At 35.3% G+C, this 63,319-nt stretch overlaps 1 protein-coding gene and 1 pseudogene across 4 annotated transcripts; one reads left to right on the forward strand and one right to left on the reverse strand.

The window, feature by feature from the left end:
• Positions 1-8,363: 8,363 nt before the first annotated feature.
• On the reverse strand, positions 8,364-9,358 carry Gapdh-ps58 (Glyceraldehyde-3-phosphate dehydrogenase, pseudogene 58; annotated as a pseudogene).
• A 3,205-nt stretch (positions 9,359-12,563) lies between these two features.
• On the forward strand, positions 12,564-38,414 carry Vom2r31 (vomeronasal 2 receptor, 31). Of its 4 annotated transcripts, XM_087644405.1 has the most exons (7): positions 12,588-12,784; positions 15,350-15,602; positions 18,545-18,577; positions 22,645-23,457; positions 28,459-28,686; positions 31,182-31,305; positions 36,024-36,928. In XM_087644405.1, exons 1-7 carry the CDS (start codon positions 12,588-12,590, stop codon positions 36,926-36,928), a joined length of 2,553 nt encoding a protein of 850 aa, XP_087500531.1. The 4 variants fall into 4 exon arrangements, with proteins under 4 accessions (NP_775441.2, XP_087500531.1, XP_087500551.1 ...); NM_173319.2 differs by lacking the exon at positions 18,545-18,577 and having other exon boundaries at positions 12,564-12,784; positions 15,350-15,629; positions 36,174-38,414; XM_087644425.1 differs by lacking the exon at positions 18,545-18,577 and having other exon boundaries at positions 15,350-15,629.
• The last annotated feature ends 24,905 nt before the right edge of the window (positions 38,415-63,319 follow it).

The following is a 63,319-nucleotide window of genomic DNA, read 5'->3' on the forward strand; positions in this document are numbered from 1 at the left end:
CCCAGCACGAAGGAGCGAACTCAGGCCTGAGAACAGAGGTAAGAACAACATTTCTGCTCCAATTGTCCTGCCTGGTGGACTCAGGACACATGCCCACAGGAACAGCTGAAGACAAGTAGACAAGAAAGACTACACGACTGAAAGCAGAACACTCTGTTTCCATAACTGGCTGAAACAAAACAGGTAAAAGAGATCTATAGCACTCCTGACACAAAGACCTATAGGACAGTCTAGCCACTGTCAGAAATAGCAGAATAAGATAACATCAGAGACAACCTGATGGTGAGAGGCAAGCCCAGGAACCCAAGCAACAGAAACCAAGACTACATGGCATCATTGGAGCCCAATTCTCCCACCAAAGCAAACAATGAATATCCAAACACACCAGAAAAGCAAGATCTAGATTTTAAATCACATTTGATCATGATGATGGAGGACTTCAAGAAAGATATAAAGAGCTCCCTTAGAGAAATGAAGGAAAGCACAAATAAACAAGTTGAAGCCTATAGAGAGGCACAAAAAGCCCTGAAAGAATTACAGGAATACACAATCAAACTTGTGAAGGAATTAAAAGTGTAAATAGAAGCAATAAAGAAAGGACACATGGAAACAACCCTGGATATAGAAAACCGAAGAAAGAGACAAGGAGCCGTAGATACGAGCATCACAAACAGAATACAAGAGATGGAAGAGAGAATCTCAGGAGCCGAAGATTCCATAGAAATCATTGAAACAACTGTCAAAGATAATGTTAAACAGAAAAAGAAACTGGCCCAAAACATACAGGAAATCCAGGACACAATGAGAAGATCAAACCTGAGGATAATAGGAATAGAGGAGAGTGAAGAATCACTGCTCAAAGGACCAGTAAGAATCTTCAACAAAATCATGGAAGAAAACTTCCCTAACCTAAGGAAAGAGATGCCCATAAACATACCAGAAGCCTACAGAACTCCAAGTAGATTGGACCAGAAAAGAAACTCCTCCCATCACATAATAGTCAAAAAACCAAATGCACAAAAAATATTAAAAGCAGTAAGGAAAAAAGGTCAAGTAACATGTAAAAGCAGACCTATGAGAATTAGACCTGATTTCTCACCAGTTCCTAGGAAAGCCAAAAGATCCTGTACAGATGTCATATAGACCATAAGAGAACACAAATGCCAGCCCAGGTTACTGTATCCAGAAAAACTGGATTAACGTACATGGAGAAGCTAAGATACTCCGTAACAAAACCAAATTTACACAATATCTTTCTACAAATCCAGCCCTAAAAAAGATAATAAATGTTAATGCCCCAAAACAAGGAGACTAGCGACTCCCTAGAAAAAGCAAGAAACTAATCTTTTTGCAAAAAACAAAGAGAAGACAAGCACACAAACATAACCTCACATCCAAATTCTAATATAATAGGAAACAACAATCATTATTCCTTAATATCTCTCAACATGAATGGATTCAATTCCCCAATAAAAAGACACAGATTAGCAAATTGGATATGCAATGAAGATCCAACATTTTGCTGCATACAGGAAACAAACCTCAGAGAGAAAGACAGATACTACCTCAGAGTAAAAGGTAGGAAAACAATTTCCAAGCAAATGGTCTGAAGAAGCAAGCAGGAATAACCATAAAATCAATTTTCAACCAAAAGTCATCAAAAAGGATAAGGAAGGACACTTCATATTATTCAAAGGAAAAATCCACCAAGATGAACTCTCAATCCTAAATATCTATTCTGTAAATACAAGGACACCTACATACATAAAAGAATCCTTACTAAAGCTCAAAGCACACATTGCATCTCACACAATAATAGTAGGAGATTTCAACACCCCACTCTCATTAATGGACAAATCATGGAAACAGCAATTAAACAGAGAAGTAGGCAGACTAAGAGACATCATGAACGAAATGGATTTAACAGATATTCATAGAACATTCTATCCTAAAACAAAAGGATATACCTTCTTCTCACCACCTCATGGTACTTTTTCTATAATTGACCATATAATTGGTCATAAAACAAGCCTCAACTGATAAAAAAGATAGAAGTAATACCATGTTCCTATCAGACAAGCATGGGGTAAAGGTGGACTTCAATAACAATAAGGAAAGGACACCCAGATATACATGGAAGTTGGACAATGATCTACTCAATGATAACCTGGTCAAGGAAGAAACAAAGACAGAAAGTAAAGTCTTACTAGAATTTAGTGAAAATGAAGGTACAACATACCCAAACTTATCGGACATAATGAAAACTGTGCTAAACGGAAAACTCATAGCTCTGAGTGTCTGAAGAAAGAATCAGGAGAGAGCATATATCAGCAGTGTGACAGCACACCTCAAAACTCTAGAACAAAAAGAAGAAAACACACCCAGGAGGAGTAGAAGGGAGGAAATAATCAAACTCAGAGCTGAAATCATCCAAGCAGAAACAAAAAGATATATATAAAGAATCAACAGAACCAAAAGCTGGTTCTTGCAGAAAATCAAAAGGATAGATAAACCCTAAGCCAGACTAACCAGAGGACACAGAGAATGTGTCCAAATTAACAATATCACAAATGGAAAGGTAGACATAACAAAGGAAATTCAAAAAATCTTTAGATCCTACTCCAAAGCCAATATTCAACAAAACTTGAAAACCTAGAGGAAATGAACTATTTCCTATACAGATACTAGGTACCAAAACATAATAAAAGCCAAATACAGCAAACCAGTAGCTAATATTATACTAAGTGGAGAGAAACTTGAAGCAGTCCCACTTAAATCAGGGACTAGACAAGGCTGCCTACTCTCTCCCTACTTTTTCAATACAGTTCTCAAAATCCTAGCCAGAGTAATCCAAAAAAAAAAAAAGGCGATCAAAGGGATACAGATTGGAAAGGAAGACGTCCAAATATCAGTACTTGCAGATGATATGAAGGCATCTTAAGTGATCCCAAATCTTCCACCAGAGAACTTCTAAACCTGATACACACCTTCAGCAAAGTGACTGGGCATGAAATTAACTCAAATAAATCAGGAGCCTTCCTCTACACAAAAGACATACAAGCCCAGAAAGAAATTAGGGAAACATCATCCTTCATAATAGTCCCAAATAAAATAAAATACCTCGATGTGACTTTAACCAAGCAAGTGAAAGATATGTATGATAAGAACGTTAAGCCTCTGATAAAAGAAATTGAAGATCTCAGAAGCTGGAAAGATATCCCATGCTCATGGATTGGCAGGATTAATAGAGTAAAAATGGCCATTTTACCAAAAGTGAGCTACAGATTCAATGGAATGCCCATCAAAATTCCAATCCAATTCTTCAGAGAATGAGACAAAACAATTTGGAAATTCACTGGAATAACATTAAACCCAGAATAGCTAAAATAATAATCAAAAATAAAAGGACTTCCGGGGGAATCACTATCCCTGAACTCAAACAGTATAACAGAGCAATAGTTATAAAAACTGTATGGTATTGGTAGAGAGACAGGCAGATAGACCAGTGGAATAGAATTGAAGACACAAAAATGAACCACCTATTGGCACTTAATTTTTGACACAGTTGCCAAAACAATCCAATGGAAAAAAATAGTATTTTCAGCAAATGGTGCTGGTTCAACTGGAGATCAGCATGTAGAAGAGTGCATAGCGATACATTCTTATTACCCTGTACAAAGCTAAAGTCCACGTTGATCCAGGACATCCACATCAAACCAGATACACTCAAACAAATAGAGGAAAAGTGGGGAAGAATCTTGAACAAATGGGCATTGGAGAAAATTTCCAATGGCTTATGCTCTAAGATCAAGAATCAACCAATGGGATCTCATTAAACGGCAAAGCTTCTGTAAGTCAAAGGACACTGTTGTTAGGACAAAACAGCAACCAACAGATTGAGAAAAGATCTTTACAAATCCTACAACTTATAGAGGGCCCATATTCAAAATATACAAAGAACTCATGATGTTAGACTGCAGGTAGAAAAATAACCCTATTAAAAAGTGTGGTTCAGAACAAAACAAAATTCACACCTGAGGAATGCTGAATGGCTGAGTAGCACCTAAATAAATGTTGAGCATCTTTAGTCATAAGGTAAATGCAAATCAAAACAACGCTGAGATTCCACCTCACACCAGACAGGATGGCTAAGATCAAAAATTCCAGCGACAGCAGATGCTATCGAGAATGTGGAGAAAGAGGAACACTCCTCCATTGTTGGTGAGATTGCAGACTGGTACAACCATTCTGGAAGTCAGTCTGGAGGTTCCTCAGAAAACTGGACATTGAACTACTTGAGGACACAGCTATACCACTTGTTGGCATATACTCAAAAGATGCTCCAACATACAACGAAGACACATGTTCCTCTATGTTCATAGTAGCCTTATTTATAATAGACAGAGGCTGGAAAGAACCCAGATGCATTTCAACAGACGAATGGATACAGAAAGTGTCATACATCTATACAATGGAATACTACTCTACTATCAAAAAGCTGACTTCATGAAATTCATAGGCAAATGGTTGGAACTGGAAAATATCATCCTGACTGAGGTAACCCAACCACAGAAAAACACACATGGTATGTACACATTGATAAATGGATATTAGCCCAAATGCTTGAATTACTTTAGATGCACAGGACACATGAAACTCAAGAAGGCTTACCAAAATGCAAATGCTTCACTCTCTTTTTTAAAGGGGGAAAAGAATAGAGTTGGGAAGGATTAGGGAGGCAAAGTTTAGAACAAAGACTGAGGGAACGCCCATTCAGAGCCTGCCCCACATGTGGTCCATACATATACAGCCACCAAACCAGATAAGATGGATGAAGCAAAGAAGTTCAGTCTGACAGGAACTGGATGTAAATATCTCCTGAGAGATACAGCCAGAATGTGGCAAATCCATAGGCGAAAGGCAGCAACAGTCCACTGAACTGAGAACGGGACCCCTATTGAAGTAATCCAAGAAAGGTCTGAAAGAGCTTGAAGGGGCTTGAGACCCCATATGAACAACAATGTCAACCATCCAGAGCTTCCAGGGACTAAGTCACTACCCAAAGATTATACATGGACTGACCCTAGGTCCATCTGCACAGGTAGCTATGAATAGCCTAGTAAGGGCACCAGTGGAAGGGGAAGCCCTTGGTCCTGCCAAGACTTAACCCTCAGTAAACGTGATTTTTGTGGGGATGGAGGTAATGAGGGGAGGACGGGTAGGGTAACACCCATATAGAAGGGGAGGAGGAGGGGATATGTGTATGTTTACCTGGAAACTGGAAAAGTTACTGACAACTGAAATGTAAATAAGAAACACCCAACTTAATAAAGTTGGAGAAAAAATTGAATATAAATACATCATTTCCCTTTTTCATTGAACTCTTCCCTTTTCCCCATATATACTCCTCTAAACTCTCATATTTATAATGTCCATTTACGAATTATATATAAATAAAAACTGTGTCATACAACATAACTTGTACATACAATATTTTAGGGCTGAACTCTTGGTGTTAGATTACTTAATAGAAATCTCTGCCCTTGGGTAGATTATTTCCCCAATTTTACTATTCCTTGGTTGTCTATAGTTTTCTGGATATGGTTCTGTCCTCATTAAATTTAACACATCCCTGTTAGTATGTCTATCACTATCACCTTTTTTCCATTTTTGTTTAGGAAGCCATGCGTAGGAGATACTGTCACAGCAAACTTCCTGTACCTCTCACTCTTACAACCTTTTCACTTGGAATATTTTCTTCCACTTTGATCCCTTAACTTTATTTGCAATTGTGTTGTAGATGAACCAGATAGGGATAAGCACCAGAAGATCTCTTACTCTCTGAATATGTTTCTGTTTGATCCTTGGTAATGATTCCCATTTGTATAAATCAATATTTCTCTTAGGTGTTAGAGCTGTACTGTTTTGTGAATATAAGGATAAATATTTACAGTGTTGTTAGGATTCATGTCAATTTAGTAAAATGTCAATTACAGATTCCCTTTTTATATCCAAGAATTCTCTACTTCTGGAAAGTGGCCTAGATTTCCAACAAAGCTTTCTTTTCCTCAACAAAGCAGAAAATATTGCTAAATCATTTTGTTCAGCCACTTGGAATCTAAAATCAAACAAGTAAATAAGCAACAAAATTTAATGCATACATGTATACTAGGACATGATTTAAAAATACTATATAGGACAAAGTTATTTTCCATGAAGAAAAAATGAATACCAAGAGAGAATTTTATTAAACAACTATATCTAGTGTTGCAAAAAGGAGTTTCTAGCCTTAAGTGGTAGTACACATTATTAACCTGAAAACTAAGAAGACAAGGATTCAGATTATGTGCACAACGTCAGCATAGTTTATAAGAGTGTGTTCCAGTACTGACATTTCTTGGATTGTGTACTGACGGCATGTCATATAGCGTTAGGTGGTCACAATTCAGTTCTTTTTGATAATATAGCGAACATTCATCCACTGAGAGTAAATTCAATCCCCAACTGCATTTTTAAGGCATCTATACAATTGCTATAAATATTTGGAAAACTAGAGTGAAGGAGTGCAGAATCTAGTTGTAACCTCATACTTGTCCCTAAGTCTACAGTCTCTAGAATACAAGTTTTGTCTGATCGCTTCCAAGCAATTGGTCAGCACCTAACACTACTAGATTGAAGTGTCCTTATCACACTTCTAACCTATCCCACACAGATGCTCACTGCTCAGTTAAAGCATTTTTTTTGGCTTAATTTTGTGAACAAGTGTTTCCAAGAAGTGATTTATCTCTACCAGCAGACACACCATGATATGATTTTGTCATTTTTCTAGCGGCATTAGGCTGAGGTATTTCAAATATAAAATTAAGGAAGTTGATCCGCATGAACTTGAGGTTTCTGCAGGGTGATAAATATGGGTCTATTTCCATTCTTCCACATGCCCCCATCCAGTTAGTCCACCATCAATTGTTGAAGATACATTGCTTTCTTCCTGGAATTATTTTGTTTGCTTTGTAAAAGGCAATTATCTATAACTGTGCAGTATTATTTCTGGGGCTTTAATTTTAATCCACTCATCAACTTGTCTGATCCTATACCAACACTGTGCATTTTCATCACTCTAGATCTGTGGGAAAGTTGAAGTCACATTGTGAGATCTTAATGATTGTCAATGGGTGATTAAAGCTTTATCTGAATTTCTTTTTCAAAAGTGGATCTCCTGTTTGTGGCAAACAAAATTAAATTTGAAGCAATCGGATAAATATGTAGTATCTTTTATCTCTTATGATTTTGGATTGAAGTCTCTTTTATTACCTACTGGAATGGCTCCAGAAGATTTCTCCTTATGTCCATTTGTGCAAATTTTTCCTACTTTTTATTCTGAGATAATGTATTTCATTTAAGTTTAGGTATATTATTTGTATGCAGCAGAAGATGATTAGATGAAGGAAAGCACTTGATAATATCCAACAATACTTCATAATAAAATGATAGCAGCCTTTATAGATATCTGTGAATTACCCAAACATGATGATTTTAGTTTACAACACATACATAGCCAACAATAATAATATTGACATACTTTAAAATGGCACTTAATTTTACATCAAATTTTCAAATGTGGAGAATTACATGAGTATGACTTGTGCATTTAGGATGAGAAATAAAATGATAATTGTGATAGGATGTGAATCTAACCTGACTTTGGGAAAGATTTGGTATACAGGGACCAAACAATTTATTGAACAAGACATTTTTTTGTGCAAAAACTCACAAAAGATTGCAGTATGTATGGCAGTATATGGAGGAATATGTTGTAGTTTCTCCACAGCTCTGGTGAATTTTTCTGAAAGCAAACATGAGTGAACATACCAAATAAATAATTTTCTGGCAATTTTTTTTTGTTTTGTGATTGTTCATAATATGCAAGATTGCATGAGTATTGATGATTTCAACAAATGAGTAAATAGAGAAAACGTATCTTATAAGACAGTTGTTTTACGTTCAAAAAATGGATATTCATTGTTGTGATATATACCACATTTTTGTAGGTGCAGAAAATTTTATTGATGGTATACAAGAGAGTAGAAAAGGCTCTGTTGACTCCCTTGTTAAAAGGCGGGCATGGGATGGAAATTTTGAGGGAGATGCACCGTTTTGGGGACCAACTTGTGACAGGGGCTCCTCAGCACCTTTGAGCCACTCTATTGCTCTCTTCATTTTGGCTAGGGTGGGGTGGGTGGTTCAGTGTTTCTTACTCCTTGGAGGGCATGTAATCCATGAGGTCAACCACTTGCTGCTGTAGCCATATTCATTGTCATACCAGGTAATGAGCTTTACAAAGTTGTTTTCAAGTGCAATGCCTGTCACAACAGAGTGAGAGTTGCTGTTGAAGCCACAGCAGAAAACTTAACCTCAGAGAAGCCCATAATGCCCTTTAGTGGTCTCTCAGATGTTTGTTTTACCGCCTTCTTGATGTCACCATACTTAGCAGGTTTCACTAGGTGGCATTTCAGATCCAAAAGGGATTTATTGGGGTATGAATATAAAAGGTCATCCTGGTGACCTTGCCCACAACCATGGCAGTACCAGTGGATTTAGTGATGATATTCTGGGTTACCCCATGGCCATCAAACAACAGCTTTCCAAAGGGGCCATCCATTGTCTTCTGAGTGGCAGTGATAGTATGGACTGTGGTCCTGAGCACTTCCACCATGCCAAAGATGGCATGAATGATGTTGGCCAGAGGGGCTACTCAGTTTGTGGTGCAGGATAGATTGCTGACCATCTTGAGTGAGTTGTCATAATTGCCATGGTTCACACCCATTACAAACATGGTGGCCTCAGCTGAAAAGGTGGAGATATTATGTTTTGACCCCACCCTTCATGTGGACCCAGGCCTTCTCCATGGTGGTAAAGGTGCCAGTAGACTCCATGACATACTTAGCACCAGCATCACCCTATTTGTTGATATCATAATCTCACACCTTGAAGATGGTGACGGGCTTCCTGTTGATGACAAGCTTCCCATTCTCAGCCTTGTCTGCACCATTATATTTACTATGGGTCGAGTCATACTGGAGCATGCAGACCATGAAGTAGAGGTCAATAAAGGGGCTATTGATGTCAACAATCATCATTTTGGCTGATGCAAAGAAAGCAGACCTGGTAACCAGGAACCCAATATAGTCAAATCTGTTCACTGCAACTTTGTCATCTTGTCTACAGGGCTAGGATGCCATTGCACAAGAAGATGTCCCTGTCTAAGGGCTCTAAGCTCCATTCTTAGAATTTTAACAGTGTATTTCAATGGATATCGATTCTTAAATATAACTTTTTACACAAAAACTCACAAACCCATGTTTAAGGAAGTATAATTTATTTAATACAGAAATGATTGAAATAAATTGATGAAGTTAAGCTTTAAGATTTCTGTGTCCACTGTTCTTGTAGTCATATCACAATTTAGATGACAGACAAGAAGGGTTTACATACAAATACAAAATTTTTCTTAAACCTTCAAGAATTATGTCACCTGGTTAAAAAGAATTAAGGATATAACAGGATGTTATTTTAAACTTAATACTGACTGAGTAAATTCAGAGTTTTCTGGATCTGAATATGTGTGTGTGTGCATGCACATGCACATTTTGACAACTGTGCACAAAGAAAGTTTTAAAATATTTTTTGAAAAATGAATAGGCATGAAGGATTTTGAGATGAGTATGTCATGTGAAGCTCGTTGTAAGAAAATGTCAATGAAAATATCATTCTTGGATTGAAAATTAAGCATGCACACAGTGTCATGAATGGAGAAAGAGGTTGACTGAACTGAGGAATGATTCAGAATCAACATGAGCAATTGCTAATTTTGATGGAAGTGCACATACTAGCAAAATATATGCTACGTTTTTGTCAGTATGACATAATGAAAACCAATATAAATCATGATATTTTCAATAATAATATTTTCATTGTTTCCTTTGTCAAAGGTCAAGTGACCATTGGTGTGTGGATTCATTTCGGGGTCTTCAATTCTATCCCACTGATCTATCTTACTATCTCTGTTTCAATGTCTTACAATTTTTATCACTATTGCTCTGTAATACTGCTTGAGGTCAAGAATGGTGATTACCCCAGAAGTTCTTTTATTGTTGAGTATGGTTTTCGATATCAAACACAAAAACAGGAAGAGTAAACCTGGACCACAGCAAAACCCATTTGAACTCTTTTCTTTCTTTTTTCTTTCTTTTTTTCTTTTTGGTTATTCTATTTACTTACTTTTCAAAGGTTATCTCCCTTCCCAGATACTCCTTACCAAATTTCTAGGCCATGCCAACTGATCCCTGACTGTATGAGGGTGCTTCCACAACCACTTACTCATTCCTGCCTCTCTGCACTAGCAGTCCTTTATGCAGCTTCACAGGTCAAAGGAACTACCCTCCCACTGATGACAGATTAAACCATACTCTATTATATATGCAGTTGGATACATTGGCCCTATGTGTATTTTTTTGGTTGGTGGTTTAGTCCATGTGAACACTATGGTGTCTGGTTGGTTGATACTGTTGTTCTTCCTATGGAGTTCCCAACCCTTTAAGTTCTTTTGGCACTTCCTCTACCTCCTCCACTAGAGTCTGCATAGTCAGGTTGATGAATTCCTGCAAGAATACCAATCTGCATTGGTCAAGCTGTAGCAGAGCCATTCAGAGGACAGCTATAGTAGGCTCCTCTCTGCAAGGACTTCTTGGAATCAGCAATACTGTCTGGTTTTGGTTGGTGCATATGAGATAATTTCCCACAATGAGAAGAGTTTAGATGACATTTTCTTCAATCTCTACTTCACTCATTTTATCTGTATTTCCTTTAAAAAATAATAATTCTGAATAAAAAATTTTGAGAAGAGTATTTGGCCCCTACCCTCACTCTTGAAATTTTCCTCTGTATTCTTATGAATACTTCTCCATTCACTTTCCTCTAGATACAAGTCTCAGCACCCTTGGACAGGTTATAACAGAAGCAGAATCCATATGTATGAAAAACATTGACTTTTAAGTGTACAGCAATATCCAGTGCAAAACACTATATTTCTTGTGTCATTAAAACACAAAATAGGACTTATCATCACACAAACCAGTGAGTTGACTACATGTGCTCTGGTTTCTTTCAGTCCAAATCCACTGAAAAAGTTTAATGAGTGTATAATTTTTAGTAAACTCATGATTGCCATTGTTGGTATTAGATTTCAAGTAAGAATAGATGGGTAGAAAGATTTTATGAGAAAAGTTTACACTTTAGAAGACAGTGTTGCTTCATAGTCACTAGCTGTTTCTAAGGTACTAAGAAGATAATATTAAAGAACCCTTCCTCACAGCCACTACTGCAATGTAAAATGGGCAAAAACAATGTATGAAAGCAAAGGTAATATAGAATAGATTGGCCAGCACACATTATTAAACTGAAAAACAAAACATGAAATCATGGAGGGAGATCATGATTTTGAATTCAAATATTAAGATTACACTGATTTTTCACTAGTATTGAATGTATAAAAGGTAGAGTTGCAGGGACTAAACCACAATTCAAAATGGACAAATGGTGGTCCCATGGTTCCAGATGGTATTTTAGTAGAGGAGTGCTTTATCTAGCATCACTAGAGGGGGTATCCCTTGATCCTATGGAGGCTCCATGATAAAAGAGGAGGGGAATGCTAAGGAGGTGAATCATGATTGGACAGGCTAAATAAGTACCCTGATAGAGGAAGGGAAGGCAGAGGGAATAGAAAATTGGTAGAGGAGAAACTGGATAATGATATAAAATTTGAAATATAAATAATTGTAATGACCTATACAAAGAAAATAAAAGAAAGAAAGCACAGAGAATGAATTCTTTCTTCATCTTCTTGAACCTTTAATATTCAATCTTTATCATGTAAATTAACTGTGCATCAGTGAAAAAGTGTATGATTTTGGATAGAGCTATAATAAATATATTAATGGCTTGGTCTGTTTATTGATTCTGAAGAAAATGGAAGCAGAGACATTGTTTAGATATTCTGTTCATGCCACCAGTGTGAGTTTGTCAATACTGCACATGTTTTGTGGAACTCAGTGACTATAATCATGAGCCTGCCTCGCTCTGATACTATGTCCTTTGTGTCTCTAGTAGCTCTGATTGTACCATTTCTGGATCTCTCACTGTGAATATCTGATACAATCCACTGACATCATTTCCATTTGTGTCAATATAATAAACTTTTTAAAGTCTTCTAAGACCAAATGAGAACAAAAGGCTTCCTTCCAGGCATTAACAAACACGAGTGATATCATGGATATTGAGAATGAATTACCCTCCAAAGTATTTATCAATCAGTGTTTATGATTTCATGAGCAGTGGACACCAGTTGCAGAGCCCCAGGGAAGAAAGTGTTTAAGATTCCTCTAGGGCTCAGAAGCAATTTGAAAAAAAAAAGAATCATGTATATGCAACTACTTCTTTACACAGAGTAATAAAATATGGTAGAAATTTGATGTGCTGATATGCATGGCACATCACAAGCCACACTGCCCAGGTTTAAGGCTGGAAAAAATATGTTCATTTTGATGATAGTATTCTTTCTCCTCAACATTCCACTTCTCATGGCAAATTCCGTTGATCCCAGGTGCTTTTGGAAAATAAATTTGAATGAAGTCAAGGATATAGATTTAGATACAAGTTGTTACTTCATCCTTGAGGCAGTTCAGTTGCCTATGGAGAAAGATTATTTCAACCAGACTCTGAATGTCCTGTAAGTGCATTTGTACTTTTCATGTAAATGACATCTTCCATATTTATTGAGTGCTCTGAGGTTGAAGATAAGGCAAATCCTTGAGTCTTCTTTCATGTTGCTAAATCTGAATCCCATTAAACAAGCTTAATTATTTACAGATTGTATCCTATTTTCTCCTTTTAATTAATCCAGTGAAGGTTTGTTTTTCTTTTAGGTCAAAGACTTAAAGCCTTGAAGCTGAAGAAGAAAGGAATATCTACATTGATCTTTCACATAAACCCCTCCTAATAACTATTTATGTTGCAAACTAGACAATGGTGACTTATTGAATTTGATCTCATAATATTTTATTGAGTTTCATCCTAAGTACTTACAAATAACTTTCATAAACTCTGCTGACAATTCTTTCATCAATGTGTTGCTCCTATAGCGTATGCTGGTTCTATTAATATCCATGGTTCTTATATTTATCAAAAACGTTACATACTTGCAAACACCCTCTCAAATTCATTGCACATGGTCACTTCTTGCCTTCAAGTGTTTCCACAAGTATGAAAAGGAAATACTTTTATGCTCAGAAATTTATATTTTGTATGACTGTCTGGATGTATATGTTTGTATGTAATGAACAAGGAATATTTAGGTCATTAGCAGGCAAGACATCCACATGTTTTAAAAGATAAAATCCAAAAGACCTGTGACTGTGTGCTTCACACTGTTCATGTACAATCACTGGCTTTTGTCTTTTATAAAGTTCAGTTTGGCACTCTCTCTTTAGAATAAAATATATTTGAAAAATATGGAATTAAATGGCATGTTTACATTCTTAGAATAGTGAGGCTATCAATAACAGTGTTGCCTCCTTTAGTCCATTGTCACAGGCATAGGTTACAGTTCTGGTGCGAGACAGTTGGACTATTTGCACACTGAGATACAGCAATTTTCTATTAGATGTTTGTCATTGTTTTAGAAACGTGGCTACTCTTTTCATGTCTAAGTTTGTTAATCTCTGAACCCGTTATGATATTGATATCTTATGAGACATTTTGCAGTAATTTAGAAAATATAGGTGCACATGATACAAATGAGTCAACAATACTTATTTTAGTGAGTTGTTGATAGTTGTTTTAAAACACAGCCCTTCATACTCCTAGGCTACACAGACAGCTTAAGTAACAGATGTTTCCTAATGTTTCACTGAAGGAAGTATTTCGAGCAATGCACAAGGTTTATTCTCCAATTACTTTTGTACATAAGTAAGTTTTTAATTGAACATTTTGTGTGTGGTAATAGAGAATGTCCTAAAATCACCAGTTTTATAGTTTATAGATTGAAAGCACAAATGGACACAATTTTTTGGTTAAGAACTCATTGTTTTTACATAAATTGAATCATTAGATATATAGGTAATGCTTAGTGTTTATTGTTTAGATTTTATTAAATAACAAGGATGAGCCTTGAAATATTAGTCTTTACATAAACATAAACACAATATGGTATTATTTCATCCCCACTGTCTTGTGGTCCACATTTATTACAAAGAAAATGAACATAGTACATCAAAATTTCTTCTATATTTTAAACATATAATACTGGCAAATACAAATATCACTGCAATTTACTTATTTACCTAGTTTTCAGTAGGGTGCCAGCATTACTTTATTTTAACTGGAAATGTCATGAAAGATGTTTCCTAGAAATTAAGTTATAAAGATGAGAAATACCCAGAGTGAATATACCACATTCCTTTCTAAATAGTAAGTAGGTGAGTGATACTTGGGTGGTGGAGCAAGCTCATAATTTCTGCACTAATTACCTGGCACAAGTGTATACCTGCACATTTGAAGTGAGGATAGTCTGCAGCAAAGTATTTTATCAAATACTCGGAAATATTTCCTCTTATGACTTAAATAATCCTTGCTCAATACACACAAATATATGCATAAATACGTATGATTTACCAAATGCATGTTTGATATTTGAATTAATATATTTAGAAAAGGTTTTCTTTCCGCAGATAATTGAAAGAAAAATTATCAAGAGGCAGGTAGATATGATGGGACATTTTAAGAATATTGGCGACTCATTGTAAGTGATTGTAAGTACAGGAACCAAAGTTGTTGCAGAAAGATTATTATGCATTGAAAAATAAATCATGTTTTCACTTCCTTAACCAATTCAATTAACTTCACAAGAAAATATCATGAACTCAATGATTCTCATAGCACACATGTTTATATTGATTATTAATTTCAAAATCAAGACATGGTCAAAATTATTGTTTTGTCTATATCTGTGACTTTCTATTTACTTTCTGACCAAGCATTCAAAAACAGAGATGGAAATCCTCTCTGTAAAGGAGGTCAATAACATATCTTTTTTATAGGAGACAAAGTGACATGAACTTTTAAAGTGTTTGCTATTTTCTAGGTTATCATATCAACCCAATCTCAGAACAAAAGACAGTTGTTTCCATCTTTAGAGATCAGATGCAAAAGCTTACAGTACAGAATAGTGCTTCTGTTGAGTACAATTGATCATGTATATTCATCTGTTCATAATAAAACTGTGCTCTTTTTACAGAAAAACAACCAAATACAACAGATATGCATTGGCATTAGCCTTTACAATGGATGAAATAAACAGGAATCCTCATATTTTACCAAACATGTCTTTGATTATAAAACATACATTGGGCCACTGTGATGGAAATATCCCACTCCGCTTACTTAATCAAATATTTTATATGCCTTTTCCTAATTATGGCTGTAATGAAGAGACTATGTGTTCATTTATGCTTATGGGACCGAATTTGTGGCCATCTGTAGATTTTTTCATTCACTTGAACATCTTATTTCCTCATGTGAGTTAGCATAGGCCAGGAATTATTAATGTCATTTCTCTTTGGGAGATTTTTAAAGATATTAAGAAAATTAATAGATGAGATTGGATTTATACTTATATCATCCTATGTAGGTCTACAGTACTTACTCATCAGACACATGATAGATTTTCTACCAGGAGTGACTTCCAGATATTGACAGTTTCCAGAAATGAAGAAGTTAGGAAACCATGACGAATTGAGTCTGGCATGATGGCAGAGAGAAACTTGCAGCCTTGACTGATTACCAGTCAGAGTGTTTCTTTATTTATACAAATCTCTATCGGCAGAGCTTGATTCGTGTTGTTCCAAAACATAGGGAATATTATTTCTGTCTCCAGATATAAGTTATCTTCATATTGATCAAAATTCAGATTATCATTCTTAAAATTTCAAATAGTAAAACTATTATTTACCATCATGGTGATATTGTAAGTTTACTTATGAGTGATTAAATTGTGTTGGAACAGAATTACATTTTACAAAATTTCCCTGTAATTGGATCATATCATCTGAAGTATTTTTTTTTTTTTGCAACGGCATGATAACAAACCATTCTTAGACTGGTAGCTCTATTCCATCAGTCTATCTGTCTGTCTCTGTACCAATACATTGCAGTTTTTATCACAATTTTCTGTAATACTACTTGAGTTCAGGGATACTGATTCCCCCAGAAGTCCTTTTATTGTTGAGGATAGTTTTAGCTGTCTTGGTTTCTGTGTTATTTCAGATGATTTTGCAAATTGTTCTGTCTAACTCTCTGAAGAGGTGGATTGGTATTTTGATGGGGATTGCATTGAATCTGTAGATCGCTTTTGGTAAAATGGCCCTTTTTACTATATTAATCCTGTCAATCCATGAGCATAGGAGATCTTTCAATCTTCTGAGATCTTCAATTTCTTTCTTCAGAGACTTGAAGTTCTTATCATACAGATCTTTCACTTGCTTGGTTAGAGTCACACCAAGTTATTTTACATTATTTGGGACTATTCTGAATTGTGTCATTTCCCTAATTTATTTCTCGCCAAGTTTGTATTTTGTGTAGAGAAAGGCTACTGATTTATTTGAGTTAATTTTATACCCAGCCACTTTACTGAAGGTGTTTTTCAGGTTTAGTAGTTCTTTGGTGGAACTATTGGGGTCACTTAAGTATACAATCATATTGTCTGCAAATAGTGATATTTTGACTTCTTCCTTTCCATTCTGTATCTGTTTGATCTCCTTTTGTTGTCTGTTTGCTTTGGCTAGTATTTCGAGAACTGTATTTAATAAGTAGGGAGAGAGTGGACAGTCTTGTCTAGTCCCTGATTTTATTGGGATTGGTTCAAGTTTCTCTCCATTTAGGTTAATATTAGCTACTGGTTTGCTGTGTATGACTTTAAATATGTTTAGATATGGGCCTTAAATTCCAGTTCTTTCCAGGACTTTCATCGTGAAGGGGTGTTGAAATTTGTCAAATCGTTCTCAGCATCTAATGAAATGATCATGTGGTTTTTATCTTTCAGTGTTTATATAGTGGATTACTTTGAAGGTTTTCCACATATTAAACCATGCCTACATACCTGGGATGAAGCCTACTTGCTCAGAATGGATCATTGTTTTCATGTGTTCTTGGATTCAGTTTGTAAGAATTTTATTGATTATTTTTGCGTCAATGTTCATAAAAGAAACTGTTTTGAAGTTCTCTTTGTTGGGCCTTTGTGTGGTTTAGGTCTATGAGTAATTGTGGCTTCATAGAAGGAATTCATTAGCGCTCTCTCTGTTTGAATTTTGTAGAGTAGTTTGGACAGTATTGTTATGGGTCTTCTATGAAGGTATGATAGAATTCTGCACTGAATCCATCCACACATGGGCTCTTTTCACTGGGAGACTCTCATGACTACTCTTATTTCTTTAGGAGATATGGGGTTGTTTAAAAGGTTTATTTGTTCCTGATTTAACTTCGGTCCCTGGCATCTGTCTAGGAAAGTATGTGTTTCCTCCAGATTTTCAAGTTTTGTTTAATATAGGCTTTTGTAGTAGGATCTGATGATTTTTTGAATTTCCTATGGCTCTGTTGTTAGTCTCTGCTTTCATTTCTTATTTTTTTTTTAAATTTGGACACACTCTTTGTTTTTTCTGGTTAGTCTGGCTAAGTGTTTATCTATCTTGTTGATTTTCTCAAAGAACCAGCCTTGGTTCTGTTCGTTCTTTGTATAATACTTTTTATTTCTACTTGGTTGGTTTCAGTTCTGAGTTTAATTATTTCCTGCCTTCTACTCCTCCTGCGTTGTTTACTTCATTTTGTTCTAGAGGTTTCAGGTGTGCTGTCAAGCTCCTTATATATGATCTCTCCTGTTTCTTTTTTAGGCATTCAGAGCTGTGAGTTTTCCTCTGAACACAGCTTTCATTGTGTCCCATAAGTTTGGGTATGTTGCACCTTCCTTTTCATTAAATTCTAAGAAGTCTTTAATTTCTTTCTTTTTTCTTTCTTGACCAGGTTATCATTGAGTAGAGCATTATTCAACTTCCATGTATATGTGGGCATTTTTCCTTATTGTTACTGAAGACCAGCTATGGCCGTGGTGGTCTGATAGGACGCGTGGGATTATTTGTATCTTTCTATATCTGTTGAGGCCTGTTTTATGATCGACTACATGGTCAATTTTTGGAGAAAGTCCTATGAGGTGGTGAGAAGAAGTTATTTCCTTTTGTTTTAGGATAGAATGTTCTATAAATATCTGTTAAATCCATTTGGTTCGTTACTTCTCTTAGTCTGTCTATGTCTCTGTTTAATTTCTGCTTCCATGATCTGTCCATTGATGAGAGTGGGCTGTTGAAATCTCCCACTATTATTTTGTGAGGTGCAATGTGTGCTTTGAACTTTAGTAAGGTTTCTTTCTTGTATGTAGTTGCACTTGTATTTGGAGCATAGATTTTTAGGATTGAGAGTTCATTTTGGTGGGATTTTTCCTTGATGAATATGACATGCCCTTCCTTAACTTTTTTGATGGCTTTGGGTTGAAAATCGATTTTATTCGATATTAGAATGACTACTCCAGCTTCCTCTTTAGACCATTTCCTTGGAAAATTGTTTTCCAGCCTTTTACTTTGAGGTTGTGTCTGTCTTTCTCTGAGGTGTGTTGTCTGTAGGCAGCAAAATGTTGGGTCTTCATTGCATATCCAATTTATGAATCTGTGGTTTTTTATTGGGAAATTGAGTCCATTGATTTTGAGAATTGTTAAGGAATAGTGGCTTTTGCTTCCTGTTATATTCTTATTTGGATGTGAGATTCTGTTTGTTCTGGTCATCTCTCTGTTTTGTTGCAAAACAATTAGTTTCTTGCTTTTTCTAGGGTGTAGCTTGCCTCTTTGTTTTGGGCTTTACCCTTTATTATCCATTGTAGGGCTGGATTTGTAGAAATATATTGTGTAAAGTTGGTTTTGTCATGGAATATCTTGGTTTCTCCATCTTTGTTAATTGAGAGTTTTGTTGGATACAGTAACTTGTGCCGGCCCATTTGTTCTCTTAGGATCTGTATGACATCTGTCCAGGAACTTCTGGCTTTCATAGCCTCTTTTTTGAAGTCTGGTGTAATTCTGTTCGGTCCGCCTTTATATGTTACTTGACTATTTTCCCTTACTGCTTTTAATATTCTTTCTTTGTTTTATGCACTTGGTGTTTTGACTATTATGTGATGGGAGGAGTTTCTTTTCTGCTCCAATCTATTTGGAGTTCTGTAGATTTCTTGTATGTTTATGGGCATCACTTTCTTTCGGTTAGGGAAGTTTTCATCTATGATTTTGTTGAATATATTTACTGGTCCTTTGAGTTGGGAGTCTCCTCTCTCTTTTCTACCTATTATCCTTTGGTTTGATCTTCTTATTGTGTCCTGGATTTCCTGTATGTTTTGGGCCTGTAGCTTTTTCCATTTTCCATTATCTTTGACAGCTGTGTCAATGATTTCCTTGGAACCTTCTGCCCCTGAGATTCTCTGTTCTATCTCTTGCATTCTGTTGGTGATGCTTGTATCTATGGCTCCTTGTCTCTTCCTTTGGTTTTCTATATCCAGGGTTGTCTCTCTTTGTGCTTTTTTACTGCTTTTATTACATTTTTAATTCCTTCACCTGTTTGATTGTGATTTCTTGTTATTCTTTCAGGGATTTTTGCATTTCCTCTCTATACAGTTCTGCTTGTTTATTTGTGTTTTCCTGCATTTCTCTAAGGGAGTTCTATATTTCTTTCTTGAAATCCTCCATCATCATGATTAAATGAGATTTAAAATCTAGATCTTGCTTTTTTGGTGTGTTTGGATATTCAGTGTTTGCTTTGATGGCAGATTTGGGTTATAGTGATGCCATGTAGTTTTGGTTTCTGTTACTTGGGTTCCTGTGCTTGCTCTTGCCATCAAGTTGTCTCTGGTGTTAACCATGTTTTGCTATTTCTGACAGTGGTTAGATCGTCCTATAGGCTTGTGTGTCAGGAGTGCTATAGACCTGTTTTCCTGTTCTCTTTCAGCCAGTTATGGGAACAGAGTGTTCTGCTTTCAGGCATGTAGTTGTTCCTGTTTCCTGATCTTTAGTGTTCCTGTGGGAGTGTATCCTGAGTCCACCAGGCAGGTCACTTTATTCTTGGAGTCTGGAGTCACTTGTCAGAGCCAGGTTTCAGCTCTCTGTGAGCGCAGCAACCAGAAGGGCTGCCCCACCTTCGCTCTGTAACCTGTGCACAGGGAACCCAGATGGTGCTAGTCGTTTTCCTCTAGAGTCAGAAATGTGGACAGAGAATAGTCTCCTCTGGCTTCTCAGGCATGTCTTGTAATATCTTTTTTATTACATATTTTTATTTACATTTTAAATGTTAGTCCCTTTCTCAGTTTCTTGTCCATTAGCACCCTATACCCACTCCCTTCCTTTTTTCTATAAGTGTGTTCCCCTCCCCACAAATCCCCTTCCTCCCCTCCACATTCCCTTACACCAGGCTTCCAAACTTGACAAGGGCTTCTCTTTCCTTTTGAGCTCGGTAATGCCATCCTCTGCTAACATATGCAGCTGGAGTCATGGGTCAGTCCATGTATAATCTTTGGGTAGTGGTTCAGTTCATGGGAGTTCTGATTGGTTGGCATTGTTCTTCTTATGGTGTTTCAAGCACCTTCAGTTCTTTTAGTCCTTTCTTCAATTCCTCCAAAAGGGGTGCTGTTCTCAGTTCAGTTTTTTGTTGCAAGCATTTGCCTCTGTATTAGAGACACTCTGGTTGTGTCTCTCAGGAGACATCTATATCTGACTCTCATCCGCATGCACTTCTCTTTTTGTTTTGTTATTTTTCTTTGTTTTGTTTTGTTTTTTTTTAAAGAAATATTTACTTACCTATTTTATGTATGTGAATACACTGTTGCTCTCTTCAGACACAAGAAAAGAGGGCATTGAATACCAATACAGATGGGTGTGAGCCACCATGTGGTTGTTGGAAACACTCAGCATCCTTAAAATAGCAGTCAGTGCTCTTTTGTTAATGTATACATATTAAAATTATATATATGTATATATATATACATATATATATATTTACTTTTCCATCTTTATTAAATTGGGTATTTCTTATTTACGTTTCAAATGTCATTCCCTTTCGCAGTTTCTTGGCCAACAGCCCCTTCGCCCCTCCCACTCTCCTTCTATATAGGTGTTCCCCTTTACATCCACCCCCCCCACTACTGCCCTCTCCCCAAAAATCCCATTCACTGGAGATCCAGGCTTGGCAGGACCAAGGACTTCCCCTTCCACTGTTGCCTCTACTAGGCTATTCAGTGCTACGTCTGATTTGGAGACCAGTACATGTATAGTCTTTGGGTTGTGTCTTAGTCCCTAGAAGCTCTGGTTGTTTGGCATTGTTGTTCCTATGGGGTCACAAGCCTCTTCAGCTCTTTCAGCCCTTTCTCTGGTTCCTACTACAGGGGTCCTGCTCTCAGTTTAGTAGTGTGTTGCTGGCATTTGCCTATGTATTTGCCTTATTCTGGTTGTGTCTCTCAGGAGACATCTACATCCAGCTCCTGTCAGGCTTCACTTCCAGCATGCAATTCTTAGTTTCATCAATCTTATCTAGTTTTGGTGGAGTTTTATATATATATATATATATATATATATATATGTATATATATATATATATATATATATGTATATATATATATATATATATATATATATATAATGTGGGACAGGCTCTGAATGACCTGTCCTTCAGTCCTTCAGTCTCTGATCCAAACTTTGCCTCCATATCACCTCCTTTGAATATTTTTTTGTTCCCACTTTTGAGAAGGAGTGAATCATCTGCACTTTTGTCATCCTTCTTAATCTTCAGGTGGTATTTGGATTGCATCTGATACATTTCACAGAAAAATTGTTTGGGTATTTAGTAGGATGAGTCTTTGAATATGATCTGCTGCTAACACTTTTACGCAGCCAGATTGTGTTTATATTTTTGAATTTACTTTGATCTATTTATCCGTTTCCTAAGGAGGAGATAGGCAGACATTCACAGAGTATTTTCGAGCCTTGTCCTGAAATGGAGATCTCTAGCATTTTTATGTGAGTCACAAACTCTAGTATACACAAAATAACTTCAAGTAGGGAAAGATAAGAATATTTGTTCCTACAAACTAAAGCAGTATTATGCATCAGACTTCCCTCTTAAATAGTGGAAGTATTTCTGGATTAAGGCATATTTTTTTTAAAAAAAATAATAGCCAAATATCCCAAAGTTGTAAACATATTAAAATCTCTCTAAACATTGGAAACACAGATATTAAGACAGAAACCGAATGACAGAATGGAAATTATTATTTTTGTCAAAGAGCTATGCGGGCTGCTCCCATTAGAAGGGGAGGTACAGGAGTTCTAACTTTGATCATTTAAATCAGGAATGAGAGGAAAAGTTGTAGGTAATCACTTGTTGTAAGTAAGTATGAGTACAAGTTTGTTTTTTTTTTTAAATTGACTTCAACTCTTACTGTTCTTTGTATTGTAGTTCCTTCAGATTTCCTTCGGACCTTTCCATTCCATTTTCAGTGATAATGAACAATTTCCTTATATCTATCAGATGACCCCAAAGGATACATCACTAGCATTGGCAATGGTCTCTTTCATACTTTACTTCAACTGGAACTGGGTTGGTCTTGTCATCTCAGATAATGATGAAGGCAATCAATTTCTCACAGAGTTGAAAAAAGAGACCCACAACACGGAAATATGCTTTGCCTTTGTGAACATGATGGCAATCAATGAGAATTCATTCCATGAAAAAACTGACATGTACTACAACCAAATTGTGATGTCAACCGCAAATGTTATTATCATTTATGGGGAACGACCCAGTATTATTGAACTGTGTTTCAGAACATGGACATCTCCAGTCATACAGAGGATATGGGTTACCAAATCAGAGTTGTATTTCCCAACAAGTAAGAGAGACTTAAGTCATGGAACATTCTATGGAACTCTAGCATTTCAACAACACCATGATGTGATTTCTGGATTTAAAAATTTTGTACAGACATGGTACCATCTCAAAAGCATGGATTTATATTTATTAAAGCCAGAGTGGGGTTTCTTTGAATATGAAACCTCAGCATCTTACTGTAAAATACTGATGAGTAATTCATCGAATGTCTCATTGGAATGGCTAATGGAACAGAAGTTTGACATAGCCTTTAATGACAATAGTCATAGTATATACAATGCTGTGTACGCCATGGCCCATGCTCTCCATGAAAAGAATCTGAAACAAATTGATAATCAGGAAATCAGCTATGGCAAAGGAGCAAGTACTCACTGCTTGAAGGTAGATTATTAAAGCTTTTTTCCATTTATTTTGTATATTTTATATATTATCATTGCAAATGTTATACCCTTTCCTCCACCTCCAACCCCACCCCCTACTTCTATGAAAATGCTCTCACTCACCACTACCGACTCTAGCAACAACACCCTGTCATTGTGCTACATTTTCCATCTCATCCAGAATTTCTAGTTTTGTTGAGTATAGGCTTTTATAGTAGGAGCTGATGATTTCTTAATTTCTTCAGTTTCTGTTAAGTCTTGGTTTTCACTTCTGATTTTGTTAATGTGGATACTATCTCTGTGCTTGCTAGTTAGTCTGGTTAAGGGTTTAGACATATCTTGATTTTCTCAAAAAACTAGCTCCTGGTTTTCTTTATTCATTGTTTCTGCTTTGTTGATTTCAGCCATGAGTTTGATTAGTTCCTTCTGTCTACTCCTCTTGAGTGCATTTTCTTCTTTTGTTCTAGAGCTTGCAAGTGTGTTGTTAACTTGCTAGTGTATGCATGCTCCATCCATGGTGATCTGATATGATGCATGTGAATATTTCCATCTTCTTATATCTCTTGAGGCCTATTTGTTGAATGATTATATGGCCAGTTTTGGAACAATTTCCCTATATCTATCTGATGACTCCAAAGAATACATGACTAGTATTGGCAATGGTCTCTTTTATAAACTTCAACTGGAACTGAGTTGGACTTTTCATCTCAGATAATGATGAAGGCAATCAATTTCTCTCAGAGTTGAAAAATGAGAGCCAAAACAAGGAAATATGCTTTGCATTTGTGAACATGATGGTAATTGATGAGATTCATTCTTTCAAAAAAACTGAAAAGAAGGTGCACTGTTTTGTTTTAGGATGAAATGTTTTACAGATAACTGTTTATTCCATTTAGTTCATAACTTCAGTTAGTTTTAATGTGTCTCTGTTTAGTTTCTGTTTCCATCATCTGTCCATTGATGAGAGTGAGGTGTTAAAGTCTCCAACTATTACTGTGTGTAATACAATGCATTATTTGCTCATTAGTAAATTTCTTTCATAATTGTAAGTTCCCTTGCATTTGGAGCATGTATGTTCAGAATTGAGAGTTCATTTTGGTAGATTTTTTCCTTTGATACATACAAAATATACTGACATAACTTTTTTGTTAACTTTGGTTTGAAAGGAGATATTATTCAGTATTAGAATGACTGCTCCAGCTTGTTTTTTGGGAGCATTTGCTTTGAATTTTTTTCCAGACTTTCGCTCTGAGGTGCTGTTTTTCTTTGTTACTGGAGTGTGTTTGTTGTATGAAGCGCAATGTTGAATCATGTTCATGTACCCATCTATTAATCTATGTCTTTTGGGGGGAATTGGGTACATTGAAGTTAAGAGATATTAGGGTACAATGGTTGCTATTTCCAGTTATTTTTGTTGTTAGAAGTGGAATTATGTTTGTGTTGCTGTTTTATTTTGAGCTTGTTGAAAGATTACTTTTTTGCTTTTCCTAGTGTGTGTTTTCCCAAATTGTTTTGGTGTTTTCCATTTATTTTCTTTGTAGGCCTGGATTTGTGAAAAGATACTGTGTTCATTTGGTCTTGTTATGGAATATCTTGGTTTCTCCATCTTTGTTAATTGATATTTTTGATGGGCAAAATATCATGTGCTGGTATTTCTGTGCTCTAAGTGTCTCTATGGCATCTGGCTAGGATCTTCTAGCTTTCATCTCTCTGTTGAGAAGTCTGATACAATTTTCATAGGTCTGCCTTTGTATGTTACTTGACCATTTTCCTTTACTGTATGTGTGTGTGTGTGTGTGTGTGTGTGTGTGTGTGTGCGCGCAAGCCTATGTGTGTGTTTGTGTGACTGTGTTTGTATGTGTGCCAGTGAATATATTTTGTGTAATTTCATATCTGTATTCATATCTGTGCATATGTATCTGATTTTGTGCCCAAATATTTACATATGTGTGTTAACATGTATGCATGTATATTTGTGTTTAATATGTATAAATATATGTATAGCTCTATTATATGTGTGATTTGGAAAAGAAGTGAGCCTTTCTTTGCGTTAATATGTGTGTGTGTGTGTGTGTGTGTGTGTGTGTGTGTGTGTGTGGTGCAATCTGTGTTTGGTTTTGCATTTTTGTCAGTTTGAATTTTGTAGTCTTGTCTGATAAAACTGAAATTCTGGGAATTTTACGATAATTTCATTTTTTAAAATATTTTATATTCTTCTTTTATTGGATATTTTTAAATGTACATTTTAAATATTATTCCCATTCCCAGTTTCCTCTCCAGAAACCCAATATCCCATCTGTCCTCCCCCAGTTACTATATGGGTTCTCTTTCACACAAACACTGACTCCCTCCCAGCTCCGTGTCCTGACATTCCCCTACACTGGGGCACCAAGACATGACAGGAACTAAGGCCTCTCCTCCCATTGATGCCTGTCAAAACTATCCTCTGCATCATTTGCCACTGGAGCCATAGGTCCATCCCTGTGTACTCTTGATTCAGTCCCTGGCACCCAGGCAGTTCTGGGGATCCTTGTTTCTTGATATTGTTGTTCTTCTTATGTGGCTGCAACCTCCTTCAGCTTCTTCAGTCCTTTCTCTAACTCCTCTACTGGGGACCCTATTCTCAGTTTAATGGTTGACTGTGAGCACCCTGCCTCTATACATGTAAGTTTTTTCCAAAGCCTCTCAAGAGACAGATATAGCAGGCTCCTGTCAACAAGTACTTCCTGGCATCCACAATATTGTCTGGGCTATGTGTTTGTATATGGGATGGATCTCCAGGTATGGCAGTATCTGCCTAACATTTCCTTTGGTCTTTGTTACACAGTTTGTCACCATATTTTCTCCTGTGAACATTTATGTTCCCCCATCTAAGAAGATCTAAAGCATTCATACTTTGGTCTTCATTCTTCTTGAGTTTCAGGTTGTCTGTGAATTGTATCTTGGGTATTCATAGCTTTTGAGCTAAAATCCACTTATCAGTGAGTGCATGCAATGTGCTCTTTTGTGATTGGGTTACCTTACTCCAGATGACTTTTTTTTAATATCCATCCATTAACCTAAGAATTTCATGAAGTCATAGTTTTTAGTAGCTGAGTAATATTCCATTGTGTAAATTACCACTTTTTCTGTAACCATTCCTCTGATGAAGGACATCTGGATTGTTTCTAGCTTCTGTCTATTATAAATAAGGATGCTTTGAACATAATGGAGAATGTGTCCTTGTTATATGTTATATGTCAAATATATGCCCAGAAGTGATATAACTGGGTCTTCAGGTAGTACGAATGTCGAATTTTCTGAGGAACAACAAGAGTGATTTTCAAAGTGATTGTACCAGCCTGCAATCATACCAACAGTGGAGGATTTTTTTTCCACATCCCGGAAAACATCTACTATCACATGAATTTTTGATCTTCTCCATTCTGACTGGTGTGAGGAGGAATTTCAGTGTTGCTTTGCATTTCCTTTACCAGATGACTAAGGATGTAAAACTTTTCTATACATGCTTCTATGCTATTCAATATTCCTCAGCTAAAAATTCTTTTTTAGTTCGGCAGCCCATTTTTACAGGGGTTATTTGATTCTCTGTTGCCTAACTTCTTGAGTTCTTTGTATATATTGAATATTAGCCCTCTATCTGATGTAAGATTGATAAAGATCTTTTCCAAATACGTTGCTTGATTTTTTTTATTGAAAATGTCCTTTGTCATACAGAAGCTTTGCAATTTTTTTATTAACTTGAGTATTTCTTATTTACATTTCGAGTGTTATTCCCTTCCCCGGAAGCTTTGCAATTTTATAAGGTAAAATGTTTTCATTAATAATCTTAGAGTGTAAGTCTTTGATGTTCTGTTCAGGAAATTTTTCCCTGTGCCCATGTGTTCAAGGCACCACCCCACATTCTTTTCTATTTGTTTCTGAGTATCTGGTTTTATGTAGAGGTTCTTGATCCACTTATACAACTCTCTCTCCCTATCTATTCAATGTAGTACTTGAAATCCTAGCTAGAGCAATTAGACAACAAGGAAAGGAGAGTGGGATACAAATTGGAAAAGAAGTAAAAACATCACTATTTGCAGATGATATGATAGTATACTTAGCAATCCCCCAAATTCCTACAGCTCATAAACAACTTCAGCAAAGGGAGTGGATATAAAATTAACTCAAACAAATCATTAACCTTCCTCTACTAAAAGAATAAACAGACTGAGAAAGAAATTAGAGAAGCAGCACCCATCAAAATAGTCATAATTAATATGAAATACCTTGGTGTGATTCTAACCAAGTGAGTAAGAGATCTGTATGACAAGAAATTCAAGTTTCTGAAGAAAGACATTGAAGAAGACCTAAGAAGGTGGAAAGATCTCTCATGTTCATAGATTGGCAGTATTAATATAGTAAAAATTGACATCTTACTGAAAGCAATATACTGATAAAATGCAATACCCATCAAAATACAGACTCAATTTTTCACAGTTATAAAGAGAAATTTGCAAATATTTTAGGAATAACAAAATCCAGGTTAGCAAAAGCTATTCCCATAAATTAAAGCACTTCCAGGAGAAACACCATTTCTTACCCCAAGCTCTATTACAGAGAAATACTGATATAAACTGCACGGTATTAGTACAGAATCATGCAGGTAGATCAATGGAATAGAATTGAAGACCCAAAAATGAATCAACACACCTACGGTCACTTGATCTTTGACTGTTGAACTAAAACTATGTAGTGGGAAAAAAAAACATTTTCAACAAATGTTGCTGGTTCAACTGGAGGTCGGTATGTAGAAGAATAAAAATTGATCTATTCTTATCACAATGTACAAAGCTCCAATCCAAGTGGATCAGGAACACTCACTTAAACCTGAAAATTTCATTTTTCCAATTGCTTTTGTTGTGATTTCTCTCTTTCATTCTTGCCTTTACTATGAAATTATCATATATTTTATGACTTTAAGGAATGGTATGTACATTGTTGTGCAATGCTTGTCTTTTAGTTACACTCATTTTTGAGAACGATCCACTTCACCAATCCTTTTGGGGAGAGAGTGATTATGAAAGAGAGAGTAAGAGTGCAGGAAGACTATGACATTGTTCACCTGCAGAACTGCTCACAACACCTTAGGATTAAGGTGAAGATAGGGCAGTTCAGCCCATATTTTCCACATGGTGGACAATTTCACTTATATGAAGACATGATTGATTTGGCCACAGGAAGTAGAAAGGTGGGTGTATACTAACTTATTGATTTATACTGCACAACAGTAAACACTGCAACATACTGAAATGAAAAATTTGTCATATCAGGAACCAATTTCTAGGCTCCTGTATTATATTTCTTTTTTCATTTTTAACATAGTTTTAAGAATTCTTCTCAGATTTCATGCATGCATAAAATATACATTTTACATATCAGAAATATTATCTGAAATTTAACAAATATAAAACTGTTCTTCACCACTATTTGATATTCTTTCCTGTATATTTAACAGTATTATTTTCATGTCTTTGTGTTTTTACAGAGTAATTTCCTCCTTTATCTTAAACCTCTGGAACCATGTTGATATGAGTGAGACTAATGTCACAGTTATGAAATACTAAGATTCATAGTTGCAAACATTTATCATTATACTCCAAAATGTTTTCCCTTGTAATAGGACATTTACCAAACTCATTAATTAATACAATTACAGACATTCGTAGTCACAGAAACATGACTTTTAATAAACTTGAAAAACACCTTCACATTTTTAAATAATATAATCAAAATTTCAAAGGAACGTATAGACAGCACAAGTAAAACAGACAAGGAAATGGCTATTAAAGCACATCAATATGGTAATAACAGCAACCAGACAAAAGTAAAAAATAATTTTCAATGATAGCTGAAAATTTTTGGTAATATTAGCTAAATGTAATTAATGACAAGTAGGCTTTTTATATTTTAGTATATTCTTCGGTGCCTTCAGAAGGTGTGAAGACACATATACATACAAAATGAGAACTTTTTTCATAAAATTGGAGGAAAACATTAAAATGTGTGATAAGAGGGAAAAAGGAAATTATATACCAATATCTTTGGTGGATTTATATGGTATAATTCTTGACAAAAACACCCACCAAAAGAACATAACACACAAAAAGAGGATCATTTTCTTAGAACAGATAGATTTTAATCCAGAGATGCAACCCTGGTTCCACACATGCAGATTCTTTGAGTGTAATACACCACACAATATAGAATTACTTTATTTTCCATAAACATTCAGAAATGGCTGTTAATAAAGCCCAAAATTCATTGAGAGTTAAAGAAAAAAAAAAAAACAAGTGACAGCGCAGAAGGAACACATATTGACATGAAATTTTATTTCAAAAACATACCAACAATACTATAATACGAGGAGAGAAAATTATTATTAATGAAAGTCAGAAATAATGACAAGTAGTTTTGTTGGTTCATTTTTTATGTAAGCACTTTAGAGATAGTGGTCTGAAAATCACTGTCTGTTTCTTGACAGTCTACCCTATACCATGAGTCAAAAACTTCTATGAGTGATGTAGAGAAACTACTTTAAAATAAATTAGCATGAATCACAAAACTATGCACTTTTCCGCTTCCTAAATCAAAAGTGCCTTTTAAACCTTACAAAGGGTTAACATAAACTTAAAGAAAATGATGGAAGAAAAAGAGAAAATATACTCTCATCTTTTTTGTGAGTATTAATCTAGGGATACTTCATGTTATGACCCTGTTTCAACAATATGAAAATCATAGGAATAAGTCTTCAAATCTTTAATACACTTCAGATTACTTAATTGTGTTCTTTTAGAAGAAAGAATTTATTTGAGACATATAGTTTCGAACAGTTACAATCCATGACCATCATGGTAGGGAACATTTTAATAAGAATGCATGTTACTGGTTTTATCCAGCCTTTTCCAGAATTTTGACTTAATGAAAAACTCCATATTTCAGATCACTACACAGAATTTTATCATTTCCAACCATAATAAACCAGTGCTGCATATTCCACTGTTTTCTTACATACAATCTCTCATGCTTTACCAATGGTAATTTGTTCAAGGTCATATTTGTTATCAGTGTTTTAAAGGCATATTGTTTCTCTTTCAAATGTCTTCAAATACTAACTTGTTTGTTGCTTTAATTAAACTTTAATTGTAGGAATGTGAGGAGGATGGGATGACATGCTGTATGACTTATAATCAAAGAAAGACAAGTGTGAATATCTGGAGACTGGGATTAAGAAATAGATCTCCAATGCCCAGTATTTTCTGGCTATAGAACCCACAGTAAGATGGGTACTCGTATATCAATTACAAAATAAGAAAATACTTGAAAGGTATGAGGACAGGCTAGTTTTTGCTGAGAAAAAATCCCAATTAATGTTCCCTCTGTCTGTTAAAAATAATTAGTGCAAAATTTTAAATAAATAACTAAAACACATCTGGTTGCACTATCTAACTTTTATATGCAGCTCAACATCAGCTCTTACTTTTGAATTAATAGACATTCAGAATTTATCCAACATTTCTTCAGTGTATTTCCAAAATTCATAGCTGGTCATTAAAAATGGACACTGAAATGTCAATCTGTTTGTGTAAATAAAACAAGGTCATTGACCTCTTAGTATCCTTATATAAAACATAATAAAAATACCTAAAAGTCATTATTAGTATGTGTCTAATTTTTTTCTCTCAGATGCCTTTATCTATGTGTAGTGCAGATTGTCGTCCTGGATACAGAAAATTCTGGAAGGAGGGAATGGCAGCCTGCTGTTTTGTTTGCAGTCCCTGTCCAGACAATGAAATTTCTAATGAAACAAGTGAGTGTTTGCTGCTCTGATAAATCCTGCAAATATATATTCCTCTTCTGCCCCACTTGGTTTATGAAGTCAACTAAAAGGCAAATGGAAATATAAAATATATCAGTTTTCTAATTTACTAGTTGTAGATATAAAAATAATTAAGAAAACTGTGCCAAAAATAAACAAATACATATACCTTGTTCATTGACCCGCATGTTGATACATTGAAAGTTCATGGCAGATTAAATTAAAAAAAAAAAACAACACAAAAACCAAAAACAAACAAACAAATGAACAAATAAAAAACCTCTTTAGGAAATAAAACAGCAATATGAGGGAATATTCTATAAGATTTTCCCCAATAATTAATTTATTGTAAAACAACATGTACATTAGATTTTAGTCACAATTTTTAAAGAAATTAAATTAGTCATATTTCATCACTATATCCATCCTATATATGATTATGCACATCATGGACATATAGGATCCCATGGAAAACCAAATGTAATATAATATTTACTGGACTAGATTATGAGTCTGCTAGGTACAAAATCAATATTCCCTGTAAGATTAGTATAGAAGTCAAAAGTATTTCAAAATTTATGAGAAACTGCTAAATTTGTAAAATTCTGAGGGCTGTGTTCAACGCTAGATATGATATGAATCACGAAATGAGGGGATAAGAGCTAACCCATTTTCTTTCATAAGTTTTTTAGCCTTTATCTTTCAAGTTGATACATTTGCACATATTTGTACATGGTATAATGTGGTATCTTGACTCACGCATACTGCTTAGCTAAAGACACTTAGCATGTACAGGAGTGTACTTTTTATTATTAGATATATGTCTTTTTTTACATTTCAAATGTTTTCCCCTTTCCAGGGTTCCTCTCCATAAGGCCTCATCCCCTCCCCCTCCCACGTACGGGTATTCCCCACCCATCCACCCACCTAACAACCCCCTATCTTCCCTGCAACTGGTGGTCCAACCTTGGCAGGACCAAGGGTTTCCCCTTCCACTGGTTCCCCAACAATGCTATTCTCCGCTACATATGCAGTTGGAGCCCTGGGTCAGTCCATGTATATTTTTTGGGTAGTGGTTTGGCCACTGGAAGAACCGGTTGGATGACGTTGTTGTTCTTATAGGGTTGTAAGCCCCTTTAGCTCTTTAAATCCTTCCTCTAATTTCCCACCAAGGAGGTCCCGTTCTCAGTTCAGTGGTATGCTGCTAATCTCTGTACTTTACATGCTCTGGATGTCTCTCTCAGATCTATATCCAGTCCCTTTCATCATTCCCTTATTTGATTTATCAATCTTATCAAGGCTTGGTGGCTGTATATATGTGGGCCACGTGTGGGGCAGGCTCTGAATGGTGGTTCCTTCAGTCTCTGCTCTAAAGTTTGCCTCCAAATACCCTCCTATGGATATTTTTGTCCCCCAATTTAAGAAGGAGTGGGAGAATCTATTTTTTGAGCTTCTTGTGGTCTGTGGATTGCAACTTGGTTAATTCGAGCTTTAAGGCAAATATCCATTATCAAAGAGTGCATACCACGTGCGTTTTTTTTCCTGTGATTTCACTACTTTACTCAGGATGATATTTTCTAGTTTCATCCATTTGCCTATGAATTTCATGGAATCATTATTTTTTATGGCTCAGTAGTACTCCACTGTGTAGATTTATCACATTTTTTGAATCCATTCCTCTGTTGAAGGGCATCTGGGTTCTTTCCAGCTTCTGGCTACTATGAATAAGGCTGCTATGAACATACTGGAGCATGTGTCTTTGTTGTATGTTGGAGCATCTTTTGGGTATATGTCCAGGAGAGGTATAGCTGGTTCCTCGGGTAATAGACCATCCAATTTTCTGAGGAACCTCCAGAGTGATTTCCAGTGTGGTTGTACCACTTTGCAGTTCCACCAACAATGGAGGAGTATTCCTCTTTCTCCACATCTTTGCCAGCATCTGCTGTCACCTGAGATTTTTACCTTAGCCAATCTGACTGGTATTAGTTGGACTGTCAGGGTTGTTTTGATTAGCATTTCCCTGATGACTAAGGATGTTGAACATTTCTTTAGGTGCTTTTCAGCTATTCAATATTCCTCAGCTGAGAATGTTTTGCTTAGCACTGTACCCCATTTTTAATAGGGTTGTTTGGCTCTTTGTTGTCTAGAATCACTATATGCCTTGGTATCATGATATAAAAAACTCTGTGCAAAGAGAGAATCTATATAAAGGTGGTTTATAATATATTTGATTAGACATAAAGCTCAAGAAGAAGGATGGCCAAAGAGTGGATGCTTCCATCCTTCTCAGAAGGGGCAACAAAAATATTCACAAGAGAAGATGTAGAGAGAAAATTTGGAACAAAGATTGAAAGAATGGCCATTCAGGTACTGCACCACCTGGGGATCCAGACCATATATACCTATAGTAACCAAACCTTGTCACTATTGTATATCCTAAGAGGTACATGCTTACCCAAGCCTGTTATAGCTATGTCCCGAGAGGCTCTGCCAAAACATGACAAATGCAGAAGTGGATTCTCACAGCCAACCATTGAACTGACAATGGGGTCCCCATTGGAGGAGTTAGAGAAAGGATTCAAGAAGCTGAAAGTGCTTGTGACCATGTAAGGCCAGCGATACAACCTAACCGTAGCTCTCATAGACTAAACCACTATCTAAAGAATACACATGGACAGGCCCATAGCTCCAGCTACATATGTACCATAGGATGGCCTTGCTGAGCACCAAGGGAAGGAGAAGCCCTTGGTCCTGCCAAGGATTGACACCCCAGTGTTAGGGAATATCAGGTTGGCGAGGCAGAAAGGAATTGATGAATGAGTGGGGGAACACGTTCATATAAGTGGGAGCAAAGAAGGGATAGAGGATTTTTTTGGTGGGAAACTCGAAAAGGGGGTAATACTTGAAATGTATATAAATAAAACATCTAATAAAAAAGACAAAAAACTTAACCTATGATGTGGAATATATGACGAGACTCATATTCAGTATATTACAAACCATACCCATTATTAAAGTAATTATTTATGGTTGGCAAAATGCAAAAGATTTATGGTTAGCTTTTCTATTACTTTGTCCTTAAATTTATATACGAATTAAAGTCTGTAAAACACATATAATGCCTGTGACTTGGTTCAACAGTGAAATAATTTGTTACTAAGACTAACAATCTTAGTTTATTTCTTTAATGCCTGAAGTCTATTAAAGCCACCTACTCAGAAGTTGTCTTTTGAAGTCACGCATTCCAACATTACATATTGCTTGAAAATAATTTTGATAAGTATACTAAAATTGTGATAGATGGAAAAAAGAATTAATATATATTTCAATGAATTCCGCAAAAAGTACATAAAATAATTTATTATATTAATTGTTATGTATGTGGGATAGATAGTGCATTTACAGGTACACATAAGAGGAAACAATACGCATAGAGTTATATTTATGTTCACTTGTGAGACACCTGACATTGGTGCTGGGATCTGAACTCAGGTTCTCTGCTAGACCAAAATATTCTATCTATAGTTAAACCAATTTCTTTGTTAGGCAACTTAACAAATAAAAGCTCTCTGCAAATGCATTTTTCAAGATAAGAATTCTGAAAACCAAAGAAGCACATCAACATTCTCTGAAATGACATAAAATTCATTTCAATTATAATCACAGTTCATATTGTAGATATGATGGATATTACAACTTAGGAATTGGATCCTATTGCTTAAGATAAACCACCTAGGGTGCAACTCTTGCTCAAGGATTCCTCCATTATAACGTCGATTTTTTTTTTTGTCAATACTGGTTTCACCCTTGAGTACATTCATAGACACTGAGACACATAGGAATGGAGATGAGACAAGGATAAAAATGCTCAGCATTCAAAATAAGAAGGGGATCAACGTGAAATATTTCTTAGTAGGAAGTATCTACAGAGATTTTTATTTGTTTGTTTTCCTTGTTTTTTTCTTCATTGCTAATATTCATGTATCTCAGTAAAAATAACCAGAACTTTTGGTTACTTATTGCCATATGAAGGTACATCTGAAGGTCATTCCTTTAATGCTTTCTACTTTTCAAACATTAATATTATATCTCCTATTTTCTTCACCATCTTCTTATGACTTATGAGAGGAATAACCTTAATTCAATAATGCATATTTTACTTTTACATGAACACATACAAATAAATATGTACAAATATACCCAGCCTATCTTTTCAATTTAAGGTTATATTTATGTCAATACTTTGAGATAGTGAATTCTCAAGTACCTATCATAAGTATTGTTACAGTAAAGAATGAGTCATAATGTGTCACAGGGAATGAATTCATAAAATAGTTAATGATCTCAGGAAACAGTGAGTATAGGGTTTTTATTTATAGAATATACACAACAACATTGTGGTTTTTGAAGGAATATTCTCTCAGTTCAATAATCAAATTGATAGCAACATCGAACAGAAAATGGTTTTGGAAGTCTTTGCCTTCTGATAACATTAAAATGGTATAATCAACAAAGTTAAATAGACAAAGGAATAATTACTTGATTTTTTCCCTTACATATTTATGAACATAATGAACTGAAAGTAATGCTATGCTGCAATGTACTTGAAATTACATTGTCAGCATCAAAAGTAGCACTGCCATGCTTCTTTCTACACCCTTACTTGAAAAACTTCATCAATAATAACTAAACTTTTCTTTGGACATCAGATATGGATCTGTGTATGAATTGTCCAGAATACCAGTATGCCAACACAGAAAAGAACAGATGCATTCATAAAGACATGATTTTTCTAAGCTATGAAGATCCCTTGGGGATGGCTCTTGCCTTAATAGCCTTCTGTTTGTCTTCATTCACAGCTGTGGTACTTTGGGTCTTTGTGAAGCACCATGACACTCCTATTGTGAAGGCCAATAACAGAATCCTCAGCTACATATTAATCATGTCACTCATGTTCTGCTTTCTGTGCTCCTTTTTCTTCATTGGCCATCCTAACAGAGGTACCTGTATCTTACAGCAAATCACATTTGGAATTGTATTCACTGTGGCTGTTTCCACAGTTCTGGCCAAAACAATCACTGTGCTTCTGGCTTTTCAAGTCACAGACACAGGAAGAAAGTTAAGAAACTTCCTGGTATCGGGGACACCCAACTACATTATTCCCATATGTTCCCTGTTGCAATGCACTCTGTGTGCAATTTGGCTAGCAGTTTCTCCACCATTTGTTGATATCGATGAACATTCTGAGCATGGTCACATCATAATTGTGTGCAACAAGGGATCTGTTATGGCATTCTACTGTGTCCTGGGATATTTGGCCTTCCTGGCCCTTGGAAGTTTCACGATGGCTTTCTTGGCAAAGAATCTGCCTGACACATTCAATGAAGCCAAGTTCTTGACCTTCAGCATGCTAGTGTTCTGCAGTGTCTGGATCACGTTCCTTCCTGTCTACCATAGCACCAAGGGCAGAGTCATGGTTGCTGTTGAAATTTTCTCCATTTTGACATCCAGTGCAGGGATGCTTGGATGCGTCTTTGCACCCAAAATTTACATCATTTTAATGAAACCAGAGAGAAATTCTATCCAAAAGATCAGGGAGAAATCACGTTTCTAAACAGATATTTTAGAAATTCTGTCAAATGTACAGTTGTTATATACCCACCAAATATTTGGTTACAGTGCATAAATCTAGTTTTAGAACTCTCACTAGTTCCTCTAATGATATCTAGAAATATTGTATCTACCAATCTTACATTCATTATCCATAAAATCCTGCACTCATTCACTTGTTTGTTCTACTCTGTGAGAAATATAATTCCCAATGTAGTATTAAATTTTTTCTAAAAATTTTGCTTTAATTGACATTTTTTCCCTTATAACTTCAAGTACATTTGATAAGGCATTTGAATCTATAACCTTTTATACAATAAGATCCAGGACAGACAGGATTACACATAGAAACCGTCTATCGAATCAAACAATCAATCAGACTAAAAAACAAAGAATCAACAAAGATAACATCAGAATACATTATCTGATTTCCAGTAGAAGCACATATGTGACAGAATACTGTCTGTTTTTATAGTTCCTCTTCAAGCTATTGTATTGGTCAGCAGTCTAAGGTAGAAGTTTTTTTGTCACAAACACAAAAATATTGTATCCAACAATGGACAGAATCCAGTGAGCACCCTGTTCAAATTTGGAGATAGTTGGAATATCATGAAAAAGAGGGTGACCCATAAGAATACCAGCATTCTCAACTAACCTGGACAACCACGAATTTGAGCTGCTGACCAGGCAGCATACATAAGCTGATATGAGGCTCCCAGCACAGATGCAACATAGGGCTGCCTGGTCTGGCCTCAGTGGAAGAAGACACATTTAAACCACAAGAGACAGGAGTCACAAGGGATTGGGAAGGTGTGATGGTTTGCATATGCTTGGCTCAGGAAGTGGCACTATTAGAAGGTGTAGACTTGATGGAGGAATTTGTCACTGTAGGGGTGGGCTTGGAGATCCACCTCATAGCTGCCTGGGGATGCTCAGTCTGTTCCTGGCTTCCTTCAGGTGAAGATATAGAACTCAGATCCTCCTTCACCAAGCCTGCCTGGATGCTGTGATGCTGCCATGCTCCGACCTTGATGATAATGGACTGAACCTCTGAACATGTAAGCTGGCTCCAATTAAAGGTTGTCCTTTATAAAACTTCCATTGATCACAGTGTCTGTACATAGCAATAAGACCCAAACTAAGACAGAAGGTGTGTGGATTGGGGAAGTGGGGATTTCCTCTTGGAGGTGGGGAAGTAGTCAAAGATTAAATTGGGAAGGGGATAATGAGTACACCGTAAAAAGTATTAAAGAATAAAATACTAAAAAATTAATTAAATAGGATTGTGAATATATTAACATGCTATTATATTATAGTTCTGGAAGGGATAGGTAAAACTCCTGATGGTGGTTTGTACCTAATTTTTCTTAGAGCTTGCCCTTTGTATTCAGTTGTGATTGAAATCCTGGGCTCACAAAATTCTAGTACTATGGATATGGAGGCAGATACTTTGATTACGCTGCTTCCTAGAAAATAAATTTTCCAAAAACAAGATTGAGTGCTTGCAGCTACACTAAATCTTCTTATTTTTCAATTCTCCCCCCACAATGGGATACTGACTGGGTCTCAAATGTATCAGCATTAACAAAATATCACATCCCTAAGTTAGTCTTCATAGACATATGATCATTAACAATGTCCCCATAAAGAACACATTCTGAAATGCCATCCCCAATTTCTCATTTAAAATTCATGGGAGATGTGATTTTTCAAAGAAATATTTGATATTTAAACTGTGTTATGAGGGCATTCTACACAAATTGATTATAATAACTAATCTCCCCTAAAATTACATTTATATTACATTCCCATCTTAAATTTTAATATTATTTACTTATTCTTTTTGAGCTTTTAGTATGTTTCCCTATATATTATCTGGTCACCATGTAAATGCAAGAGTCAGTGAAAAAGAGAAAATGACAAAGGAGATTCTGCCTGTATCTGTTGGATGCTGGAAATCAATATTCAAGACCTCAGTTAGAATAATGAAGAGAATAAATGATAATTGTAAATTAAAAAAGCTGCTAAGGAAGAACCTGGAGAGTTTATTCATGAACTAGATGTCCCCATTTTGAAAATTCACATGTTTTGATAACTACTGATTTGTGGATACTTTTTGATCCATGATGCATAGAATATGAGATATCTTATATTCAATATTTTATACACACTCAGCTTATTTTGCTGCAATGTATTGGATGAAAATGTTATTGCACAGTTAGCCACAGTTATTCATATTTTGTTGTCATCTACAGAACAATCATTATTCAAAAGATTGCATATCCAAATCTCATTATGGCTGTGGCAGAGCCCTATAGAGAAAGGCAAAGAGAGTGGGAGGGAATGAATTCACTTGTGGGGAACGCTGGTAAGGCAGAAGGAGGTTGAGATGATTAACTTCAATTTTAACTTGGCTGGAAATCTTTGAGAAGACACTTTAGTGTGATATTGAGATCATGATGGTACTGAAATAAAGTAAATTTATTTTTAAAAAAGAAATCAGATATTCAGCATGGGCAGTATATTCTCTGCACAGTTGACACAAATGCTCAGGCCCATAAAAACGTTGACTAATAATTAATTTCTGTAAATGCATTGCTACAGATAAACATAAATAAAACCCTGGAAGCACATCATCACTCTCTCCAAATCTTCCAAGATTCAGTGCAATTGCAATGTTGTTTCTCTTTTTTTATTTCTTTTAGTAAATTTTTTTGTTTAATTTAATCTTTTCACATTTCCGATTTTATTCCCTTCCCAATCCATGCTCTAGCTGTTCCATATCCCACACCTCCTGATCCATCTCCACAAGGATGTTCCCACCCCACCCCCACCAAACACCTCATCAGACCGCTGCATTCCCTGGGGCCTCCAGTCTCTTGAAGGTTACATGCATCAGCTCAGACTGAGTCAGACCCAGCAGTGCTCTGCTGCATATGGCCTCGTCTTAGCTGGTTAAGCTGTATAAATGGTGGTCCCATGTCTGTGAGGTCTCAGGATCCAGGCAAATTGAGTCTACTGGTTCTCATACAGGGTTTCCCTCCTCCTCTGCTTCCTTCATTTTTTTTTTTGCACTAATTCAACCACAGGTGTCAGTGGCTTCTGTCCATTGGTTGGATATAAATATCTGCACCTGAATGCTTTTTGTTTTTACAAGAGGGCAAACATGATAGGCCGCTTTTTGTGAGAACACCATAGCCTCAGTAATAGTGGAAGGCCTTGGGGCCTCCCCATTATTAGATGCCATTATGGGCCTGTGACTGGACCTCATTTTCCTCAGGCTCCTCTCCACTTCTGTCACTGGAATTTTTCCGACAAAAATAATTATGAGTCAGTGGTTTTGACTGAAGAATGGCAAGCCTATCCCTCACTGACTTCTTTCTGGATATGGGCTCTACAATTTCCCTCTCCATACTGTAAGGCATTTGATCTAAACAACTTTATCTTTTTCCTAAGATAGATTGAGGCATCCTAACTTGGGAACTTTGAATTGATATCCTTTTGAATTCTGTGGACTTTATTCTGTGTTTTGTGCAATATTTTTTCTAATATTCACTTATTAGTAACTACATACCATTGATATCCTTTTTCCTTAGTTACCTCAATCAGAATGTCCTTGGTCTTAATAGCTGAGTAGTATTTTTTGTTTAAATGAACCACATTTTCTCTATTCATTATTCTTTTTTGGAATATTTGGGTTTTTCCATCTTCTGGATATCACAAACAAGACCACTGTAATCATAGTGGAACATTCATGCTTGTGTCATTGTGAGGCATCATTTGGGTATATGCCCAAGAATGGTATAGCTAGATCTTCAGGTTTTTCTACTTCCAGTTCTTAAGGAATCTCCAGATTGGCTTCTAAAGTGCTAGTACCAGTATGCAATCCGATCAGTACCAGAGGAGTGTTCCTCTTTCCTCATCCTTGACAACATGTGCTGTCACCTGAGGTTGTGATATTAACCATTAAGACCTTGAACATTTCTTTAAGTGATTCTCAGTCCTTCTCGATTCTTCTGATGTGAATTCTTTGTTTAGTTCTATACCACATTTTCGATTGGGTTTTTGGTTTCTTGAAGGTTAACTTCTTAACTTCTGTATATGTTTTGGATATTAGTCCTCTATTGAATGTGGAGATAGTGAACATTATTTCCCAATCTCTAGGTTGCAGATTTTTCTTATTGACTACGTCTTTTGTCTTACAGAAGTTATCCAGTTTCATAAGGTCCCATTTATCAATTCTAGATCTTAGAGCCTGAACTATTGGAGTTTTACATAAGAAATTTTGTAAATTTCTGTCTAAGCCAATAAGTTCCAAATAATTTGCCATTTTCTCTTCTATTAGATTCAGTGTATGTGGTTTTATGTTGAGGTCCTTGATCCAGTTGGAACTGAGCTTTAGACAAGATGACAAATATGGGTCTATTTTCATTTTGCTACTTTGTGTCTCCCAGTTAAAACATCACCATTTATTGAAGACACTTTCCTTTATTATTCATTTCATATTTGTTTTCTTTGTTAAAGAACATCTGTCTCTAGGTATGAGTCTTCATTTCTGGGTTTTCAATTCTAACCCATTCATCAATATGTCTATCTCTCTACCAATATCATGCACTTTTTTTAAACTATTGTTCTGTAACACAGCTTGAAGTCAGGGTTGGTGATTCCCTAGCAGTTTATTTTTTTGTAAAAAAAATTGTTTTCACTATTCTGTATTCTGTGTTTTTTATATTTCCACATTAATTTCAGAATTGATTTTCCTTGTCCTTGAAGAATTGTGTTTGTATTTTCCTGAAGATGGCAATGATCTATAGATTGCTTTTGCAGATCCATGAGCTTGGGAGATATGTCTATTTTCTGAGACCTTCTTCAGTTTCTTTCTTGAGAGACTTAAAATTATTTTCATACAGGGCTTTTGGTAGTTTGTTTATAGTTACCCAAGACACTTTATATTATTTGTGGCTATTGTAAAGGGAATTATTTCCCTAATTTCTTTCTCAACCTCTTTTTTTTATTTAAATAAAAGAAGGTTATTGATTTACGTGAGATAATATTTTATCTTGCCAATTTCTGAACATTTTTATCAGCTGTAGAAGTTATCTCGGAGAATTTAGTGTTGCTTATGAATATTATCATATCATATGCAAATAGTGATTCCTTTATTTCTTTGGAAATTTGTTTCTCTTTTTTGTGGAGTAGATTTTAGGAGAGTGGCCTTTTTTGATCTGTCAATGATTTTTTTGATTCCTTCAACATCTCTCCAATTAATTTGATATTGGCTGTTCATTTGCCATAAATGCTTTTATTATTTTCAGCTCTTGACCTTGAATTTTTGATCTCTCCAATACTTTTAACAAGAAGGGGTTTTGTAATTTGTGAAATGCTTTTTGTGTATATAAGCAGATGAACATATGATTTTTTTCTTTGAGCTTGTTTATATAGTGGATTATGTTCATGGAATTTTGTATATTGAACCAGCCTTGCATCCTTGGAATGAAGGCTACTTGATTGCGATGAATGATGGTTTTGATGTGTTCTTTGGTTTGATTTGAAAGGATGTTTAGTAGTTTTGCATTGTTATTCTTAAGCTAAATTGGTCTGACATTTTTTTTGTATTCTTGTATGGTTAGATACTAGAGTAATTACAGCTTCAGAGAATGAAAAAGGAAGTATACCTTCTGTTGCTATTTTATGGAATAATTTGCTCAATGTTGTGATTGGATTTTCTTTGAAGGTCTAGTAGAATTCTGCACTAAAGCTATCCATTTGGCTCTGAGCTTTTATTATTTTTATGACATCTATTTCTAAGTAATGTGGACTGTTTCCAGTTTTCCTACTAGAAAACCACCCATTTCATCTAGAAATTCCAGTTTTTTTTCTTTTCTTTTTTTCAGGAGCTGGGGACCAAACCCAGGGCCTTGCGTTTACTAGGCAAGTGCTTGCTCTACCACTGAGCTTAATCCCCAACCCCAACATTACAGTTCTTTAAGTAGAAGGTTTTGTAGTAGGATCTGATGATTGTTTTTAAATTTTCTCCTTTTCTGTTGTTATGTCTCCCTTATAAATTTTTTTCTTTTTTCTTTTTTTCGGAGCTGGGGACCAAACCCAGGGCCTTGCACTTGCTAGGCAAGTGCTCTACCGCTGAGCTAAATCCCCAACCCCATAATTTTTAACTTTCTTAATTTGGATACTGTCTCCTCGTTTGGCTAGGGGTTTATTTATCTAACTTCTTGAATGGTTCAAAGAATAAACTTTTGGTGTTGTTGACTCAGTGTATCTTTTTCTTTGTTTCTGTTTAGTTGATTTTGGCCCTGAGTTTGACTCATTTTGGGTGTGTTTGCTTCTTTTTGTTCTAAAGTTCTCAGGTCTGCTGTTAAGTTCCTAGTATAAGATTCTTCCAATTACTTTACCAGAGAATTTACTGCTTTGATACTTTCCTTTAGCACTGCTTTCACTGTGTCCCACTGTGTATGTTTTTTCATTATTTTTCTTAAATTCCTGGAAGTCTTTAATTTTGGTCTTTATATCTTTCTAGACCAAGTTATCATTAAGTAGAGCATGGTTTAGTTTCCACATTTATGTAGGCTTTCTGTTGTTTTTGTTCTTATTGAAGACCACCCTTAAGCCATGGTGATCTGATAGGATGTATGGGATTATTTCTATCTTCTTGTATCTATTGAGGCTTATTATGTGGCCCATTGTATGGTCGATTTTAGAGATGGTACCATGAGTTGCTGAGAAGAAGGTATATTCTTTTGTTTTGTAGATATCTGTTAAATCCTTTTGGTTCATAACCTCTGTGCATTTCACACTGCCTCTGCTTAGTTTCTGTTTCAATGACCTGTCCATTAATGAGAATGGGGTGTTGAAATTTACCACTGTTCTTGTTTTGGGTTGGAGCTTTTTTAAAGTTTCTTTATGAATGTGGGTGCCCTTGCATTTGGGGAGTAAATGTTCAGAATTGAGATGATCTCTTGGTATGTTTTGCTTTGATGAGTATGGTGTGTTCTTTCTCATCTCATTTGATAACTTTTGGTAGAATGTCCTTTATATTTCATATAAGGATGGCAATTCAGGCTTTTTCTTGGGACTATTTCCTTGGAAGATCTTTTTCCAGGGTTTTACTCTGAGATACTTATTGTCTTTGTTATTAAGGTGTGTTTTGTGTATGAATCAGAATACTAGAATCTGTTTCTATATCCATTCTTTTAGTTTATATCTTCTTATGTTGAGCTGGCATCTTTAATGTTGAGAAATATTAAAAATAGATGATTGTTAGTTCCTGTCATATTTCTTGTGTAGGTGATATTATATGAATGTCACAGAAGTTTATTTTTATTTTAATTTTGGTTTGCTTATTTACTTAAATCCTGCCCACTGACCTTCTCCCACTTAGCCCCTCTCAAAATTCTTCCTGCTTATCCTACCTGTTACTTATCTTAGTGATTGGGTATCTTCCCCTGGCTATCTCCCTACCCTGGCACTTTAAAAGGCTACAATTCTAGGGGCCTCTTCTCACACTGAGATCTGAAAAGGCAACCCAGCTAGAAGAATGTATCCTAGGCAGTACATTTTTCACACACACTCCAACAATAGCATGATGGAATCTAGATGACCCATTCTGGCTTCCAAGGACAAATACCTTCACTTTTGCTCATAGCATAAAAGAAAAAACAATAATAAACATACTAGAAATGAAATTAAATGTTTTCATTGAACTTTACAGGACAGAGAAAAGAAAGCTGATTTTCTTTTTTCTTTCTCTTTTTCTATTCTCTTTCCAGTTAAATGAGCTGCTTTTTAATTACATAACCTGATTATGCTTTTTTCCTACCTCTTCTTTTCCCCACTCCTTCACACATCCCTTGTTATCATCTCTGTTTAGAAAAATCTCTTCTATGGTATATCTTTAGAATAATACACAAAAATACAAAATATCCTAAAGGAAAAGTAAAACTAACACATATGTATTGGACAAAATATGGAAAGGAGCCCAAAATAAGCCAGGAAACCAGAGATTCATATGTTCAGACTAAAATGTCATCTAGAATTTAAGTAGCAGTGATTTATAGGACTGCCATGATATGCCTGTTCATAAGAAGAAGAGATACACCGGACCATGACAACCTCACAAAGAATTCTAATCGATTGTACCTCCAGGGGTATGGAGAAATAACATGTAGAATTTCTGAAAGCATAACATAGTAGCCAAATGAAGACATTTCTCCCAAATTGCTGTGACTCAAGCATAAATTAGAGGTTGCATAATGATATAAGCAACATCAGAATACCTTGAAGAAACTCTTATATGTTCCTTATCTGCATTGACCATAATATAGTAATATAGTATCCTACAGTACAGAACTTTATACACTATAATGACACCTGTGATGAGAATGTTCATGTACGATGAATCGAACATAGATTGCTGTTTTCATTCGGCTTTCATACTTCTAAGGTTAAAGTAAGGAAAAATAAAAAGGATAAATAATAATATTAAAAGAAAAAAATAAATGAATATTTTAAAAAAATGTATAAAGAAGTGTAAAAAATAAAATATTATCTAGACAGTTTAAAAGTGGAATATATATTAACATTAAAATCAAAGCATACCCTAGTTTCATTCTTGGTCATGAAGTTGAAAGAACATGAAAATATTCAGCATTTTCTGCATATTTGCAGTCACTGTGTTCATTTTTCCCAATGAAATTAACAAAAAAATTACTAATGTAATTTTGGCAAGACTATAATAAATTAAAATAATTTTTAAAAAGTTGCTAGGCACAAATTTTACTATGTAATTTTTCCATTGTTCGATTTGTCTCCCTCTCCAAAATCATTCTTGTTGAAATTCAGCAGGAAGTACAGGATATTCACGTATTAAAAACATTACAGTGAGATTCTTCACACGCATACAGAGTCCAAAACCTGGGTGAGTGCATTTCATATGGAGATTGAAAGACCCCCAGAGTGGGAAGACCCTCACTCACGTCTCGGGATGACGTGACTCCCCAAGAACTCACACAAGACCGTCCTTGTTGTAATCACATGAGGTTTATTGATACCAACCAGTGCACTGGAGTTGAGACTCATATCCCATGCAGGGGCAGCGGAGGTCGACCCCGAGAGGCTGGGAGAAGAGGTATTTAAAGGGAGAAACCACAACCCAAGGGGCAGGGATGGTGTCATTGGAACGTGTGTAGGATAACAGTTAAAAAATCACAAGGAAAAACTGTCTGTTTTTCAAGCTGTCTCCTGCTTCTCAGATTGTTTAACTTCATGGTCCACTAGTTCCTAGGAGAAGTTGCTTTCTGCTTCTCAAGTTTGTTCTCTAGGATTTATGGTCAGCTAGTTTCTGAGAGAAAGCTGTTGAGCTGGCCAATGTAATTTCCCCTTCTATAGCCCTAGGAGAGGCTTCTTGGAACATACAATTCTGGGGCCTAACCTGTTTTGTTCTTCTGCTCTAAACTTTGTGTCTAGGGGGGCAAATTTAAAACTTTTACCTTTCAGAGATCATTATATCAAATGTGTATGTGTGTGTGTGTGTGTGTGTGTGTGTGTGTGTGTGTGTGTATATATATATATATATATATATATATATATTGTTTTAAATACCCCTGCCACTGTAGAGTTCACTAGAGTGATAAGATAATTTTCGTTACAGTTTGTGATATTCGATATTCGCTGGAGGAATGCCTGGCAATCTCTACACTGGGATATGCCTCCAAAGTCCAAATTAGTGGTGAAATTTTGGAGTTTGGAAAATATATTGGAGAAAATATAAATAAGTTTCATTCCTGTAACAGCATCTATATGCCTATAAATTGAAGCCCCCAAGAAGAAGACTTCATTGGACATCTTGTTACAAGGTCAAAGTAACAAGTTATGGTTGTGTAAAAAACTTTAGAAATTATGTAAGTAGAATGTATCAGAATATCCACTGTTACAAGTGGAGATAGGACTATGAACAAAAGTATGGAAACAAGAGCTCACATGAACTCTCAGTGCGTTTTATTCACAAATATGAATGAGGTAGCATTAGTATATAGGCACTCTGCAAATCAATCTGCTGTTTCCTCAGAAATTTGGAAATAATTCTTCCTTAACACCCAACTTTATCTCTCCTGGACATATACCCAAATAATGCTGCACTATAGCATATGTTCACATCCTTTATGTTCATAGCAGCCTTGTTTTTAAAATTTAGAAGGTGGAAACATCCCAAATGTCTTTCAATAGATTAATGGACAAAAATAAATTGGTTTCCTTTACACAATGGACACTATTCAGCTTTGAAAAATGAAGACATCATTAATATTTCAGGGAAATAGATTGAACTAGCTAATACCAGCATGAGTAATTTAACAGAGGCCAAAAGGTACATCCATAGTATGTACTCACTGAGAAATTGGTATTAGCAAATGGTATAGAAAATGCATGATGAAGCCTACCAAGAAGGAATGCCAAAGTATGGACACTTTAATAATCCTTCCAAGAAGCAATAAAATAATTATGGGAGGGAGAGGAAAGGAAGGACCTGGGTTGAACAGAGGAGGGGGGAGAAGGTAAAGTTTAGAAAGAAAAGAAGCCATAAAGCCAGAAAAATTAATGGAAATCACAGCAATGTTTGGTGGAGTGTAGATGGATCATGGGGGTAGTTAGAGGCTCCCAGGACCCAGTGAGAATGACCTTAACTGAAATATCCTACATGCAGATGGAATCTGAGGAGACTACTTGCAGTAGAGAGACATGGTCCCCAGTTGATGCATTGGGCTCCTCAGTCACCTTCTATTTTTGGACCCAGAGAGGATTCAGTCTAAAGAAATGCAGGGAGAAAAAAAGTGTAAAGATTATAAGAAAGGGCTTTTAGTGACCAGCCCAACTTGGTATCCACCACATGGGCATCAAAGCCTGAGACTATTACTGAAGCCATATTGTGCCTGTAGAAATGAACCTGGTGAGGCTGTACTTTGAAAGGTTCTACAAGAAGCTCACTGGGACAGATGCAGATTCCTACAAGTGAGCATTGTCCTTAGGTCAGGGACAACTATGGAAGAGTTATGGGAAGGACTGAAGGATATGAAGGGGATTGCTACCCCAGAGGCAAACCTACAGTATCAACTAAACATTATCCATGAGAGTTCCCAGAAACTATGACACCAACAAGAGAGTATACTTGGCCTGGTACATTTGAAACAAAGGAATTCCTTATCTAGGTTCTGTAGGAAAGAATTTGCCTTATCGTGAAGAATCTTGATGTCCCACCCCAGGTAGATGCTTTTGGGTGTGAGGTGGGTGGGTGTTTGGGGAAACTTCTCTGAAGACAGGAAAGCATGGTGGGTTGAAGTCTCAGGAAGGGAAGCAATATTTAGGATGTAAGTACGTAAATTAAATTCTAAAAATTAATTTTATTCTTTAAGACCATTTTTGTATATTTGAGTCTGAGTATATGGAGATGTCTGTGGTAAAGGTTCTGGGCTCTAAAGAGACACTTCGTCCTTTTTTATTTTGTTTTAATGCTTGTGTCTAGACATAGAGGATTGGAAATTTTACAAATATAGTTGCTGATATCTGTTTCTTTCTGTGATGAGTGAGTGTTATATTTCTTTGTTTATGCATTTCCCTTTGTTTCTTGGTGAGTTTCATAAATGTACAGTGCTTTGGGGATGTTGGCCCAGAAACTAGGAAAGGGAATAATAATTGAAATGTAAATAAGAAATACCCAAGTTAATAAAGATGGAGAAAACAAAACAAAACAAAATGAAACCAAAACCTCAAAAATTAAAAAAAAAGAATTTTCTATTGGCATGATAGTTTTGGATGCTGTACATTCCAGTTAAAACATGTTTTGAGGCATTAGAATCTGACAACTGGGAGTGGGGCTAGACTAGGTTTCTGAAGTGGTTCCAAGGCAGGGGAGAGAATCCTGTTGCATTACATTTTTTTTTTCATTCAGTGCCTTCTAAATAATGGATGAAAGTGAAGGGAAGTCACTGACCCCTGAATGTCAGCTATTTCAGTGGGTATGAAACTGAGAGTTTGGATTTATTCAATCATTTCCTTAGCATGGCCCTTTTTTTTTTTTTTTTTTTTTTTTTGGAAAAAGATTTGACGGCTAACATTGACGGGATGCAATAATGGAAAGAAAAATGGAGACTGGTTAGGCGTAGTAGAGTTCTGGTGTATGGAGTAGATTTTGTTGTGGTCAAGTGGCACAAAAGGATGCAGCATATTTTCACGTGCATAGTTTAGGTGATTTTCTGTGAAAAGTAGAAGTGAACATTTTCCACCCCCTTAAATCATATCTTGGATGTTATGTTCTGTAGTTAGTCTCTTACATTCACTTTAGAATATTACTTTACAGTGAAAAATTTATACTGATTAGTGTGAGCATAGGACCTTCCTTACATGGTATGTCCTACATAGAGTTTAAGGTAAATACAGGCCATTTTTTTTTGTGTGGACAGTAATACATATTGTTTAGCAGGTAATATGAGGCACACTGGGTTGGTGTTAATCTCTGATTCTTGATCATTTAAAAATTAAAACGTTAGCATGTTTATGATCACTGATTCTGGGATGAATTGTACTTTTTTGTCTAATTCGAGTATATATACAACATAACCAGAATAGACATTCACAGATAGCTAGGAAAATTCCTCCTTAAAGATTGCATTTAAGATTACCAGTACTCTACATTGTGATCGCAATACAGTACTAAAGTTATTCATCACAATTATGATGTCATTCTTCTGTAAACTACTGTGTAATGTGATTCACTATAGCAATTTCATACACATATAGCACTGTGTTTTGCTGGTTCTTGATTCTCAAACACCCTCTTTTGTAGTCTAAATGTTATTGAGTCCCTTTATCCAAGTAGCCATCCTCCATTTTCGTGTCCAATGTGCATATCACATATTCTTTTTCTTATATGGATACCAATCCACTATGTGTATGTAAACCACATGTGCTTCACTTTCTGATACCTATTGTCTAAAGAAAATTGGAAACAGTGGTGATTCATGTTTAATTTTGTCACTCTATTCTATGATTTACAGAATTTCAACCTCCTCTTTATTTAAATTTTAATAAAATTTAAGATCATTATTCAGTACAACATTTTGTGTAACATTCTGAACTTAGTGATGAAAAATATTGGTTATTCTTCAAAAGAATTGGCTATTGTTTGCAGGACACAGAACATCTTATTTCCTATTGTACAGATATCCCTGCATATCTGACAATTTATTCTGACTTTAAATGTAATCTATGCATATATTTGGATATATAGGACCTAAGAGGATTGATACAAACACACAGAACCATATATACAGAACATATACACAGAGAAACAGACACACAAACAGCATTTTACCACATTTTAAGACAAGTATAAACTGATATGTGTGTATGCATGCATACATAGTCTGTGGCAATCTCTTACTGATTTAAAATTGAATTATAATTATACCCGTCAGGACAAGCGCACCACAATTAATATACAATTTCCAAATTAGGGAATAACTAGTTTGGAATAACTAAGTTGTGTATGAAATAACTCAGGCACACTTTGAGTGTTATTGGCCATATTAAATTTCTTACTCTTGAGTACTCAGTTTCAATGGCTGCCAGTTCATTCTTTTAAGTTTAAGCAATGGTTTGATTTTTTTTTCATGTTGGTGCAAGAAACTCTAATCACATAAAGAAAAGTGTAATTTTGCATGATGTAGAATGCAGTACTGTGGGATGCGATACATAGAGGTTAAATGGGATTGAGGGATAAAATCTGATAGATGGAGGTAGGGGAGAGAGAATGAGAATAAAAGAGAGGGCCAGAGTGAGAGAGCAAGCAAGGAAAGAGAGGGAGAAGGAGAGGGAGAGGGAGAGGGAGAGGGAGAGGGAGAGGGAGAGGGGGAGAGGGAGAGAGAGAGAGAGAGAGAGAGAGAGAGAGAGAGAGAGAGAGAGAGAGAACAGCATTGTTTTGAGAATTATTGCCATATTACCAGGTTGTTCACTGCATAGGATTTGATCAATATTTCATCTTGATCATGATTCAATACTAACTGTAACTATCCTCATGTATCCAAGATTAAACATAACATCCTCATTCCAAATACACAAATGTTTCATAGCTAATACAAGTACTGATCCATTAGTGAGGAGATAATATCTTAAATATTAACCATTCACGTGAAAATGAATGGAAGTTAGTGGGATATGTTTTGCCTTGTTATTTTTCTTTATGCCTTTTAAGTTTAAGGGAAAATATGTGCAATTTTATTACTATAATATATTTTAAAGAAACATATCATTCACTTGTTTTTCAAGAAAATTCATTCAACTTCTCATGTAAAAGTAGAAAAGTCTTCCCTAAAGACAAACTTCCTTAATGTTGAATCATTGGTGGTTGTCTAAGTAGAAGCATAAAATACCTGTTGGGAGTGATGCCCTTAAAACCCCTCATTATTGATGTTAATATTATGGTTATAGTTAGGTATGACTGGGTTCATGGAAAATACCCTGCTAGCTGCAGAAGACTAATACAAATCTGGTGGTCAGGATGAAAAATGATATGATAAAGTTGTGACCTTGCTGAGAAATACATCTGCTGTCAAAATGCCCAATGTGATGACCTGTAACCTTTCTGAAAAACCAACATCCTGATGACTAATAGATATGACAAACCTGTGACATTTCTAACATCCTGTTAATGTCATTCGATTGCCTGATTACAAGAGAGCTGTGTCCTTGGCCTGAGTAAATGTTTCCCAATTCTCCCATCTCTCTGTTACCCTTGTTATGGTATAAACTCAGCCTTGGGAAAAAATAAAATTGTTGCCTTGATCAGACTCTTGACTTGGCATCCTTCTTCGTGTCTCTTGTCCCCCATTCTTTCCAGGTACACTCTTCACCCTCATTGACAAATATCCAACAAGCTTTTTTTTCTTTAATTTTTATCTTCAATCATTTTTTACAGTCCAGTCACTATTAATCTCCTGATGTTCCCTCCTTCAGTTCCTTAGCTCATTTCTGCCTACCCCTCTAACTCACATATCCATAAACGTGTCACTACAACCATGTTTAGCTCATCTTACTCCACCCACCCACCCCAACTTACTCAGCACAACCCCATTTCATCACCCAATTCCCTCCATAACCTCCATTCTTCCTCTCCCACTAGGCCTCCCCAAACCCCATAAACTCAAGTCTCAAGGGATAGCACATCTTTTCTCACTGTGACAGGACAAGGCAATCCTCTGTTGTATATGTGTCTCAGGCCACATACAAACTAGTGTATGTTGACTTGTTGGTGACTCATGGACTAAGATATTTCTAGGGTCTTCCTTAGTTGAGAGTGCTGGTCTTCCTATGGGGCCACCCTCCTCCTCAACTTCTTTTAACCTTTTCCTATTTCAGTCCATTGGTTGGGTGTAAGTATCTGCTTCCATCTCAGTCAAGTGCTTGTTGGACCTCATGGAGGACAGCTATGCTAGGAGTTTTAAAATTATTTTCTAGAGTTAACAATTATGTTGTTTTTAACCAGGTTTAGGTTAAAACCTGTTGTGGGATTCTCTTTTTACTATAAATATTACTCTTAGCTGTTCAAGAAATTTTCCTCATAAAATAAAACAAAAATGTGTTAAACAAAAAGTTAAACAAAAGTGTGTATGGAATAAGTAGGTTACAATGCTTGTATGAGATCCATGACTCTGATCACTCATCACTTCTTGATATCCACAGATTCCTGTAATGAGCAGAAATTCTATGCCCTTTATCCTGTGAATTTCTGCGTGGAATTTATAATCATGTGTCAAATTCCAAACTTCAAGACTCCAGGTTTGTGTTTGTGTTTGCAAACAAGTTAAAAAAAATGAAAATTCCAAATTCCTTTCCTGGACCAGTAGTCTTTATTCATCTTGAATTCAGAGTTTGTGTTCCACATGTCCCATTACTTTCCCTTACTTTGTATTCACTTGTCTGCATAATTTACTTCATGTGAAGTCATTACCTCTGTGTCCTATAATTTACCTTTTCAATACTGAGTGATATTCCAGACTGATAAACAGCTCAGCACATGACATGAAGTTTCTTTTTCTTTTCTTTTTTTAATCTCTAATAGCAATGAAAGAACACAACTATACATGTTAATGTGATGTCCTGCTGTACTAGACCTGGAGTGAATGAATCTCAGTAATGCAATTGAGATAAACAGAATCTACAGAATTCCAAAATTCTTAATTAAGGAAATACTTTAGGATACTTTTGGACCAGTTTCATACCTTTTCACGTGTATATTTCACATCATATTAATAAGAAAAGATACTTTAATGTTAGTCTCTCAGTAATAGACAAAGAGATATGAGATTTGTTCGTCTAAATGATTGCAATTTTAATGTCACCTACAATGGCAGTGACTGTTATATTCAGTCTTGCAAATTACTTATGAATATATTTCTTTTTGACAAATATAAAAATACATAGGAGGCTGCTCTTAACATTTGCAAAGATAAGATACTTTGAGTAGGCATAAGATTTAATGATTCCTGAAAGCTGACCAGGTGTCCCATGGAAGATGCTGAAAATTTTGAGACACATCTATGAGAAAGTGGGGGAAGCCTCAATGTCTCACTGTTACCAGTTTTGTTTTTGTTTTTTTTTTCTATTTGCAACAAAACCGAACAACCTTCCTTGGAAGAAAGCCAGTTAGAACATTTAATACTTAATTATTTCTTAGATTATTTTATATTTGCATATGTGTTTTACTCAAGTACACCTTCAATTATTACTTCTCCAATCTCATATCCCCTACCATTATTGCATCCAAATTTCATTAGTTCCAAGAAGAAAAACTCAATTCTACTTAGTGAACTGAAATAAAATGTGTCTATTGTTGACACATAAATTGAAGTATGGATAGCAATCTTGGCCTGTAGAACTTCTGATAGTTTTGGAAATTCCTGACGTTCTCTACTCTACTCAGATTTTTCTAGGCTGCTTTTGGGAAGATTTCATGCATATTGTTAAAATAAATGAATTTATGAGGGAAAGTGTGCCATTTTATCTGGGGAAAAACTTGTTTCCTGGAAGTTATATACAACCTCTGATTTTATGTATTTCTGACTCTTCTTCCAGGATTATTCTGGAGCTTTGTAATGAAAAGTTTGATACATATGTTTGAATTAATCTGGAAACATGAATGTGTATTAATCTCACTACTTTGAATGATTATGGACCAATAAGTTAATCACCTTAAATTGTGAAAAATAAATCACTTGTTGAGGATTGAGGTGTAGACTAACCTAATAAATAAAATTCAGGGGAAATATTATCAATATGAAACTTTAGCTGATTATTACTGTTAGATCCTTCTACAGAGATTATCTAACTTTCTACCGGCATATTCTTCTTCTTGGTAATGGTTCAGGCATGGGTAACATCTTGTGACGTGGACCTTCAACTCAATTATGAACTGATAGGTTATTCTTAGGTTAGTTATAACACTGTTCCAACAGCCATATGGTTGGTATACCTCTCAGGGTTTACACTTCGGTAATATATATGAGTACTTCTAGGACTATAAAAATGCCCAGTATAGTTGAAGATTCCAGCTTGTTTTCTTCACATTCTTTGACTCAAGTATAGGGTCAGAACTGGGTACTTGTGTTATGAATATCTTTTCTGCTAAACATTATATGTCATAATCATCATCCTATGCTTTTCTTAATTTATTTCCTAACTCTAAAATATCTAACCTGCACCATTATAAAATGCTCATCAAAGGAACATAGTACCTCATATGAGAAAGAAATTCTAATGAATTAGTAGGAAAAAGGAAAAACTTGCTGTCACATGAAGCAATGGAGAACTCTAGGATACTTAGTAAAACCTAATTGATATATTTTTATAATAACATAAAAATATCCTGGGAAAATATTTTACTTTTTAAAATTATTTTAATTTGTTTTTACATTTAATATTTAGGTATAATTATGTCTTTTCTCAATTTCAGTCGACCCTTCAATCATTCCCATGCATACTCATCAAACACTCTATTATTTATACTGTCCATTTATGTATGTCCTAAATATATAAGTAGAACTACCTTATTCCAGGGAACATAAATTGTATGTATAATATTTTGTGGCTCGACAATTTCTGTTGGATTACCAACTACAAATATCTTCTCTTGTGTAGATTATCTTTCCCAATTTCAGCATTCTATGGTGTCTGATGTTCTCTCTATATAGTTGAATTTTCATGAGTTCAACACTTCCATGTTCATATGTCCATCAATACCACTTTTTCCATTTTGGTTCAGGTAGCAACATTTTTGAGACATCATGGATGCCATTTGCTAGCATTTGTAGGAGAGTTTTCTCACAGCAATCTTCCTGTTCTTGTGGTTCTTGCCACATTTTCAACCTGTCCTCCATTTTCATCCATGAGCTTTGTGTGCACGAGTTGTCTTATACATGAATCAGATAGGGATAGGCACCGCATGGTCTCTTATTCTCTGAATTTTGATCTGTTTTATTCTCAGTAATGTTACCCATCTTCTTAAAGGCATATTTCTTTTAAAAGGTGTGAGACCTATAGTTTGTTTGAGTATAAGGATAAATATTTAGAATGTAGTTAGGAATCAGGCTCATTAGGAAAGTGGCAGTAGAAGATTCTCCTCTAAGATCCATGAACTCTCTAATTCTAAAGAGTTGCCTAGGTTTTCAGCAAAGTTTTGATTTGATCCACAACTCAAAACATTTTGCAATTTAATTTTATTCAATCCTGTTTAATTTAAAATGAAAACAATATATATATTCAACAAAATTTGATATATTCATGAATTCTATGTCCTTCTTTATAAATAATACATAAAACAAAGTTATGTTTCATGAAGAACAAATGGATACAAAGAGAGAATTGTTCAAGTGATTAGGGCCACTCATACAAAATCAGTTTCCATTCAGTATTGGTGGTAAACCTCATTTATTTCAGGACTAAGAAGGTAAGGAAGCAGATTTTGTACCAAAGGCCAGCCTGGTTTACAGAGTGTGTATCAGTACAGACATTTCTAAGAATAAGAAATGATGTCATGCCATATAGTGAAAGGGGTCACAACTCAGGTCATTCTGATTATTTAGCAAACCCTCATCCACTGTGAGTATATTCAATCCCACAATGGATTTTTTTCATTTTTATTTAGTTACAAAAGTATTAGTATTCATTCATTCTAAAGCATTTTGGTTTATAAAAGGAGAAATATAGCCTAGCCTTCAGTTACAAATATCCAGTGAACTGATTCTGAAAACACTGTCTGTTGCTTTAGGTACATTTAGAACCAGCAGTATCTTGGCAACCGTGATTTAAGATTACCAACAGTGTCTAATGTTTCTCCTAATCTCAAGTACAGTTTAACACCGGTGTTCTAAAAGATTAACAATTCCAAGTTATGGGTGCCTGTGGATGCCTTCCCTGTCAGTAACTGTGTTGATGGAGTACTATTACATTTTAATTTCCATTATTTTCTTCATAGTATCTTAGAGATTGAATATCCCTTAGACATAATTCCAAAATCTGAAAGTTTTTTTATTTTGTTTATGCTTTTGTTTATTTCCAAGTATATTTTAAAATACTTTGAGAATTCTGATTGGTTACTGGATTTATTTACATTTCAAGTGCTATCACACACTTGTGTTTCTCTTCTGAAAACCCCTATTTCACCCATCCCTCATGCTTCTATGAGAATCCTCCCACACTCACCCACTCACTCACTGATTTCCACTCTAGCACCATTCCCCTGCACTGGGGTGTCAAACCATCACAGGACCAAGGGCCTCCCCTCCCACTGATGTCAGATAAGGCCATTCTCTATTACATATGCAGCTGGAGCCACAGCCCTGCCCCACAGCTACATTTTAAAATCATATATAGGAAAATTATGTGAAAATATTTGGAGATCCAGACTATATGGAGGCAGAGACTAGTTATCACTTCATCCTTGAGGCTCATCCTGGACTTGCTCAGCTGTTAATATCATTAGTGTGATGGGTCACTTCCACAGTTACAGCCCTTTGCTGTGTTCTACTCATTGGTCAGTTTAAGCATTTTTCTAGCTTATTGATGTGAACAAGTGTTTCCAAGGAGTGATTCATCTTTATCATCAGACAGTGTGACATTGCTCTATCATTCTCTTGACACATTAGTCCTGAGATATTTTACATTAAATACTTTGACCTACTTGGACTTGAATTTTGTACCGGGTGATAAATATGGGTCTATTTGGATTCTTAAATATGCAAATATCCAGTTAGGCCAGCACCAGTTGGTGAAGATACCCTGATTTCTTCTTTGTATTATTTTGATTTCATTGTAGAAATCAATTGTCCGCAGCTGTGCAGTTTTATCCCATGAACTTTGATTTTAATCCATTGATCAAGCAGTCTGTTTCTATAACAATACTATACATTTCATTACTTTCATTCTTTTAGGACAGCTTGAAGTCAGATTGTGAGATGTTTATGATTGCTTCTGTTTCCTTCATGATTGTTGACTTATTTGAAATGGGATTGTACTTGACCAAAATTTTCTAAATGATATCTATTGAGAATATTAAACATGTCTATTGGATTTTCCAATTTAGTTGAGTACGGAATTCCAATGAATACCATTATGACATTTATGGTTATTTGATATTTCTTGTGATGCCCCTTCTTCAGTCCTTATTGTTATTATTATTTTTAATTTGGATTTTCTCTCAAGCACTTTCATTGAGATTGGCAATGTGTTTGAACTTTTTAAATTTATTTAATGCACAAATTGTTTGTTGCTCTGATTCTTTGTGTTATTTTCTTAGTTTCAATCTTATAAATTTCCTTCTAGTGTAAAATAATTCTTATAATTTACTCATCTTATATTTCATGAGTTCCTTTGGTTCTAACAATTTCAGGTGGGCTGATAAGTTGTTAGTATAACATAAATCCAATTATTATTGTAGTTGCATAGTATAAAGAATTTTCTTCTTACCACAGCTTATATTTAGTCCACTAGGTTTGGATATGTTTTACATCATTTAATGAAATGTAAGACATCTTTAAAGTCTTTGTTTATTTCTGATTATCCAAGAATTGTTTAGCTTGCTAGTGATTGAAAGGTTTCTGTATATTCTATTATTGTTGATATTCTGTTTATGCATACCATATTGATATAGTTAATTGTTTTTCAAATTTCCTGTACATGTTGAGACTGATTTTGTGCCAGTGTATGCAGTAATTTGGGAGAAAAATCCATGCATGGCAAGAAGAAATTATATTCTTTTGTGATTATATGTAATGTCCTTATGATATTTCTTAAGAAAAGTGATTTGAAAATATCTGCTATCAGCAGGTATTTTCCATTTTGTTTTTTTAAACTTCATGATCATTCCATTGCTTAGAATAATGTATTGAATTCTGCCTTATGAATGTGTGATGGCCGATGTATTATTGAAGCTTTAGTTGTGTTTCTTTTTGAAAAGCAGGTATCCTTATATTTGTGTCACAGAAAACAAAAATTTAAATAATTTGATGAATATGGACCATCTTATTTATCTCTTCTGTTTTGTTTGTATTGAAATCAGTTTTGTTTCCAATGTCTCTACTAGTTTGTTTCTTAGGTCCTTTGTGGCATTTTTTTCAGACTTTTATTTAGGCTTTTTGTAGAAGTGTACTCCTTGTATACAGCATATGGATGAATGAGATTATGAAAAGCATTTGACAATATCTGAAATCAATTCATAAAAAATTATAGGTGCCATTATTGATTTGTATAAATTACATAAAAAATATGGTTATATATTACAGCAAGTAAACAGACCTCAATTTTTACTTCAATTTTGCAAGTTGTGAAGGATTACATGAATATGACTGATGCATTAGGAATCAAAAATTTAACCATAGTTGAAATAAGATGTGCATCTTACCTCACTTTTAGAATGGGTAGGGAAACATAGACCAATTATATATTGGGCATTTAAGTTTTGTGTAGACTCTCATAAAAGTTTATAGTGTGTGATGTAGTATGCGTAAAGACATTTTTCCACTTATCCATAGCTGTGGTGGATATTTCTGGATGCAAATATGAGTGAGCATATCACATAGCTTATGACATGTCAAACTTTCATGTTTTATGATTAATTACATTATAGTATGTTGTATGAAGCTTGATGCATTTCAACAAATGTGTAAAAATATAAAGCATATAATACAAAATATTATTTTATGTTCCAAAAACAGATATTCATTATTGCTATTTACACTGAATCTTAGAAATATAACAGTTTAATTCAATGAATTTTCTTGTTTAAATATAAACATTTAGAGTAAAACTCACAAAACAATATCATAAAAATATCAGTAAATAGACCCTAAGTAATAAAAAGAAATAATTGGGACAAATGAATGAAAGTAAACAAATGCAATATCTTGGTATACTCTTCACTTAGACACAGATAGAACTTATATGAGGGAAAGGAAGGTTTTACATAGAGATAAAAAATTTTCCTAAAAATCTGAGTTATATAGTGTTATTAACAAGAATTAAGGGTAGAACAGGTCATTACTATAAACTAGATACTGGTTCAGGACATTCCAACTTTTCTAAATCTTGATGTAACAGTGTGTGTTCTTTTATCAGTAACTATGTGTGTGTGAGTGTGTGTGTGGGGGGGGCACATTTGCACAAAAAAGTAGGAGAGGCATTATTTGAAAGCTGAAAAGGCATGAAGGAATTGTAATTTGTTTATCTTGTAAACCAAGAAGTAAGAAAATATAGATAAAAATGTCATTGTTGAATTGGAAACTGAACATGAACACAGAAAAATTAAGGAAGAAGTAGGTTGAACAAACTAAAGTATTAGTCACTAGTGAGATGAGCAACAGATATGGGTGATGTATAAAAAGAAAGCAGCAAAGAACATGATGCATTTGTGTTATTTTGCCATAATATATGGTATTTAACAAGGAATAATAAGGATTAACTACAAAAACTTGGATAGTTTATTAAATCTGGACTACTGGAAATTTCTTTTGCACTCTGGGAAGAAAACTTTCCACTTAATTCTTATAAACAACTTCTCAATTCATATTTTCTGAGACACAAGTCTCAACACTCTGGAACAGCTTATCACAGAACCAGAAGACTACTCATTAAAATGTATGTAGCAATCTCCAGTGCAAAATACTAAACTTGGTGGTGTCGTTCACATGAAAAATAGGGCATATCATCTCCCAATCCCTTGAACTGCCTACATATCGTCTGCTTTCTTTCAGTCAAAATCCACTTAATGAGGTTCATGAGTGTACAGTCTTCAGTAAAATCTCCAATTGTCACTGTTGATTTTAGGATATAATCAGGAATAGATGGGAACAAAGATTGTATAAGAAAAGTTTACCCGTTTATACACAGTGTTATTTCACAGTCACTATTTTTTTAACATACTAAAAAGATATTTCTAAAGAAGAATTCTTCACATTCACTAAATGTAAAATGAGAAAAAAAACACTGTAGGGATTCAAAGGTAAAATGGAATTGATGGGTCAGTGCAAGATTTTAAAATGAAAAAATACTGAGGATCTTGGAGGAAGGTCATATTTGGAATTCAAATACTGAGATTACTTTCTGATGAGTAATGAATGTGTGGGAGGTGGAGTAATCAATGTTTTTGTATTGGAAATAAAGTTCCCAGCATGGCAGTATATCTATATCTTCTTGAATATTTCAAACTCAATCTTTAGGATGTAATTTAACTCTGCATCCGTATAGAACTGCATACTTTTGGCTACAGCTGGATTATGTATTTTTCAGAATTTGTTCTCTAATTGATTCCCAAGAAAATGGAAACAGAGGCCTTATTTAGATATTCTGTTCCTGTCACTAGTGTAACCTAGCCCATAATATACGTTGTTTGTGGATCTCAATGACTATAAACATGAAACTCTTTCTCCCTAATTTGACTACATAATAAAATATCCAGGAATGCCTCAGTACCTCTGACTGCACCATTACTGGATGTCTCATTGTGAATTATCTGACACAATTGACTGGAATCATTTCTAATTGTGTTCACATGATCAGCTTGTAGAAGATTTCCAAGGAATACATTTGAACAAAAGGGCTTCCTCCCAGGTATTAAAAAACATTAATGATATCATGGAGCCTGAGAATGCATTATCCACCTAAATATTGTCTACCCACTTTTATTAAATGGGCTATGGAAATCAGTGACAGAACTCCAGGCAATAGATGGTTTAAGATTCTTCCAGGGTTCAGGATCAGTCTGAAAAAAAGAGAGAAATAAAGTCTATTGGTTCATTGTTGCTTACAGAACTTTGGTGGCAGGCATCTTTAGAATTTTACATATAACTGAGATTCATATATACATATGTAAATTGTTATAGGAAAGGAATGCTGCAAATCATATCTCTGAGGGACTTTGAAAGATCCCATGAAAATTAATGCTGAGTTTGGATTTATGCTTGTGTCAATCTATGTAATTCGGGAGTACTTACTAATCAGAGACATGATAGGACTCTGCTAGGGTTCATCTTCAGAAGTTGACAGACTCCTGAAGGACGATTAGAGTAGGCCATGAAGAATTGAGTCAGGGATAGTAGTAGAGAGAAACTTGAAGCCTGGGCTGACTTGCAGTCAGAGTGTTTATTTATTTACACAAATCTCAGTAAGCAGAGTAAGATTCATGTTGCTACAAATTATAGAACATATCATATTTGTCTCAAGATATGTGTTATCTTCCTCATCGTCTTTAGTTTATATCATCATTGATAAACTGTGAAATAACAGTTACCTTTTACGTTAAAGGTAATATATGTTCCATCACTGGTGATTAATTGAGATTGAACAGAATTATATTTTACAAACAACTCTCATTGCTTGCTTGTAAACTTTCTGGTATTAAATAACGTTTGTGTTGTCAATTGCATAGCCTTTTATACTCTCTCAGATGCACACACTAATGGACTGGGAAATATTTATCAATATAGGTTTGTTTTTGAACATATTTCCTATAGAAGAAAGAAATGTATGACTTGTATGAATGTGAATTGAAAGAACAGAGTAAAGTTTATCAATAAAAATATGTAAAAATAAAAAAGAAAAGAAAAGATAAGAAAGAAAAAGAGGCTGTCCACTTGAGTGGTGAGAAGAAAGAAGGTGTCGAGGGAAGGTACTTGGGAGGGACTGAAAGGAGAAATATGTGGAAAGTTGGGAAAATGATGAATTTTACTTCAATTAATATTTCTGTTTTAGTCCTCTCCATCTGATAAATTGGCCAGAGTTTACCAGTTTGTTTGACTGATGCAGATTTGTGTTAGGTTCTACTGAGTGAGTATTTATAAACTGACTCTGAATATTCATGAAGCATCAGTATCTGTTTTTTTCTTTTTTTTTTTTTTTGGTTCTTTTTTTTTTTTGGAGCTGGGGACTGAACCCAGGGCCTTGTGCTTTCTAGGCAAGCGCTCTACCACTTAGCTAAATCCCCAAACCCTGTTTTTTCTTAAACCTCCTAGCAATTTGAAATAAATAATACCTGATTCAAAAAATAATATATTTAAAATATAACACTAATTATATATGGTTGCTGCTAGGCTAATAATACAATTACCACAATCTGAAAGCATTTCTTTACAATCCCAAGGACAATGTTTAGAAGGTGAAAGCCATTGTTTACAATTTCATTAAAAAATGCTCGGTGTTTCAGATGAAGGTGTTAGGTAAGAGAAAAAAAAGAAAATCTATGATTAAGCTTTCTGTGCTTTGACCAACTGTTATCTATACTGTTCCATGGAAGAGTCTATATTCTGAGGGACACAAGAGGAACTGCTGCACTCAGTGCATTTGACTGCTAACTAGTCTGCTCTTCAGAAGACAACATATCCTGAAGCATATCAGTAGATCAGCTGCACTCAAAGCATTTGATACCATATCCTAAGGCAACCCAAGAGACCTGATGCACCCAGTCAGGCTGACACCACTGTTGTAGACCTTCCAGGAGATCCACTACACCCAGGACACCACAACTAGAAGGTTTTCCAGGAGTTGTTCTATAAAAAGGGTTATTGGGCAAGAAATACCATAGTTTGAAGACTTCCCCAGAGATTTGTGGCACACAGAGAAACTAATTCACAGACTGAAATTATGAGTGGAGTTCTGCTTCAAACAGGGCAACAGAAATCACAGTCCCTCGACCTTCCTGAAGATTAGCTTCACACAGGACAACAGTTTGATTGCTCCTATGAAGACCCAACAGTCTGAAGGTTACCTGGGGGATATACTACAGCCAAAGCATCAAAGAAGCATCTTTGTACCATTCTGAAGACCCTGAAGTTGGAAGGCACAGCAT

This window comes from Rattus norvegicus, chromosome 1 (genome assembly GCF_021556685.1).
Source record: "Rattus norvegicus strain SHRSP/BbbUtx chromosome 1, alternate assembly SHRSP_T2T, whole genome shotgun sequence".
Taxonomy (NCBI): domain Eukaryota; kingdom Metazoa; phylum Chordata; class Mammalia; order Rodentia; family Muridae; genus Rattus; species Rattus norvegicus.

What these genes read in the sequence shown, in the direction of transcription:
- Vom2r31 (XM_087644405.1), top strand. Translation starts at nt 12,588, where the DNA reads ATGTTCATTTTGATGATAGTATTCTTTCTCCTCAACATTCCACTTCTC. An exon ending in CAAGTACTCACTGCTTGAAG is followed by an intron (nt 23,458 to 28,458) that starts GTAGATTATTAA and finishes CTTGTCTTTTAG; the next exon opens with TTACACTCATTTTTGAGAAC. An exon ending in TGGCCACAGGAAGTAGAAAG is followed by an intron (nt 28,687 to 31,181) that starts GTGGGTGTATAC and finishes TTTTTCTCTCAG; the next exon opens with ATGCCTTTATCTATGTGTAG.